The sequence below is a fragment of the Caretta caretta genome, chromosome 19 (assembly GCF_965140235.1).
Source record: "Caretta caretta isolate rCarCar2 chromosome 19, rCarCar1.hap1, whole genome shotgun sequence".
NCBI classification, from domain to species: Eukaryota; Metazoa; Chordata; order Testudines; family Cheloniidae; genus Caretta; species Caretta caretta.
Window position 1 is genome coordinate 1326208 of NC_134224.1, and position 71300 is coordinate 1397507.

At 47.2% G+C, this 71300-nt stretch overlaps 2 protein-coding genes across 4 annotated transcripts; one reads left to right on the forward strand and one right to left on the reverse strand.

Annotated features, from left to right (window-relative positions):
* Window positions 1-11613: 11613 nt before the first annotated feature.
* CDCA8 (cell division cycle associated 8) lies at window positions 11614-26487 on the reverse strand. 3 transcript variants are annotated; one of them, XM_075121282.1, is made up of 11 exons: window positions 26411-26487; window positions 24103-24215; window positions 21402-21530; window positions 20752-20792; window positions 19408-19483; window positions 18867-19003; window positions 17795-17874; window positions 17232-17330; window positions 14174-14300; window positions 13686-13772; window positions 11614-12654 (listed from the first exon to the last, which is right to left on the reverse strand). In XM_075121282.1, exons 1-11 carry the CDS (start codon window positions 26446-26448, stop codon window positions 12610-12612), a joined length of 972 nt encoding a protein of 323 aa, XP_074977383.1. In that variant the 5' UTR covers window positions 26449-26487; the 3' UTR covers window positions 11614-12609. The 3 variants fall into 3 exon arrangements, with proteins under 3 accessions (XP_074977383.1, XP_048681910.1, XP_048681911.1); XM_048825953.2 differs by lacking the exon at window positions 26411-26487 and adding an exon at window positions 25338-25444; XM_048825954.2 differs by lacking the exon at window positions 26411-26487 and adding an exon at window positions 24600-24829.
* Window positions 26488-26495: 8 nt separating this feature from the next.
* Window positions 26496-30094, forward strand: AIRIM (AFG2 interacting ribosome maturation factor). Its single transcript, XM_048825955.2, has 4 exons — window positions 26496-26767; window positions 27770-27949; window positions 28483-28601; window positions 29566-30094. Exons 1-4 carry the CDS (start codon window positions 26496-26498, stop codon window positions 29601-29603), a joined length of 609 nt encoding a protein of 202 aa, XP_048681912.1. The 3' UTR covers window positions 29604-30094.
* The last annotated feature ends 41206 nt before the right edge of the window (window positions 30095-71300 follow it).

Genomic DNA, 71300 nt, shown 5'->3' on the forward strand with positions numbered 1-71300 from the left:
GGCATGCAGAGCAACTCCTTCTCCCAGGAAGCTCAGTCCAGCACAAAGACCTGGTTCCTGAAGAGCAACCCCGCCTCATGAGTTTACTCCAATCAAAGACCAAGGCAGAGCAAACTCTCCGACTGCTCACACAGCTCCCTGGGCGCACAGCCTTGCAGAACAAACACTACAGCATGTCATCCCAAGACTGAACATTTGCTCACAAGCTAACAAAAGGAACTTGAGGATTGTGTGTAGCAGAGCCACTGGAGACACCTGGCATAAGAGTATATACATGAATTCTCTCTCCCTTTTATAAAAAGAGATGGGAGAATTCACCATTCCTGAATGACTCATCCCTCCTCTGCCTAGTCATTAAAAGAAATGTCCCAACAGATCACCCTGTGTCTACTCTTGTACATACACACTCACAGAAAGTGGGCCAACTGTACAGCAACAAGCCTCTGCTTTCACTAAACACGTATGTGATTCATTCACAATCCTGCAGTACAGTCAGTCAGAGGAAAACAAACTGCAGCTGAGTTCATGGCAAAAATTCCTGTTTGATTTGAATTTCTGATATCCCCGTCACCTGTACTACATGATACGGGGTCAGGCATAAAGGCCATGAGATCCCTTTGGTTAGGAAGTGATAGGTGACAGTAGTGAAGACCCCGCCTGCCCAGATCTGTCCTGACACTGCTGGTCATCATGTAACACAGCTTTAATTCAGTGAGGCTCCAGACCACTGAAAAGTGAGCACCAGTCACATCTGTTAATTACTGTCTGCTTAATTAAGGGCCCGATTGTTAACTGATGTTAGTCAGGTTAATTAAACGTTAAATCTTTGTCAGACAGCAAAAAATTGAAAGTTACAGGAGCTTAAATTGCAAAACACTTACAAGCCTGTTAATGTGAGCAATGCACATACCTAGACATACCCCCCAGTATATAAAATCACGAGTGGTGTGGAGAAAGTGAATAATGAAAAGTTGTTTACTTGTTCCCATAATATAAGAACTAGGGGCCACCAAATGAAATTAATGGGCAGCAGGTTTAAAACAAATAAAAGGAAGTTCTTCTTCACACAGTGCACAGTCAACCTGTGGAACTCCTTGCCAGAGGAGGTTTTGAAGGCTAGGACTGTAACAGGGTTTAAAGGAGAACTGGATAAATTCATGGAGGTTAAGTCCATTCATGGCTATTAGCCAGGATGGGTAAGGAATGGTGTCCCTAGCCTCTGTTTGTCAGAGGGTGGAGATGGATGGCAGGAGGGAGATCACTTGATCATTACCTGTTAGGTTCACTCCCTCTGAGGCACATGGCATTGACCACTGTGGGTAGACAGGATACTGGGCTGGATGGACCTTTGGTCTGACCCAGTATGGCCGTTCCTATGTTCTTAATACACCCCAAACTCAGAGTCAGCACCAGGGACACTGAAGAGCCCAGGGAGATGGCTTTGCTCTTTATTCCTAATCCTTCTCCCCAGTCCTGCCACTTTCCTTCTGTGCACTCGAAGGCTTGAGCACCAGCACCCAGTTCAGCAAGGCTCTTATCCACAGGCTTCACCTTAAGTAGGGCGCAGTCCCGTTGACTCCAATGAGATTGCTTAAAGCAGTGGTTTTCACCTTGTGCTCCAGGGCCCCTGGGAGCCCCACAAACGAAGTCTAAGATTTCCAAAGGGGTCCACACCTCCATTTGAAATGTTTTAGGGGTCCCCAAATGAAAAGAGGTTGAAAACCACTGGCTTAAAGTAAATCCTGGTGCCAAGCTCTTTGTTGGATTGGGCTGTGCGCTCGTAGGATCGAGCCTTGTATGCCGACGACTGTGTGTGGAAACAGGCTCAGAACGGGCGTGTCGGGATGAGTGAGAACAGGCAGCATGGTGACTGTTCGAGCCTCTGACCTGGCTGGGCTGGGAAATGACGCCGTTTCTCCTCTCTAGCAATGGGATCATACACAGATAAGAGCTGCGGTAAAAGAGTCTCATATCACTGATATTTTACAGCAGAGGAACTTAAAATGAGGGACAGAGCCCAGCCTTTCATCTCCAGGCACCTGACAAGCTGCAGATGTCAGATAAGATTCCAGGTAACACGTCCTTGCCCAGGGGGCCTCCTTAGACATAAACGCATAGATTTCCCGATTGTAGATTGCTGCTTCCTCGGGGAATGGGGCCCTGATAAAGACCCTCTGGCACAACTGCAATGCAAATAATCTGTCAACCCCCCTAACAGCAGCTGTTGCTGCCAGTATAGTCTCCTCCAGTGAAAACAGGGTGAGGAGCAAAATGCAGAGAGTGGCTAGCATCACTAACCCCATCTCAGCTCCTCTGGAGTCGCTGGAGAAGCGGACTATCTAAGGGAGAAGTGACACTGCTCTGCAGCATCAGGAGAAGTAAAATAGGACCAAACCTGCCCTGCGGCATGCCAGACACTCCGGGCTGCCATCTAGGGCAGATTATTTCACTATTCCACCACTCTTCATCATCCTGATGACCCTCAGCATCCCTCCTCACAGCAGATGGATTCTCTGCCTCTAACTAATGCAGAGTCGGGGCTCCAGCTTGCCCGGGCACAGGAAGCAAACAGCCTAGCAGGGTCCGTGAACACGGATACCACGTTCCCAAATGGACACATCTTCTAACAGGGACAAATGGTTTTCATTTAAAAATAAACCCCCTGCTCATTATTCAGCCATAATTTCCAATGTGGGAAGCATCCAGCTGTCCTGGAGTCACAGTCAAAACCCAGCTGCAGAAATCCAGAATGAATCAGCTGGCAAGGCTGAGTCCAGCTACAATATCATTAGGCAACGTGGATGCTGCAAATTTACTCCAAATAATGCCCCTCAGCATCCAGGCACCTTGGGCCCTTTACCCCGGAAGACCTCAACTGCTCCCTGTTGTGAGGCTGTCTCTCCATGATTCAGCCTGATTCATGAATACTACATGAATTAAGAAAGTGAGTAATACATGTACACACTCTGGCTGGGACAGTTTGTTGCTACAGAATGGAGTTGGGAAAATAATTAGCAACAGATAATTTATGCAACAAATTTCACCTATTTTCACTGTCCGTGGACACATCAAAGAACTCTGGAATTTGTTCATGAATTCCATCAGTAGATAATACTTGGTCTGCAGTATAGTCTAACTGCTACTTGCAAATATTACAATAGAATATAAAGCTGATATTTCATGCTGCAATTTATGCCACAAAACTCATTCAATTGGCGCAAATTTAAAACTGTGCATTTGACCAAATCCACACTTCCCATAAGTCACTCCATCAGGAAACAGAAATAATGCACATCACCATGTAACTAACTGATGCATCACAATCTGCAAATTGCATTGTGTATTTAATACACACATTTTGCTACTTGAGCATTTGCTCTTTCCAGGTATTCGCTGTGGCTGTACATGTGTATTAGCAGAAAGTTAACACAAAAAGGCCACATTTCTCATGAGCATTCATGGATAAAGCGTGCTCCCCATTTGCTCAGTTCTGATACATCACCCTAGTACGACGCTACATTGAGCACAATCCAGAGCAGGCGATCCCTTTCCTAATATGCAGGAATTGCTTGTTTACGTCTGTCCTTCTTCCAGCTCAACTGTACTGACATTCCCCACTCCACTGCGCTCGTACTACGTGCAACTTCTGAACACTCCACAAGGGTTAAAATTCATGGTTCTCTCAGGGTCTAAGGCAGCCCTGAACCCTGGAACCAATATGCTGCCATTTTGTAGTTATTCTCTAACTGGGAATGAGGTATTTTCCAGATGGAGCAGCACAGGGTGAAAGATTGTAGTTGGGAGGGCCAGTGCCAAAGAGTTGTTAAGACCGCAAAGAGGCACAGATTTTTTGGAGGATGTTCTGTCCAGTCAAAATAAATCTAGGCACCTGTGCAAATTACAGTGCTGTGCTGCTGACAGAAAGGCAGCATCCAGCTTTACCCTGCATCACAGCTCAGGCATGGACTGCGCTCACCAGCAGCACTGGTTTGGTCAGGCAAACGGTTGTTTGGTTGCCTTCCAGTAGCACAATACTCCACTTTTCAAGGGACTGATTTCTGGAGAGGCTTGGCAGTGGAAGAGGTGCAGTGGAAGTGGAAGTAGAAATGACGTCATAGAGGGAAATCTATGGAAACCCTGAGAAATCAAGAAAGCAAGTTTGAACTGGAGTTGGAGCATGGCCAGGTAGGATGGCCTTGAAGGTGATGGATAAGGACATATGGTCATCTTTGCCATATTACCATCATTGCTCTGAAACATTCCATTTCCCAAGCCCTGCTGCTGAGTATGTATGGACTCAAACTAAGTAAGGTCAATGACCCAATACCACCTGTGAGGATGCCTTTTTAGTCTCCAGAATCAGTTTAATATAATTTTTTTACATCTAAGAAGTCCCTAGCCCTTATGGTGGCAAAGTAAAGCTTGAAAACATGAGCCAAGTGTAACTGATGCAGGATGTTTGCTTAAATTGGGAAAGAGCCTGAAAATCTTTCTGAGAGAATAGCGGAAGGCATTCCCCATTCATCTCGATGGGATGTTAACTGGGGATTAATAATGGGGTGACTAATTAATGCCAACATTAACTATTTCACTGCTGATCCAGCTTATAAGAAAAGACAGGGAGATTTATATGGTGAAGCTTTACACACCCTGCTGAGTAACATTTCATTTTAGTGGCAAAAATTAGTTGTGACTGGAAGATACACCCCCTTCTTCCACCCCAATCTGACTCTGGGCACATGACAAAAATGATTTTGATTTTGGGTATGAAGCAGACATGTCAGCTAGAGAAGGAACATGTCAGCACTCCTGCTCCTTTAAATCCAAAACTCCCACAGAAAGTGACTGCCTAGAGCCATCTCTAATTTGTTCTAAGCTATCATCCCTTCTATCAGGAGGCAGGGAATCATCATCTATTTATTTCTTACAATGTCACCGAATTGGCGACCACCTGCAAGGTGTCCATGATGATAAACGCTTGCTTTGTATATGGAGCTATTTTTGACAAAGCTTGATAGGGCACATCTATCAATTTGCCTAGAAGAACCACCTGTTAGGATCATTATCTAACAGAATCCCTTTGTAGGAAGTTCAATGTCAGTGCATCTCGGGAAAGATACCTTGCTGGGTATCTTTTTAGCTCATTATATTCCTGAAGATTAATAATATTTCAGATTTCCATCATCAATTTGGGCTGAACTTTGGCGTTTGATACCCAGAACGAAGCCAACGGCAAGCGAAGTTTGGAGCATGCATTGAAGAGAGCGCTACCCCAAAGCGCAGCTTGCTGCTGCTCCCATCTGGCACAAGTTGGAATTGCTGTACCGAGGGCTGGGTGAGCTTTACACCTGACTTGCCAGACCTGGCTGCCTCAGGTGGGCAGATGGGGGGTGAATTTTCCTGTGATGTTCTTACTCTCCTAATGTGGACGCACTTTGTGGAAAGAAGGCAACTCACTGCTGCCGCCTTGCTTCATGGTGGGTCACCTACACTCTAGGGACTTGCCCAGGCTCTATTTCTGCCCGACCCATTAGAGGAACTTGTTTTAAAATTGCAGCAGTCTAGGAAAGCTGCTTGGACCCTAAAAAGATGTGCTGGGCCCCAGGTAAATAATGCCATCACTTTTCAGAATTGCTTGTTTTAGGGGATTGCCAGGCTCCTCCCAGGGAAGATCACAGCTCCCAGCTCTGGCAGAGATACCTCTGCGCACACCTGGCACCACCCCTGTTCCAGGGAACTAGATATGAGAAGTGGAGGTCTCCCAGTGCCTAGAAAAGCCTATAACCACAAACAAATGAAAAAAGCCCTTGAAGTTGTTTTTTTTTTATTTTCAGGATGAATATTTGCGGAGCAGCTGTTCTGAGAATGCCTTCCTGGGCTCTGTGTGCGGGAAGGAGGCACCAGGCCTTTCCTCTGCCTCCACTGGGAGGCGTTCCCTTTACACAGCCCATACAATCACTGATGCCTACCCAAAGGAAAACTCTCAGGTCTGTCAGTGGCAGCAACTGTGCATGTAACACAAAGCTGATTTCAACAACCTGTCAGTGATGCATGCGGATGCCTTTTCAACTTGACAATCATTGTTTTGCTGCATTGCTTTTCATTTCCCACAACTTAGTTTGAAAGGACAATGCTGGCACTAGCCAGGCTGGCATGCAAATAAATGCACACAAGCACAAAAAGCCTAAGTCCCTTCCTTGTAATGTTCCAGTAATCCCTGCACTGAGCAGAAAAGGGCAGTTGTAATTATTTTGTTAAACAAAATGCATCTGCCACGTAATGTGCAAAGGGGCCAGAAGTGTTGCTGGTAATTTACACGAGTGATAGAACAGCAGAAAAATGAACTACTACTTACCCGTGTTCCAGAGAGCAAACAGCACAGGCCGCATGGGGAAACGGACTCAGGTAATGAATGGGTTTAGCTACTGGCTGCCAGGTTGCTTTAATTCATGTCTGGTCTAATTAACTCTGGCTGACAGCAGTTGCAAATGTAGTTGAATATTATGAGTATTCTTTGCTACACTACAACAAAAACTGAAAGTCATTCTCAGAAGGCACCGACCCAGCCCCAAGGGAGTCTACAGCTAACACCCTCAGACCCCATAGAGCAAGTCCATCCCATGCTAGGGCAGAGAGGCCAGTACGAGTCACAAAACAACCCAAACAGAAATAAATGAGAGGGACCCTAGAAATGCAGCCATAAAACATTAGTTTACGTTCTGCAGGTCCTGCTTCGTCCCATTTTCCAGGAGTTAAAGTTTGCTATGGCTGTTTGCTGCCGCGGGTGTAAATGCTGTGTTAATTCCTGCACCAGTGTGGATGCAGCTGCCTTTCATTGCACTGAAACATCAGAAATGTATAGCAAGATTTCAGTGACACTGCTTTGAGGATCAGGACTCAGCTGAAAAAAGCAGCATTGCTACTCCTAGGGATCAGTGCCAATTTTAAAGTCCAATATCTCAGGAGCCAGCAGAGCTAGGAATGAGTGCCGCGTTCCATAACCGGAGAGCTGGGAAGGTAGGCTAGGGGTCTAAGGCATTCATCTATGTCTAGGGTAAGTTATGAGACAACAGACCAGGAACTCAAGTCATTCCAATTAGCATCTTGTTTCTTCCCATTACCTGATTTTAATACCTGCTATCTCAAAAGCTATTAGCGCTAGAAACCGATGCTTTCTACGACCTGGGAGCTAGTGAACCCAGCTTTCAAGTGTTTGAAAGCTCAAAGGTAAGCGGCAGAAATCAGTGGAAGCTAGAAGTGGAAACTGTCTCACAGCCTTAACAATAGTGTATCCAATGGGGCTACATGAAGTCATGTATAGATACACCATTCAGTACAGAGCAAAGCAGGAACAAACTCTGCCTTCATTTAAAGACTGATTTGTGTACCTAATCTTTGTCATTTCCAATGGGCTCCTCTCCATAGCATCTTGGCTCAAAGCAAGTACTTAGTTAAATGACAATCCAGGTCCAAAAGCACCATGCCATCCACATCTTGTCGTTTGTTCTGGCTTCAGGGTATATTCTGCAAGGGCCATGATCGGGAAAAGGCTTGCACAGAGCTGTCTTGCACTTTGAGCTCTGTCCTTCCACCAAAAGTGTCATGCTCTGGTCCCTGAATATTTGATCAGCAACAGCAGTATTGCGGCTCACTGGTGGGTCACAGACGCTGATGATTCTAAAGTAAGTAGGCACAAGCCAAAGTAGATAGAACCCTGAGTGGATACATCAGCTCCAATCAGTGATCTGTGAATGTGGCCTGTGGATAGCTGCAGATTTGCAGGACTCTAAAAGTAGGACCTTGAAGACTAGGACCAGGATGTTGAATTAAGTCCAGGATTTGATAGGGAGCAAGTGTAGAGGGCAGAGGAATAAGGGAAATGTTTGATCTGTGCTGGACAAATTTGCTTTTACATGGAGAAGCCCTGAAAGATGAAAAAGATGAAAAACATACTTCTGTCTTCCAAACTGCAGTATTTACACAGCAATTAGATTCTAAGCCAACATGACCATTTTCATATTTACATGTCAGTGGAATTCAGCAGAGGTAGTAAAGCTGAGACAAAGCCCTGAGGCTTAATAATTTGCAGAGTGCCACCTGCAGTTAGGATTTAGAGAAGGCTGCCAAAACCATCAAGATGTTAAATAACTGAGCTCCTTCAAGGTATGTATAAACTGCAATCTGAGGTGTGACTGCAGCTGAGGTAAGTATACATGTACTGGCTTAAATCTAGCTAGCGTGGCTAGAAATGAAAACAGTAGCACAGGCTTCTGACCAAGCTGTACAAAACCTGCCCTGGACTCTGCCTGTGGACTCATGTTGCTAGCTGATACCACCACATCCATGCTGCTATTTTTAGCCGTGATAGCAGATTAAAGCTAGCACAGGTATGCCTACCCTACACTATGCTCATACCTTCAACTGAAGGGTAGACGTATCCTAACTATATGCAGTCAGTGGTTGCCCTACACCCTGACATGCTTAGCTACTTTCTAACCATAATCATACTTTGTATTAAAATATTCTTCACTGTGGGCTGAAACTAGAGAGGCAGTGAATTGCTGGCTACCAGCTGAGAGAAACAGTGCTTTCCATGAAGTGCTATCGTTTTCTAATCTTTAAGGCCAGGTTCTTACTGGAGTAGGAAGTGTGCATGTTGTTGTTGTTTCAGAAGTATCAATCCTTCCATATAAATATACGGGCTAGAAAGTGATTATGTTTAAATGAATACTGTCCATCAAACACAAAATCACATTTCTGCCTACATTTTTGTTGGCTCAAGTAACAACATTACTCTAATGGGGGAGTCAAATTGTTGTTCCTATTTTTTCCAGCTTGATGTTATGCAGCTAGTTAGCTATCTTCACCTTTCTTTTGTGCAGATTTTTCAGTCTCCTGAAAAATGAAAAAGTTAGGAATTCAAGTTGATGGCATCCCTTGAATCCAACAGCCTCACAAATCTGCATAGAAAGTATGATGTGCAGGATGAACAAAGACGCAGGGTAAACTGTCCCATTCAAGACAGGGACATGGATCCTAAATTCTGATAATTTCCCCTCCAAACCCATGCAATATGGTGATCACCATTAAGAGCTACAAAAAAGTCCAGCCTTTCTTCCAAACCCTGCAGGTTGTCAGATACACAAACAGATGCCAGGGCCAGACCTCTAGCGTCTTTCCCTCTGTGTTAAAATACCCTGTAACTCAGCTTTGAAAATGTTTGCTGTTATAGCTTTTCTGAAGTTGAGGGAATTTTGGAAAGTTACAAAGTGGCAGAGTTACAATTTCATTTTTCCTTTTACAACTCCGGGGAAAAATGAAATGACTGGAAAAAGGCTAACGTAGTGCCAATCTTTAAAAAAGGGAAGAAGGAGGATCCTGGGAACTACAGGCCAGTCAGCCTCACTTCAGTCCCTGGAAAAATCATGGAGCAAGTCCTCAAAGAATCAATCCTGAAGCACTTGCATGAGAGGAAAGTGATCAGGAACAGCCAGCATGGATTCACCAAGGGAAGGTCATGCCTGACTAATCTAATCGCCTTTTATGATGAGATTACTGGTTCTGTGGATGAAGGGAAAGCAGTGGATGTATTGTTTCTTGACTTTAGCAAAGCTTTTGACACGGTCTCCCACAGTATTCTTGTCAGCAAGTTAAGGAAGTATGGGCTGGACGAATGCACTACAAGGTGGGTAGAAAGCTGGCTAGATTGTCGGGCTCAACGGGTAGTGATCAATGGCTCCATATCTAGTTGGCAGCCGGTATCAAGTGGAGTACCCCAAGGGTCGGTCCTGGGGCCGGTTTTGTTCAATATCTTCATAAATGATCTGGAGGATGGTGTGGATTGCACTCTCAGCAAATTTGCGGATGATACTAAACTGGGAGGAGTGGTAGATACGCTGGAGGGGAAGGATAGGATACAGAAAGACCTAGACAAATTGGAGGATTGGGCCAAAAGAAATCTGATGAGGTTCAATAAGGATAAGTGCAGGGTCCTGCACTTAGGACGGAAGAACCCAATGCACAGCTGCAGACTAGGGACCGAATGGCTAGGCAGCAGTTCTGCGGAAAAGGACCTAGGGGTGACAGTGGACGAGAAGCTGGATATGAGTCAGCAGTGTGCCCTTGTTGCCAAGAAGGCCAATGGCATTTTGGGATGTATAAGTAGGGGCATAGCGAGCAGATCGAGGGACGTGATCGTTCCCCTCTATTCGACATTGGTGAGGCCTCATCTGGAGTACTGTGTCCAGTTTTGGGCCCCACACTTCAAGAAGGATGTGGATAAATTGGAGAGAGTCCAGCGAAGGGCAACAAAAATGATTAGGGGACTGGAACACATGAGTTATGAGGAGAGGCTGAGGGAGCTGGGATTGTTTAGCCTGCAGAAGAGAAGAATGAGGGGGGATTTGATAGCTGCTTTCAACTACCTGAAAGGGGGTTCCAAAGAGGATGGCTCTAGACCGTTCTCAATGGTAGCAGATGACAGAACGAGGAGTAATGGTCTCAAGTTGCAGTGGGGGAGGTTTAGATTGGATATTAGGAAAAACTTTTTCACTAAGAGGGTGGTGAAACACTGGAATGCGTTACCTAGGGAGGTGGTAGAATCTCCTTCCTTAGAGGTTTTTAAGGTCAGGCTTGACAAAGCCCTGGCTGGGATGATTTAACTGGGAATTGGTCCTGCTTTGAGCAGGGGGTTGGACTAGATGACCTTCTGGGGTCCCTTCCAACCCTGATATTCTATGATTCTATGAACTCAACTTTTCCACAGTTGGAAAAGGATTTGAAAAGTTACAGCAGATAAACGAAAACTGAAAAGAAATAAGTGAAAAGACAAACCCTAGACAGTCATTCTATTGAAGTCAGTGGAGGAAAAAAAGCAAAGAGTGGTCTGGAAAGGGAAAAAAACAAAAGTTTGAAATTTAAATTCAAATAAAATCTAAATGAAAATTTTCCTACAAAAAAATTCAAATGAACTTTCTTCCCATGATTTTTTTCCAGCTAGTCCCATTCCCTTTCTTGGCAAGAGGATAATAGTTACCTTTTGTAATGCACATTGAGCCAACTACTATGTACTAAGTGTCACTGGAATTATGTGGTGGGACAGAATCGGAAGAGGGCATGTAGTTTACTGTTAAGAACTGCCTGTTCCAGTATTGCCTTAGTTTATATAATGTTAAGTACACTATAGAAAAACAGACATTGGAGGAAAAGGGGTTGACAAGCCATTATTCCTAAAGTTCTGGAATGAAGCACAGAACAGAAGCCCAGACAACTTGGGGCTCATGTTCCACTTTGGAAAGATACAGGGTGTTAACTCTTGTTGCAAAGTTCAGCTTTCTGAACTTTTATTCTGGCTTCTTAAAGCTCTCTTCAGAACTCTGAAAACTATGTGTAAAGACACAGAACAGATGTTGTTGTTGTTGTTCCAGGCCAGGTTTCAGTCACATGATTCCTACACAGGGGTTATGAAGTGCTTCAGGCTTTTTCCATCACAGAAATGCTGGAGAAGAGTAAGGTGCTGGACACTGACCATTCTAATGCATCAGTGCTGTCCATGCGCTATTAAGCGAAGCAGGAATTTTCTAAAACAGTAAAAGTCAATGAATATGTAACTAATTTTATTCCATCTATAAACAGTATTTATTGTGTAAAACCTTTTTAGTTCATGAAAAGAATGCAGGGAACACCGCAGTGGAGACCTAGACATAGTGGAACCTGGCCCTGCCACATCCCCATCTCCTCCCTAGGAGCTAGTGCAGGAAACAGCAGTTTCCCTGTGCAGAGGGAACTCTCCACTGGCTGTCTCCAACCACTCTAAAGGGACTTGCCCAGTAAGTGTATGTGCCTTAGGCTTAGAGGATCGGAGGTCTAGATGATTGGTTTTGTAGATAGAAGCTTTAAAACTCAGTAAAATTATGGGTTTAAGAACACACCAGTGTATTCATTTCTTTAAAAACAACGGTAGGATGTACAATAAAAGACTTCAAGTACATTGTTCACTGTAAACTGGAGAGCAGGATTGAAAGTTCAGTGGCTGCTGTGAGAAAAACAAAACAAAGGATTCGTTGTACCCCTAGCACCCCTGGCAGCTTCATTAGCTGGTCTGCAATAAAATGTTCTTTTAGCACCCCCTATTAATTATTTGTAATTGAGGTTCATATTCCAGCTGTTAGAATACAACTAATTAGCACCTTGCAATGATGACATCAATAAACAGAAAACTTGCCTGGTAATAAGTGCAATGAGCAGCTCCACCGCTTTTGCTCCCAAACCAGATAAAACTTTTGTCAATCACACCTGTAATCCAATAGATCCCACTGCTTCGATCTTCTGCAGATTGCAGGGCAGCTGTATCCACCTGACTTGTCTCTCATACACTCTGGAGGATCCAAGGCCAAGGTATAGCTAGCTATCTTGAAACAGGAAACTAAGTACTTCTTTCTGTACAAAAAGAAGTCAACCTATTCTAATCACATTATATATTACAGGCTGAAAATCTGTTCCTAACTTCCACCGTGTAACAGAAAGGTAAAAGAATAGAGTAAGAATTCAGGTTGTAGTCCTAAAATTGATGTTCCAGATTTACAAAAAAAGTCAATTATCCCTGAAGTTTCATCTTTGGGTGTTCGTGCTGCTGCATACTTGTGCAAGACGAACCTAAAAAGGAGAAAGATTAACAAATAGCACTTGTAAAGAACACATGCTGCCATATCCTAAAGTAGGGGTGGGCAAACTACAGCCCAGGGGCAGCATCCGGCCCTCCAGACATTTTAATCTGGTCCTTGAGCTCCCTCTGGGGAGCGGGGTCCAGGGCTTGCCCAGCTCCGCGTGGCTCCTGGAAACAGCAGCATGTCCCTTCTCCAACTCCTACACATAGGGTAGCCAGGGGGCTCCGCATACTGCCTCCGCCCCAAGCGCTGCCCCCGCAGCTCCCACTGACTGGGAACCACGGCCAATGGGAGCTGCAGGGGCAGCGCCTGTGGACGGGGCAGAACTGCCTGGCCGCGCCTCCTCATAGGAGCTGGATGGGGGACATGCTGCTGCTTCTGGGATCTGCTTGTGGTAAGTGCCCAGCAGAGCCTGCCCCCCTGCCATGCCCCAACCCCCTGCCCCAGCCCTGATATCCCTCCTGCCCTCTAACCCCTCGGTGCCAGCCCAGAACACCCTCCTACACCCTCATCGCCAGCCCCACTCCATAGCCTGCACTGCCAGCTGGAGCCCTCACCCCCTCTTGCACCCCAACCCATAATTTCGTGAGCATTCATGGCCCACCATACAATTTCCATACCCAGAGGTGGCCCTCAGGCCAAAAAGTTTGCCCACCCCCATCCTAAAACCACCTACACTGGAAAAAAAGGAGGACATATTCACCCTTGAATTAAATCCTAAGCACTACCGGTAGCTCTCTCCCACTAATGAAAGCACTGTTTGTATACAGACCAGTTGAGTGTAAGACCCACCTCTGTGTATTTTGCTGACTAGGTGAACAGACCCACATTGTATAAAACCATATTTTCTGGGCGCGCCAAGATCCAGGCAAACACAAGAGGAAAAGAATTTAACAAGAAAGATGACTGGCAGAGTCTAATGGAAACTGATGGCCCATTAACTTGACTACAGGGATGATGACAATGCTAGGCACCACAACAGACCAGTTTCAATTCATAGCCAAGTAAATATTGACTTACTGATAACTTCTTCATAATTCCCAGGGTCTCTGGATTGAGATGACTCAAATTCCTTTTGGTCAGGTCACTGGCTGCTAAACGAATGTTCTGTACGAAAAAGACCACAAGTCTCAGTTACTGTTCAGCTGTGTCATACTGGTACATGTTAGCTTGTAAGTGAAACCAGTGAAAGAACCAAACAAGATTGAAGTATCTGGATTATATATTAGAAAGATTGATAGACCACTATATTTAAGAGCAGGGAATCATGTACTGCTTTTATAGCAAGTGATGGACCCACTGTCCTGGGAACAGGATAAGGTTACTGATAAACAGGACTAGTTACAAATAGAGGACCAGATGCAGCATGAGACCACAGACTTATCTCACACCTTTTCTGTATTGCACCATGTCACATACTGCTATCAGCCATTATTTTAAATTGCATTTGGTGCACTTCAAGACCCACTAAAATATTTCCCTACATTTTTAATAAGTTTCTGCTTTACCTCCCCTCCTCCGACAGGGACCGTAATGATGACATCGTTGCTGTTAGCAAGAGGGCTGCCGTTTGCAGAGACGATGTAAACATGCTCATGTGCGGCAGGCGTGCGTAGACCTGGTGTCTTGAAAAGCCTGAAAGACGTTCCGAAGTTATTGCTGAATAACTTTATTCTAGCCAATTAAAATGATCAGCAGTACGTTTCATGAGATTCTAGCCAATTAAAATGATCAGCAGTATGTTTCATGAGATTCTCCCCAACTAGAGATTTCAAACATCTCATTTTCAAGGGAAACAGGTTGGAGAAAAATGTGTATCTTGAAGTGCGAAACCAACAGAGCTTGTCAGAACCCAACTGTACTAACAAAAAACTCTGATTAAACTAGGACATGATTTATCTTATCTTCTTTTTTCTATTTATGACCTCCATCTACCCTCTTCTGTGGGACTTCAGGCTCTAAATCAATCAAAACTCCGAGGCCAAAACCTAAGGCTATTAAGTGATGTATTGTAGTCGTCTCAATATTCCATATTTTACACTGAAAGAGCTAATTCTGAGAAGACATTTGACATATTTAGGCCAACATTTCAAAAGCAGACTCTGGTTTTAGGTGCACAGCTCCAGACATCCTGAGCCCAATCTTCAGAAATGATGAGCACCCACAGCTCCCACTGACTACAGCTTTACTTGAGAACGATAAGATAAGCACTTCTAAAAATCAAGCCCAAGCGGTTTAAAAAACCAAAAGCACCCAACCTAAAAACTAAAGCACCTGCTTTTGAAATTTTAGATCCCTATCATATCCCTCCCTTAGTCATCTCTGTTCTAATCTGAACTGCCCCAGGTTTTTTCATCTGTCCTCATATGGAAGCTGTTCCTTAGCCCTAACCATTTTTGTTGCCCTTCTCTGTATCTTTTCCAATTCTAATGTATCTTTTTTGAGATGGGGTGACCAGTACTGCAAGCAGTATTCAAGGTGTGGATGTACCATGGATTTGTATAGCAGCACTATATTTTCTGTCTCTCTCTTTTCTAATGGTTCTTAACATCGATAGCTTTTTTGACTGCCACTGCACATTGAGCAGATGTTTTCAGAGAACTATCCATGATGACTCCAAGATCTTTCATGAGTGGAACAGCTAATTAGACCCCACCATTTTGTATATAAAGTTGGTGTCACGGGTCCACTTACCATTGGGGTACTTTCTTGTGGCCACATCTGGGTATTAGCTCCACTAAGGTCTGATGTCCCCCCTCCCACTGGTGGCTCACATTGCATCCTCTCTCACTCTACAGGACATGTAGTGCTCCCTCCTCATGATTCAGCCCTCTGGCCAGGTCATTATGTAGTCCTCCCCTTCCAGGGTATTAAAGTCCCACTGGATCAGCTGTCCTCATCTTTTCCAGACAGTCTTCCCATCCAAGGCCAGGCCCTGTACCATTTTCCCAGTGGCTGGAAGGGGAACCCCAGCCCACACACTACTTTGGGTTCCAGTCCAGGGACCCTATGTCCAGCAATTATGGTCTGCTTGCTCCCTGTTGCTCTTTCCCTGGACTTCTTTCTACTTCTTTGCTCTATCTTCTGGCTCCCCCGGGCCCGAGTTTACCAATCCAAACTTCCTCCACCCAGGGAGGGACTGCAGACTACTTCTGCAGCTCATGTTCTCAGCTTGCTGGCTTTATATGAACTCAGCCTGCCTCTGCTCAGCTGGACTCCACTTAGTGCTTGTCCATCAAGCCCAAGTCTCCACGCAGGTGCAGCCTACCAGGTTAATTGACCTAATTTAACCTGCTCTGCCTTGTGTGGCGTGGACACCCCATCACGGCTGAGACTGTTTTCCATTGTACATTACTTTGCACTTATCAACTCTAAAATTTCATCTACAATTTTGGCGCCTGATCACCCAGTTTTGTGAGATCCCTTTGCAATTGTTTGTAGTCTTCTTTGGACTTAACTATTAAGTAATTCTGTATCATCTGCAAATTTTGCCACCTCATTGTTCACCCCCTTTTGCAGATCATTTATGAATATGTTGAACAGCACTGGTCCCAGTACACATCATTGAAGGATCCTGCTATTTTACCTCTCTCCACTGTGAAAACTGACCATTTATTCCTGCCCTTGGTGAAAAGATAGGAAACAAGTTACTGACTCATGAGAGGATCTTCCTTCTTATCCCATGACTGCTTACTAGTCTTTGGTATGGGACCTTGTCAAAGTCCAAGTACACTAAATCCACTGGATCACCCTTGTCCACATGCTTGTGACCACCCCCTCAAAGAATACTAATAGATTGGTGAGGCATGATTTCCCTTTACGAAGGCTATGTTGACGCTTTCCCAGCATATCTGCTAATTGTTCTTTACTATAGTTTCAACCAATCTGCCTGTTCCTGAAGTTAAGCTTACTAGCCTGTAATTGCCAGGATTGCCTCAGGGCCTTTTTAAAAACTCGGTGTTCTATTAGCTATCCTCCTCTCATCAGGCACAGAGGCTGATTTAAGCAATAGGTTACATACCACAGTTGTTAGTTTTGCACGCATCAGATGCACATATTTGAACAATGGAAAAAGAAGAGGGAGAAGGGACAGTGTGGAGATGGTTCAAACAAGTAGACTACAATTTTGCTGATTGCACAGTACAAGACTGAGCACAGTAAGCCATGCACAAATGAATACAGAATCATGAAGTCTCAAATTCCAATCCTGGCTCTGCTGGTGACACTCTAATAGTAGTCAAATAATCTCACTTCTCTACCTCAGTTATCTCATCCTTAATATTTCAGGGTTGTGACGGTTAGTCAATATTTCTACAGCACTTTGAATATGTGAAGTGTTATATTATGGCTCTTATAACACACATCAGATAGGAACAGCCACTGCCATGGGGCAGAATGGTAACAAGCTGATCTACATTGCAACTGTTCTGTCCCAGCTCATGGAAAACTAATGGCAAGACACACTAGATGCCTTGACACCTAGCAAATTCTGATACTTAATAGAGACATTTTGCAGAATACTATAAATATACAGCAACGTGGCTTTGCTAATTAATGCACACTCACCTGGAATCAAATTTAGGGGTGACAGTGGAGGTCCTTCCCCATGTGCGGGCACCAGCGACTTGGCCAAGGGCTGGAGTGACAAAATTATTTTTGCTTGACCTGCTCAAAGAGAGTGGCAGTGATAAGATGATGCCCTTTTAAAAGACCAGTTTAGCAGTTGCTTCTCAGTTCTGAACATCTGTTTTATTAGTTAGAAAAGCTGAGAACAATGTGAGGGTATTTGGAAACTAGAGGTTTCTCCTGATTTCAGATAATGCCTCTTGACATGGCAGCAAAGACTGCAGTTTTATGACAGCTTGATTCAGTGTAAAACCCCACACACCCTCAAAGAGAATAGCTGATCAGTCACCTTACCATACTATGAGACTGCCCTCTGTAGAGCTCCTCCATTTACCCCTACCATACCTTTGTTAGCTCCTCCAGCACAGTACGCTTTGTCAGCCAGATCACTCTCTCCTCCATCCATCCACCCCAACCATGGCTACTTTGGCAGTATCATTTCTGGTCTCCCCTTTCCATCCCCACATTGAAAGAGAGGGATTCACACCACTCCAGACTCTTACCTTTTACTAATGCGTTTCACTCTCGCTGATGGAGCTCTTCTGCTCTTCGAAACTGGCACTTTTTTGGTTGATGTCTTCACCTGGAACACACAGAACTAACTGAATTATTTACTGTTTCTTGATCAAACCACAGCTGAACTCCAGTTCTGAAGAAGTGCTCCCATAACTGAACTAACACTGGTAATAGGAACTGAAGAACAAGACTCACTGTTCCCCTTCTCAGATGATCAAAACTATGGAAAACCTGTCCCTTTTGAGTCTTGGCTTTATCATAGCCTAGAGCTGAGCTGGGGAAGACACAGGGATTTGTGCAGAATTCTTTTCCATAGATATCAAAATTCTAATAGTTAGTTAGAGCAGTCTTGGGTAAAGAGACTCCTGCTCCCAGAACATGATGGAAGTTGAACATACAATTTAAGAGAAAAGGGATATAAAATGTTTCTTTACACTTTCAGAAGTGGTTGGGTTCTACCTCATAACAGAATCTATCTAAGGCACTCAGATACCATGTGGACTCTGATCTCATGACAAACAGAATTCAGGCTATGAAGCAAAGGGAGAAACTAATTTCTCGTTGAAGGTTTGGAGACACACAAAATATATGAAAATACCCTGAAGTCCCCTGACAATTTGTGGTTTTACACATTTTAAAAGAAATTCTCTCCCCAACGGGTCTTTCACACAGAAACAAACTAGGGAAATTGACTGTACAGTACAGAGGGGAAACAGTGAAAGAGACTACCCAGAGAGCTTTTACAAATGTACAAGAAAACAAAATGAGAAATCTCTCTCTTCCCATTATAGTCATCTTGGATATTACAAATAGAATAGATAACATTTTCAGATGGTCATGTGATTTAAGCTGCATCTGAAAAATACATATATTCTTCTGCAAAATAAAACTAGTTGTAAAGTTATATTTTACAAATTTTAAATAAAAAGATTATATAAACCTATACTGCTGATTAAAACAGGTAGCTAGCCTACGGCAAGCAAGCTATAAGCATCACCTCCATCAAAAGTCAACTCACTTCCTGCCTGGGCCATAACCACAACAAGATCAGTTATTTACCTTCCCTGTTTTGGGATTAACATTTTCATGTTCTGGTTCTGGTTCTTTGCTATCCTGTTTCCTCTTCTTTGCTACAGGGAGCAAACTAAGTTCTGTTTCTTCTTCAATAGCATCAATATCCTGTTTGGATTTTTTAGCTAGAAGGAGAAAAAAGTGTCCAAACTGAAAAAATTTGAAGCATATTAAAATATCCACGAACAGATAAGGTGAAAAGAAAACAGTCGTGAAGTTTGTTTGGCAAACAAATTATTGAACTAGTAGTTACATACTTATATAGAAATAAAGTAGGATTTTATAAGGGAAGGGGTTTTATGGATGGCATAAACAAATGTGAACAACACTTCTATAAGATTTAGCAAATCTAAGTTAACACGCTCCACATGTAACATCACAAAAACTGAAGCAACAATTGTTTCTTTGAAACCTATTTAGGCCAGTTAATGAGAGTTGGAAGATAGCTGACAAGATCCATAAGGAACAAAAAAACATTCCACTATTGATTGCACCCAGAACATTCAGCAATGCTTGTAAACAAACTGACCTTTCTTGACAATTCTGAAAGGCGTCTGGATAACTTCTGCTGTAAGTTTGTTTATTTCTGATAGCTCCAAATCTGCCTAAAACCAAAAGCAATCACAATACCATGTGTATTATTAGTAAAGAACTCATTCCTAACTGCCTGCAAACAGCAGTGTAAACCCATAATTATTTTACAATAAAAATGCTTCTATGCTGCTTTGCACTTTGCTATGTAAACACTTCTCTGGTATTTTAGAAATGGTAACAGCTTGCAGGACCTGCACAGCACTTAGTACTGAAAGACTTTATTCACCTGCTACAGCTATTCCCAACCCCCAAACATTTCAGTCCAATCCCAACATAGAAGTTTTCTGGTTTACAAAGAAATGCATATTCCCTGGTGAATGAGGCAGGGCAAGATAACAGTAAGGAAACATTGTTTAACTGATAGTCTGTTTAGTCAATTAGTATCACTGGTAGGCAAGCCAAGATTTCATTGCAGAAAAATGGCTTCCTATAAAAAGACTGTTAAAATTGAAAACTTTCAGCTATCTGGGCCATGAGAGAAAGTAGGTCAGGACACTTGCTATTTTCCACTTCTTTAAAAATCAAAGGCAGACACCCACTATCAACTGCAGAGACCCAGCTTGAATTACAAGGTCAGTTTTGTGAAACTTGAGAATCCTCTGAGTAAGACAAGCAAAGAGGTAGTTACAGAATTCAGGAACAAGTCTTCCAGCTACCAAATGCTTCAGACTCAGGGCTTCTCTACACTTGAAACGCAAGGAGCTTCGGTATAGACACTCACTACAGCAAAGGAAGGGTTTTTTCAATCAGCATAGTTAATCCATGTCTCCAAGGCAGTAGCTAGGTGGTGGAAGAATTCTTCCATCAACCAAGGGCTGTTTATACTGGGGCTTAGATCAGCTTAACTATGTGGCTCAGGGGTGTGCATTTTTCACATTCCTGAGTGATGTAGCTGAGTTGACTTAACTTTTGAGTGTAGACCTGGCCTCAGTAAAGATTTCGGAGAAGTCTGTATTAGGTGGCAGCCATAACAATGAAGTGAGTTTCAATAGTCATTAAAGTGCACGGCATGGGAGACTGGATATGTATCTTGGAAAAAGGAGTGTCAAAGATTTACCATAAACCAAGTAATTGAAGGAGAAGGCTAGCACTTTGGCCAGACAGGAGAGACTACAAACGTTTCATGTCTTATTTAATCCTTTCACCAAGTGCTGTGCTAAGACTCTTAAAATGATGCAATGGTTTAAATAAAGATTGGGTTCCTAAAAACATTATCCAGTTGTACCAGAAAAGAAGTTTTTATTTGGCTTAGGAGCTACACTAGATGTATGTTACCTACCGTTGCTGCTTCTTCTAGGGCCTTTTTACTTCCTCCTTTAGCTGGAGACAGAACATTTTTTTATCAATGTATAACCAGAGTAATTTATGCAATATTAAAGTTTTAATACTTGGGTAGAATTAAACAAACAGGCAAACAATGAGCATTTCTTGACAGTTAATGACCATCTTAAGATAAAGGAACTAGTGGGAAAGCAGGATTTATCGTAAACAGAAAATCTGTGGTTGTCTACGAATCCATGTGGATAGGATATTCAATTTGCCTCTTCTTGTTCCCAAAGGTTTTTTTTTTAAACACATGATTTTGTACCCAGTTAACCCAGTGCCACACCTCTTATCTCATGTGCCAATGAGTTTAAGACATCCAAAGGAAAAACATTTGAAGCCTTATTTTGAATTAGCACTTTCATACAAATAAACTTATCCAATATACTGACTTTAAATGTGATGTGTTACAAAAGAAATAATTTACTGTAATTATAGATAACAACGTAAATAATAATTACGTTTCTGAAAATCATGCAACTAGGATATGTCATTAAACAGAGTCCACTAACTGGATGAATATGACTTATTAATTCACTTTTAGCTCTAAATTTAGTACATTTTTGAACTATTTTGTCAATACATATTGGAGTGGATGGACCATACCAAAGTAGTCAAGCCAGTTCATCTCTCTCAGTGCTAGAGGAAGTCGGAGGTTTTCTATGTTATAAAGATTATCCAATTCCTTGAGAAGATTTTGCCCATTTGTTTGTAGCTGATCAATTCTAGTTTGGACTAAAACAAAAAAAAGAAAAGAATTTTGATTGATTACTACATAGAACACAAATGTTATTCAGGGATTTACATATCAGGGCTTGAATTTATATTTCTCTGAATATCAGCAAAAATCTACTCCCTTGTGAATGCGCTTTTCTGATCAAATCTATTTCATTCTTGCCAAATAAGCCTTTTTGAGCACTTATATTTTCATTTGCTGTGAGCCAATGGTAGAAAATTAACTGGATTGTATAAAGGTATGTCTGCAGTGCTTCTGTGTAGACACTCCCTAAACCAACAGGAGGGTTTCGCCCATTGGTGTAGGCAATCCACCTCCCCAAGAGGCAGTCACTAGGTTGATGGAAGAATTCCACAAGGTGGAACAGATTGTCACCTACCACCCATATTGGAACCCATATCATTAAACAATTACAACCCACACTTGATGGGGACCACATCCTGAAAGAAATCTTTCCTGAACCCCCTTTCCTGCCCTTCAAACAACCCCCCAATCCCACCATCAGAAAAAAGTTCTGCACAGACCAAGACACATTAACTCAAAGCAGCACCAGACACTGCCAGAACAACAGATGCAAAACCTGTGGACCTCTCCACTGCTGCGATGATGAACACCCCTTACAAGACACCTCTCAAAATCCCTGGCTTCTAAACAATTCTATCACAACATGTGGTGTATCTCAGCCAGTGCACTAAGTGTACCTCGATAACAACAACTATGTGGGTGAAATCAGGTAATCACTAAGCTCTTGAATGAACTCACACAGAAAAATGATAAAAGACAAAAATACCATATCACCTGTGTGGTACACACTTTCCAAAGTGATCATTCTATGTCTGACCTCTCAGTCCTCATCCTCAAAGGAAACCCATGCAACACCTTCAAAAATCGAACTTGGGAACTTAAATTCATAACTTTGCTAGATACTAAAAATCATGAACTGAATATACACACACTGGATTTATGGTTTATTACAAAAATCTATAAAACACTAAACCTCCCCCCTATAACTGGAAAGGTATTAACAGGCCACTTCACATTGAATGGTCCCTTGAAATATGTATTAACTATTTATGCTGGACAATCTGTTCTACCTTGCATTTAGCTGTGACACAGAGTACATTTCCCAGATCTGAAGAAGAGCTCTATGTAAGCATGCAAGCTTGTTTCTCACCAACAGAAGTTGGTTCAATAAGAGATATCACTGCATGGACCTTGCCTCTCTAAATAGCCTATTGACAAGCACCCAATATTAATATTTAACAGCTAACAGTTGTTAGGATATAGATAATTCAGGCCTGTCTGTAAAGGCCTATACTCTAAGAATTTAGGTGTATTCTTATCACTTGGCTAGTTATAGAGGTATAAAAGAAAGAATCAAAATCACTGTCTGCAGTGTAAGGTCCTTCTCTTACTGTGACAGTCTGAGGCCCTGTTCTTAGGCTAAGGCCTTTGGCTAAGCAACAGAGGCAGCAGTAAACTGGGAAGCAATTGGTCACATCCTCACATTCCAACCTAGTCACATTGAAATAAGGTGCTATTGGGCCGTTAGGAATACAATCCTGTCCTGATAATGCCTATCACCTCCAGAGAAAGGAAAGTGCCTAGAAGATGTAAAAGGAAACTTAGTTTGATAGCATCCTGTCTGGCAAGAACTCACTTATCAATAGCTGGGATGTGAAATCCTCACTTCTGTATTGTTTTGTCATTATAGTTCCCACTTTGCTATTGTTCGTCTGGTTCTGTGATTGTTCCTGTCCGCTGTATAATTAATTTTGCTGGGTGTAAACTAATTAAGGTGGTGAGATATAATTGGTTAAATAATCATGTTACAATATGTTAGGATTGGTTAGTTAAATTTCAGGAAAATGATTGGTTAAGGTATAGCTAAGCAGAACTCAAGTTTTACTATATAGTCTGCAGTCAATCAGGAAGTTAGGGGGTGGGGGGAAATGGGAACAGGGAATGGGGGTGGGGAAATTAGAATCATGTTTGGCTAAAGGGCATGAATGGGAACAGGGACCCAGGTGTAAGGCTCTGTGGTGTCAGAGCTGGGAAGGGGGACACTAAGGAAGGAAACTGGAATCATGCTTGCTGGAAGATCACCCCAATAAACATTGAATTGTTTGCACCTTTGGACTTCGGTTATTGTTGCTCTCTGTTCATGCGAGAAGGACCAGGGAAGTAAGTGGGTGAAGGAATAAGCCCCCATAACAACCATGACCTCTAAAAAGAGTTCCTATTTTAGTTTAATTCCTAGAAGACCTGCATCAACATTGCAGCATACTCATCACAACTAGCCCCCTGGATAGAAGCCTCAGGAAAGGTCAAGGATTGCATAAGCATCGAGAATTAAACCACCTTCTCCAATCCCTCAAAGTCATCCTTCTGGATCAAAGCTACAGTTTGTGCTGTATCTGTCCTGCCTGTACAGGACTTCAGAGTCCTGAGGTGTCAGTTTCCAGGGTTGTTAAGACAATAACTTTAACCAGCATTAAATTAACCTGGAAAACAACTCAGGACCCTGAACCCTTTGTAGAAAGCAAGTTTATGAATGAGTGCAAAGGTTACCTTCACGATCAAAGTCCTTTAAAAACGCAGCAAGCTTTTTCTTTTTCACATTGTTTTTGCTGGTTCCATTGGCTGTTTTCTTCCTGGATGGTGCCATGGTGTCGGATGGAGCTCTGCAGCAGAACAGAAACAGCCAGCTGGGTTCATACAAGGGAACACTTGGCCAGTCAGAGACAAGAGGCCCTAGTCTTCTGGGAGGCTGGGAGCTACTGCTGCTCTATCCCTATTGAAAACCAGGGCTCCTGGGACTACTGCAAGCCACAGCAGAGAGTCGGCATTGGTGCCCCACACAGGGGAGTGGTTCCCCAGCACCAGGACCAGGCAGCAGACGCACCACTGGTGGCCTGGGGCTGAAAGCCTGGCAGGGGCTTGTCTGAACATAGGGCTGCTCCTGATCAGCTCCAGTGGTGGGGGCTCTGGGCCGGTGAAGCTAAACAGGCCCACAGCGAAGTGAGGACGGGTCAGAACCAGCCCGGGCCTGTCCCAATCCGCATCACCTCTCTCTGGAGTAGACAATGCCATCTGGGAACCACCTGCCCGGCACCCGGCACCCGGCCAGGGCAGTGGTTTTCAACCCTGTGGTCCTGGTGACCCCCCGCTTTTCACATAGTCGCCTCGGAGTGTGACTCCTTCTGAATTAAAATGGAGGGATCGTTTCACTGGGGCATGGAGCTGGCAGCTCGCCACCCCTGTGCGGGGCAAGGCTGGGGCGGAGGGACAAGGACCGGGGAGCGAAAACGTGACAGAAGGGAGGTTCTGCATGTCCCCCCCGAGCGGGCCCCTCTGCCCCCCCCGCCGCCCCGAGCGGCCCCCCCGCCCCAACAGCCCCCCGAGCGGGCCCCCCCGCCTCCCCGAGCGGGCCCCTCTGCCCCCCCCGCCTCCCCGAGCGGGCCCCCGCCCCAACAGCCCCCCGAGCGGCCCCCCCTACGGGCCCCTCCACCCCAACAACCCCCCGAGCGGCCCCCCGCCCCAACAACGCCCCCCGAGCGGCCCCCCGCCCCAACAACGCCCCCCCGAGCGGGCCCCTTTGCCCCCCCGCCCCCCCGAGCGGGCCCCCCGCCCCAACAGCCCCCCCTGCCCCCCGAGCGGGCCCCCCCGCCCCAACAGCGCCCCCGCCCCCCCGAGCGGCCGCCCCCGCCCCCCCGAGCGGCCCCCTCCACCCCAACAGCCCCCCTAGCGGCCCCCCCGCCCCAACAGCCCCCCCTGCCCTCCGAGCGGCCCCCCCCGCCGCTCACCGGCTCGCTCCCGGCGTCCCCAACGCGCGCGCGAGCCCCAACAACTACTTTCAAACCCGACCGCCCAATCAGCGAAGCGGCGGGACGGCGCCCAAACGCGCACGCGCTCCCGCCGCCAATGGAAAACGGAGCACGAGAGAGAACTACAATTCCCAGCATGCCTCGGGGGCAGGCAGGTAGGTGACTTCCGCTTCGCGCGAGCGCCCGTCGCTGGGGCAGCCGGTTTCACTTCCGGTCTGAGGGGAGCTGGCAACTACACTTCCCAGGGCTCAGGTAAGGGAGGGCCCTGGGCTTCGCCTGCCCCCCCCGGGGCCCTGCTCCCCTCCCCCACAGGCCCCGCATCGAGACCCCCCCCGGGGCTCCCCTCCTCCGCCGGCCCCGCATGGAGACCCGCCCCCCCCGTCCTGCTCCCCCCCCCCATTGGCCCCCCGTGGAGACACCCTCCCCCCCGGGGCCCTGCTCCCCTCCCCCACTGGCCTCGGATGGAGACCCGACCGCCCCGGTCCTGCTCCCCTCCCCCATTGGCCCCCCGTGGAGACACCCCCCTCCCCCCCCCCGTGGCCCTGCTCCCCTCCTCCGCCGGCCCCGCATGGAGACCCGCCCCCCCCGTCCTGCTCCCCCCCATTGGCCCCCCGTGGAGACACCCTCCCCCCCGGGTCCCTGCTCCCCCCCCATTGGCCCCCCGTGGAGACACCCCCCCCCGGGGCCCTGCTCCCCTCCACCACTGGCCTCGCATGGAGACACCCCCCTCCCCCCCTCCGTGGCCCTGCTCCCCTCCCCCGGGTCCTGCTCCCCGTCCCCATTGGCCCCTGCATAAAGACCCTTCTTCTCTTTCCTCCAGCTCTGTCAGGGCTCTCACCTCAAATATGTTCACCCCCATAAGCAGCAGTCCACCCCGAATTCCCCCCCACCTTTCCCATTTCTAAAGCAAACTCTTGTCTAGGAGCTGCCTGAGCTCCTGGAGGCCTGCGCTCCTAAGCCAGTGGCGCTGGTCTGTGGAGGGGGATGGTGAGTGTGGACAGTGGCTGCTTACTGGAAGGCGGTGGGGACCCTCAGCCCTAGGATTTCTGTACCTGTGTGTGCATATTGCAGGTTTCTGTGTGGTGCCCATCACCAGAGCCTCTCTCTTCCTGCAGCTCTGGGTCTGCCTATAAGAAGATGTCAGAGAGCCCAGCCATCCTAGTCCTTCATCGGTCCCTGCAAAAGTGCTTCCAGGCCATACAGCAGCAGCAAGAGGCTTGGCAGACGGCGCTGACGGACTGTAAGCCTCTCCTGAGCTCCCTCAGCAATCTGGCGGAGCAGATGCAGGCCTGCCAGAAGGTCACATTTGCACATACACCACTGCGAGGCTTCCCGGATCTGGAAGAGCAGTTAAAATATAAGCAACGCTGTGCAGCAGAGACTCTGCTGGAAGAGCTGGTGGGCAAAGTGTAAGAGGCTGTTGTGTCAGGTTGTGAGCACTATGAAAGCCTGGGCAAACATGCTGAGAGAGGTGGGATTCCCCTTCTGGCCTGTTTGCAGGATTCACATCTGAAGGAGAGGAGATAATGTCAACCTAAGCATCACGTTTCTGTCTGGAAATGTTGTACCTATTGTTCTAACAATATGTAAAATCATAACAACTGAAAGTGAGCAAAAAATTGTCCCCTGCCTTTCAATTTGTTTACTTTGACTTTACATGGTGGGCCAGATTCTCAACTGGTGTCAATCAGTGTAGCCTCATTGAGTTCTGTTGGACCTTTGTTCATAGAATCATAGAATATCAGGGTTGGAAGGGACCTCAGGAGGTCATCTAGTCCAACCCCCTGCTCAAAGCAGGGCCAATCCCCAATTTTTGCCCCAGATCCCTAAATGGCCCCCTCAAGGATTGAACTCACAACCCTGGGTTTAGCAGGCCAATGCTCAAACTACTGAGCTATCCCTCCCCCCAAATTGTTGATTTACAATAGCAAAGAATCTGGCCGAGTGTTGTCAAATATTCATTTTCACCCTTTGTCCTCATTTTGTGTCAGTGTGTTTGTGTGGGATGAGCATTTTAAAAAAGGAGAAATATATAATTGTAAAACCACAAGAATTATTAGGGGTCTCAGCCATGTGTAATACTTAATAGTTTAGAGGAGTTAATAGTACTCATTAGATTTCAAGTTACAGTGTCTCTTTAAATTATGTGATTTGTTCAGCCTCTCAGCAGCATGTTCTATACGATCAGTTATACAGTCACATAGGCTTGCCTTTTCCTTGCATGAGTTCCCTAGTTCCAGTTCAGGTTACTGCATATTGTTGAACTCACCAAACTGTCAGTGCAAGGGGAAGCACTTTTTTTGTTTAAAGCAAGTACTGAGACTTGTCCATGTAATTCATTTTGGGGTACAAAGTGAGTGAGGCCACCCTTTGGAAAACACAGCCGTGAGTATGACTCTCTGTTTTCACAGAGCTGACTTGCAGAAAGTGCGGGATGTAGTTAGTGGCTACGTGGGCACTGTTTTCCAACTCTATGAGCAGCATGCGGATGTGCTAGGTTTTGAAGCTTCTGTGCAGCGTACTGCTCTTATCCCCTCGCTGGCAGACATGTTGGAATGGCTGCACAATATTGAGAGATATTACCGACATGTGTATCCTTTGCTAGAAAAGCTAAAAGTTTGTAGCTCAAACAGGTCAAGGAGGTTGTTGTCTTGATTCATGTCAACAGAACTGGATTTGGCTTTCTTTATTTGTGAGTTGTCATCAGCTGGTGACCAGTAAGGTCACAATAAAACCTCACCAAGCATCTTGATGGACAGCTCTGGCAAATTGCTCCTGCCTCCACCTTCAGGAGTCAGTCTCCTGGCCCTGCTGTTTGGCCAAGGGAAATGAGATGAATAGGGAACATTTTTAGTAAGTGAATTTCTCAAAGAATCTAGAAAATACAGTCCATAGAGGGGGAAGAAGCTTAGATACTTGGGGTGACTATCGTTAGTATGTTTTGACAAGGAACAACAAATAGAGCTCTTTCAGCATGTTCTGGTGGGAGGGGGAGTTGGACTGCAGGACTACAATGGGTCCCTACTCTCTCTTTTGAGCTCATAACTTCCTAAGAAGTCAGCTTGCTTGTGTTTCCTTCTCACCTCCCACCGGCCCCATATTTCAATCCTTACCTTCCAGAAAGATACCTGGAGAGTAAATTCCTTCTTCTCCAAGTCAGATATGAGAACTTGCCAGACATGCAAACCCTGCCGCAGTCCTGGGAGAGGATTTTGGAGAACAATAGCCGAAACATGGTTCAAGGTATTTTCATAAAACTCTTAAACATCTTAATGTGAGCTTAGTGCTATTGAAAGGGGCTGGTGTGGTGGCCCTGGAGACTGAAAGCCACTGTTTATCACCTGAACCTGTACTGTATTGGGTTTGTTTAGTCTGGAAAAGGGAAGACTGAGGGGGGGACATAACAGTTTTCAAGAACGTAAAAGGTTGTTATAAAGAGGAGGGAGACATTTTTTTTTCTTAACCTCTTAAGGACAGGACAAGAAGCAATGGGCTTAAATTGCAGCAAGGGAGGTTTAGGTTGGACATTAGGAGAAACTTCCTAACCGTCAGGGTGGTTAAGCACTGGAATAAATTGCCTAGGGAGGTTGTGGAGTCTCCATCATTGGAGACTTTTAAGAGCAGGTGAGACAAACACCTGTTAGGGGTGGTCTAGAGCAGTGTTTCTCAAGCTATCTGATGTGGGGGACTGGCAATTTTTTTTCCAATGTGTGCGCAGACCTGCAGCCGATGGCTCGTGGACTAGCACCGGTCCATGGACCAGCACTTTGAATAGCACTGGTCTAGATAATACTTAGTCCTGCCTTGTGTGCAGGGGACTGGACGAGATGCCCTCTCAAAGTCCCTTCCAGTCCTATGATTCCATGCAGCCACAACAATGTCTATCAATTAGTGCTACCATTGCAGTATTGGTTATATGGACGCTTGTCCTATGAGAACTGGACTGAGACCCACTGAATGATCACTATCTGGTAACAACTTGAAGTCACTGCACACCTGGACTTGACTGGAAATGGGACCTTTGAATAGAGGCAAAAGGTTCAGTATCCCATTTACCAGTCCTAAGATATTGAATTGTTGGTGGGTTATTCCCCGTTGGTCCTTGGTAATAAGTGGGGAAGTTCTCTGTTTGTGTGTGTGTGTGTATTATGACAAAAATAACACTTAGTGCAACATTAATGGCTTCTGTTTTTTCCTCCCAACTTAGACACTCTTCTGAAGGTCTCCTTTCTGGAGACTCTGTGAGGAGCTCTATTACTAACCAGCTTGCAGAGAGAAAACACCAGAGGATTTGTGTGAAATGATTAGTTTTGGGTGCCTGGGATAATACCTTGTTCAGGATACCCATGAAGAAGCTGGATTTGCTGAATGAGCTAGCCCAGTGCAGGGGTTTCCCTTGCTCTCTGCTATGAGCTAAGTGGTGTGTTAAAAGTCAAACAAGCCTGGCACCCAATGCGAGTGTCTCTGCTGCTTCCTTGGCTTATGAAAGTGGACTTGATGTAGCAGCTGAAACAGTGGCTTGGCTCATAAACTGAAGACAAGGGGAAAATGACAGATGTGGAATTTCTTCTTTAGCTCAGGGAGAGCTGCCAGCAGCAGCGCTCGTGGACTTTTTGTCTGCCAATGGAAATATACTTTTTTAATAAAATATGTGTCTGTCTGTGGTTAATGGCACACTGCAGTTCTACCCCAGGTAGCTAAATAAATGTTAGAGCAAAAACTTCCACTTAAAAATATTCCTTGTGTGATACCTACTGTCATTACATGTAACACTAAAGATTGCTACAGCATGAAGTCTAAAGAGAAACTTCTGATTGCTGACAAATACACAAAAGAAGCCATCTGTCTGTTCAGTTTCCTTGTTTCCTTTTTTTACTTGTGTGGGGCCTTCACCCAGAAAGGCCAAAGAAAAACCTGTTTTCAAAAAGTGATTATGAAGCTGAAATAGTGGCAGGTGCCGCTGTAGTTGTGGAAACTACATTTAGTATTTTCTGAATTTACTAGATTTCAAATTGCTGGCTCCAAGTAGAACAGATAATAGATACAAGTCCTTAAGTAAAGAATTCTAGCTCACTTCTCTAGCAAGGGCTGGCATTTTACTGCTGCTGTCTGTCCCATGAGGTAAAGTGATTAATATTTAAAAGTAAGATACTTCTCCATTACAGGGCAGATAGTGATAAGCAATTCAAATTGGCTTTATATCCCAGCCAGGCAGCTGTAAGACAAGCTTCCTGTCAGTGCTGTTCTGAGCGAGCTTCCCCTGATTTTAGCACTTGCCTTTGGTGGGGTACAGGCTCCTTACGTGTAGAACCTTGGGCTTCTGCAGGGTAGAGACTATCCAGTATGCTGTGCTGAATTGTGCTTCTGGGCCTCCCACCAATGTTACCGGGAGCTGTGGGCAGTGTGAATCCATTTAGCTGTAGCCTGATGGTTTTGGAATGTAGTCTTTACTGAGAACACCAAAGTCATTTCACTTAAGACCTAAAGATGGACTTGACCTCCGTCCTAGAGGTGAAAGGTGAGGGCTTGTCCATGCTATGCACACCAGTGGTGAAAATAAAATGGCCAAGCATCCTATTATGAAACGTTTAACATAGTTTCATCTTCCTCCACAAGGGGGAGGTATTGCAGTTCTGCTAATCAAGTAGTTTTGCCAGGAATGATGCTAGGAACAGGAAGGGCTTTGCACTATGTAAAAGGGAGAAAGTTGACTATCGTGGCATTGCTTACAACCCCACCAGGAAGGTGCTGGTAAGAAAGTGCTGCCCTTTGCTATACAGCTCTCCCTTTTCCTTCTGGGTGGGTTGATGTGATGGAGATTTTGAAAGCAGTATGTAGACCAATGTCCTCCATGCTAAAAGTATCACACCCTTTTGCTTGTGGCAGGTGCTGTCCCCTGAGGCTGAGGCAGCATGTGCTGAATAGGGAACAGAAGATTTAATTCTACACCTTTCTAAAAGCACATGGCACAGGCTACTGAGAGACTTGTTCCCTGTGTTTCTCTGTGCAGCCTAGAGAATAAGGGTGGGTACCTTAAGCACCACTGAAAGCATTGCCAAGAGATGTACGAAGGAGGGGGCATTCTCCCCAAAATGTGCATGCTTGGTCGTCACCACTTACTGGTGACAAGACACTCAGATGGCAGAATAGACTCCAAACTATTAAGACTTAATCTATAGCTTGTCCCAACCCACCTCCAATTGCAGCCTGACAGCCTGAGCGAAGAGATGAGCCTTGTCGTGTGCTGGGGGAGTGAATTCCAAACCCAAGAGCCCTCGGCTCTGCAGCAAACCACCTCCCCTACCATGAGCCTGTAAGTCATTAACCAAACATCACGCTCAATGGTATCGAAGGCTGCAGACCGCGGTAAACATACCACGTAGGACAGGTACCTGTCCTCTGGCCATATTGCCTGGGGAGATCAGCAATGACCCAAACTAGGGCCTAGGCTGACACCAGATGGATTTCGCTTTAAAGACCCATTCAGTGAGAGATGTAGCTCTTTGTTTCCTGGCTCCAGACACTGTGCAGTTAATAGGAATTATACCTGCTAAAGGGAAACAGAGAAACACCTCTTTGTGCTTTGCTTTTAGAATGAAATGACTCAAGCCCAAGGAGCCATTTGGCCACATGAAGGCACTGCTAGACCTGCCTAGGGAGGGGAGCATATTATCAGCTGTGTGCTTCTGGGAGCACGAATGCCTCCTGTCTGCTGACAGCGTTGGCCTTATGGATTTTTTTTTTTATCTGCACTTTTAATTGGAATGGAAGATAAAAAGAACTGCCTCCCTGCCTTTGCTGTGTCTCAAGTCTGCCCAGCTTAGTCCCTCCTCTGCTAATACAGAGCCCACATTAGATGCCAGGGAACCCTTTGGGTACACCTGCAGTGTACATGTTCTCTCAGCAGTCAGAGGTACACTCGCAGGGGTGTCTAGCCAGGGGGCAGTGCTCCCATACAGGCTTCATCTGACTGGTCCCCATCCCTGCCGTGTGTGTGATTAAGAGTTAAGGCAAAGGTGCTCAATGCATCTCTCACATAACAAAGCTTTTGTGCCCAGCAACAGCAGGGGTGTTGATTGGCCACGCAGCACCCTGTATCCCTCTGAGCTGGACTGCGGGAGGTCACATGGCAACTTCTGCACTGGCACAGGAGAGGCCAGCAGTCCTGCTTGGGCAGTAGCAGCCTTGTGAGTTACAACACTTCTTGTTTTTGGCCTATTGCAATTGGTGAGAGATGCCTGGCTGGTTTCCTGGTGAAGACCATGCCGCTTTCCTCCTCTGTACCAGGGGAAGCAGCTTGGAGGGAGATAAGACTCTTGACTCTGCCTTGTCACATGCTTGGTTTAGAGATTTCACCCCAGAGGCTCTGTCCTCCTTCAAGAGATGGACTTCAACTTCCAGGGTTGGTGGCCTCTATCCCTGTCAAGGGGCATTTATTACAGTAATGCTCCCTTCTGTGCGCATTAATGGTAGATTGGCTAAAGGGTGGGCTCAAACCAGCTTGAATTCCATGTGCATGTGAATTCATAGAATCATAGACTTTAGGTCAGAAGGGACCATTATGATCATCTAGTCTGACCTCCTGCACAATGCAGGCCACAGAATCTCACCCACCCACTCCTGTAACACACCACTACCCTATGTCTGAGCTACTGAAGTCCTCAAATTGTGGTTTAAAGAATTCGAGGTGCAGAGAATCCTCCAGGAAGCGACCCGTGCCCCATGCGGCAGAGGAAGGTGAAAAACCCCCAGGGCCCCTGAATTCTGTGGATTCCCTGCAAAAACTTAACACAGGAATGTGACTGTGCAATGAGTCAAGGTGCAAATATCCCAGAGCCTTGCACTGAGTCATCTCCCTCTAAAGGAAGTGCGATAAGACCTCTTCCTCCTCCGGCAGGGTTTTAAGCTAAAGCAGATGATGTTGTGAAGATGTTAGTTTGGGAGATCAGTCTTGAAGAGCATGGCTTCCTGAGGGTCACAGGTGCCACAGAACTCTGTCGGAGGAATGCTCCACCCTGCAGGTGGAGCACTCTTTCCCCTAGAGAGAGGCTCTTTTCTAACAGCCTGCCCACCACTAACCAAAACCCACCACTCGCTCACTTCTGTGGCCTGTATCAATGGCTTCTCGCTATTTAGTGCTTCTCTACAACTGGCACAGACAGGGCTGCAGCACAGTGGCAGCCCATTAATGAGGCTGGTGAACGTTTCCCTGTGTACCTCGCTGGGTGGCAGCTTCTTGTGTTTCTATTCATCTCACCTTCCCCGCCCCTCCCAAGAGTTTATCTCCCACCCCACACCCAGCCTCTGAAATTCAGCACCGGGCTTTATCTCTGGTTGATTTGCGACCACTTGTGTCCCATCCAATGACGGAGTGACTGGTGAAGGATTACAAGCCATTGGCTGCTACCTGGGATTCACCTCATCCAGGTTCCACTGAAATGCTGCCTGCTTCTCCTGGGCTTAAGGGGCATGCTGTGGCAGGTGAAAGGGGAGGACTGAGGCTGGTCTGTGGGCTTGTGGGGTTCTGGTGTCCGAGTGTTACAGCTGCACCTGGTGGCCCTCTCTAGTGTTAGAGCTTCAGCGGAGTTCCCTGTGATGGGTCGATGCATCCTCCAAAGTACTGGCCTTTGGAGGGGATCTCAAACTGAAGTCCCCTCGCCCACACAGAAATTAAAGATCCCAAGAGATAATCCAGGTGTCCATGGTCACATCACCGCCTCCTCCCCCCAATAGCTGGGGGTTTGAAGCAGTGAACAAGCTACTGCAGACCTGTAGGTCCGTACACTTGCACAGGGCTTGTGCTGCCAGGACGTAGCTCGTTACTCTACAAAATGCTTTGGGAACAAGTAGCATTTGGGAGGTGGTGGGGAAACCCAAGACAGTTCTCAGGTGTGTCAGGGTGATCACACCTTGCTTCAGAGTATATGCTGCAACTTAGGCCCTCGTCCCTCCCTGTTGTACACCTGCCTGAACCAGCCAGGAGAAGAGACTGCTTCTAAGCTCCCGCTTCATACACCGTTGGAGTGTATGCAGAAGGAAGCGGAAGTCTGGTAATACAAGCAACTGATGCTGACACATCCCATCAGCATACTGGCATCAAGCTTACATGTTTTATGGGCTTTCTTCGGCCTGCTGTGTGATGGCTTTCACATCCCATGACTGTCACCCATAAACACCTTCTTAGTTTTAATAACATGCACCCAGTCAGCTTTAATAACACTTTCTTGGCCAAGGAGTTGCTATATGCAGATAATGTGCGGAGTGATTTCTACAGCCTGGGAGCCTCATGTCACCCCCCTCCCCGGCCCCCCGCCCCACACCAGTCAGACCGCAACACCGGAGCAAAACAAACGCCAGCCAGGGGTGGGGTACTGGAGTTTGTCAGTGGTTTTTCTAGGGGGAAGAACTGCAATTTGATTGCTAAAGCAAAGGCTGTGGGCCAAACGCTGCTGCCCTTACATGGAGCAGTGGGTCAGCCCCAGATCAATGGGAGTATTTGCAGAGTAGCATGCTATCCCACCTGAGTAAGGATAGCAGCTAGGAAGTCAGGCTATTCTGGGTAACTGTCCACAAATAAAGACCAGGGTTTCTAAGGTTTAGAAGCCACTCTCCTCTGAGCTGCTTGTCCATGAAATGCACCCCCCTCTCTTTTGTGTCATATGTGGGTAGGATGGGCTCATCCAGACCCATTCCATCAGGGCTGTATCACTCAGTGACCTTCATTCCCCATTTCTGAAGCAGCATCAGTGAAGACAAAGCAAAACATGAAACCTGCCCCAAATCCAGGGAGTTTAGGAGCCAGCTCTTGCAGGAAGAGGGACGAGGCTAATGGAAAACATGCCAGGTCCCACTGCAAATGCTGATGATCAGTTCTTGAAATATCATTTAGCAACATGGGCTGACCCCCTCCTGGTTTTTGAGGGATGGAATCTGAGAGGGCTGGCAGCCCCAACTGACGAAGAACATCTTTGTGAGCTCATTCTCAGTACGCAGGGCAGGATGCTGGCAAAGACAATGATCAGACATTGACTTCCGTTGAGATGGAGGTTGGGGTATCTGCCTTGGCCCCAGAAATCTCAGGTGACAATAGATCATGATGTTCCCAGAGCCAGGCAGCCTGTGTACTGCATGGATCACTACCTGTAGATCTGAGTCCGGAAACCTCCGCTCTGACCACGAGTTTCTGAAGCACAGCTTCATAAAGGAGGAATGGAGCTGGAGACCTGGCACAGGCCAGTATGAACTTGCCTTATGTTCTCAGCCAGTCAAGAGCCAGGGGTTTGTGCCATTCAGATGAATGGGAATGGGTGTCCACTTCCTGTAAGACGTTTTGTGAATCATCTCCCCCTGACAGTACATAGGGACACTGGAATGGGACTCTGCTATTGGTGACATTTGCCTCTGTCCAATGTGGTGTCATACTTTGAGATCCGAGAGACTGCCTAGAGCCCGACTATACCTGCGTATCGTGGGGATTAGCTGAATCTGCACGGACATATTAAAACAATATGGGGTGGGATCTTCAGAAGTGCTTGGCCTTTGCCTTACCCTTCTCCCACTGCAGCCCATGGGAGTTTCACCAAACACCCAGTGGGAGCAGAATTAGGCCAATGCAAACTTTGAAAATTCTACTCAGATTAAATTAATTGAGCTTCACAAGAGCTCTGGGAGACCATTAAGGGCTAGAGAGAGTTTACTTCTCCCACCCCTGGGATATAACCTACACATCGTAGTTTAGGACAGGAAGTGAAGGCTGTCTTGTCGAACTGAAACTGTAGGAAGGCAGAATATAATGGAGTTGGAATTTGACTAGGACTGTTGAGGGCTCATTAATCAGGGAGCCGTTTTCAATGCATAACAACAGCAACTTTATTGAAGCTCTAAAGTTCTGGACAATGTTCCATAGTCATCAGAAAGCATTCTGAACTATCCACACCCAGAGATATGTCTGTCTGTTATGCAGAACTTTATACAGAAAGCCTTAATTTAAAACACTTATTTCTAGCTCTCATGGTTACGGAGAAATGCTTGAAAACATGACCCAAATGTAACCTGGTGGCTCAGAAGCCAGAAGGCAAACAAATCAAAAATAACCAATTTTATTTTTAGTCGAATGATTTTTTAGTTATCGTCATGATGTTTGCGGAGCCATTCTTCTGGATTGAGTTAACTAATAATCAGTGAACCAGGGCTGGCCACGCTGCTCTACTTTTGAAGAATACCATGAGAGCTTGATGGGTCAGAAGTGGCCGTGACCCCGCTCAGACTCCAAATGGGGTGATGCTGAGTGCCCCTGCATTTTGGAGGTGATTATTTCATTGTGCTGTAACACTCACAGTTGACAGGACATTCCTTTGAGTGCATTTGTCTGCAGTTCTCTGGGAAGGCCAAGGCCCAGATGCATCTTCACATCAGAGTATTCTAATTGAACACAACTGTGGGCTGAGATGGATTTCGGGAACTGTACCTTACAGCTCAGACAGCCTGCCAAGATCCCCAGCTGTTAACAAGAATGTCTTTCCTCACATGTGTTAATTCCTTTTAATCAGAGGATCTCTGCAGGGCAGGGGGCTTCCCACGCTGAAGCTGTGAATTCAGGACATCACTAGTTTGCATTGTGGAGGAGAAGTGGTTTCTACAGAAATGATACACATTTCTCAACACTCAGCTTTGCTTTTGAAAAGTGTGGGAGGAGGAGGATTGGGAATGGTCCTCTGGACAGAGTCCTGGCTGCATCTGAAAACAGTTAATCAGTCAGCATCCCTTGTAGCACCAGAGAGATCCCCATGACCCAGAGCGTGCTATGGGGCAAGGAGTGTCCCATTGCAGTGGGTATGGCTATGCTACAAGCATTACTGCAGCTAGGCCGCTGTCACGTCGACACTTGGTGTGCGATGGAAGGGGTTCCTCTGTTGTTGTAGAAAATGGAGACGCGGCAGTGAGGTCGGCAGAAGAACTCCTTTGACCTAGCAGTGTCTGTAGTGTGGGTTAGGTCAACCTGCAAAATTGTTCACAGCCCTGAGCTAGGTTGAGCTAACTCTTAAGTGTAGACCAGGTCAAAAGCTTGTTTTTTCACAACTCTTCCTCTGGAATGTCCCATTACATGTTATCACACGCCCTGTCTCCAGGCTGTGCCTCAGTTTCCCCTCTGGCTATATAAATCAGTCCTGAAGCAAACTTTAATTCAAAAACTTTTGTGTGTGGGGGGGGGGGGGGAGGGGAGATAACAGGCGCTGCCGGGAGCACCCGATTACTCCCAGGGGTATTCCACAGGTTGTCGTGGGCCAGTTAGGCCCTAATCCTTCCTGAAGATGCCATTTTGAAGAGCATGCCACTGGGACAGCACACTCTTCAAAATGGCATCCCCCATGCAATAGCAGACAAAGCCCCTCAGTACGGGATGGGGACAAACCACCCCAAAAGAAGACTGTCCAGTTTAAACTGGATGAATGGCTGGCTGGCCCGTCTGTCTGATCTCATCACTGCAGCATCTGAGAACCTATCCTGGGCCTCAAGAACAGAAGTTCTGTTCCTCCTGCCAGGCAATGAGGAATCTCCTGAGTGGTGTTCAGTCACCACTCAGTGCCAGAGGCACTTGCAAGAGTTCTGCTTTATTCTGTACGCGGTTCCAACTGGCTGGGCAGAACAATAATAAAATCTTCCCAGAGCCGCACCCAGCCTCTCTGTCTGGGGAGGTGCAGCTCCTAATACCACATTCTGTAGCTCTCTGGGGACCCTCATCCCGGGGGCTGAAGATTCAGAGTTCTAATCTCCATAGGAGCCTCACAGTCCATGTGACTAATTCACCCTGAGTAAACACATCTAGATGTAAATGAAAGTGAGTCTGAGCTCTTTTACTTGTCGAGGAAGTTCCTTTAGAGAGTATGCTGGGCAGCGCTCTGTCTTTCAGGAATGCAATAAAGCAAGATTAGCAGCTGGAGCTACCCTGTTAAAATAGAGTACAAAGTCCATGCTTTGATTTTCAGCTCTGCCCCCCTCTGATTTAATGTGAAAATAGTTACTTTCCATTTGCAGGAAAAGCACAAAGTAATAAATCAGTTCCGAAAATTAAATAGCCACAAAGCGTTTATAGAAACAGCTGACTTTTATCATCTAGTTTGGGTTTCATATAAGTAACATTCAGTACGGACGTTGCAGTGAGCTTATAATGTGATTATAGCGAGACTGCTCTGCACAGCTTTGCTTGAAACATGGGGGATTTGCTAAGAGTAATTTGACTTTCAGTGCATTTTCCTCGGTTCTTTCTTCTGGTCTTAGAGTGGTAGCTGTGTTAGTCTGTATCAGCAAAAACAACGACAAGGCCTTGTGGCACCTCAGAGGCTAACCAATTTATTTGAGCATCAGCTTTCGTGGGCTAGAACCCACTTTAAATTTGTTAGTCTGTAAGATGCCACAAGGACTCCTCGTTGTTTTTTCTTTTGGTCTTGCCACCATCAGAGCAAATTTAGGGACTACTGAGCAGTATGCCCTCGGAAACCTGCCAGATGGTAATAACGTTGTGTCTGAGACGTGCCCTTGAGCGTACGTATGTCTAAAAGCTGCACTGAACTCCCACTGACGTGACAGTGACCCCAGGCTTGCCAGCTAAATGAATGTGCTGGATGAATCAGATTGAAAGAAATAGCAACCAGACAAGAAACTTTGCACCAAATTTATGCCTGTCTGTCTCTCTAGCTTAGGTTGCAGGCATTAAATGCAAGTTTAAGCCAAGCACTACAAAAGCCCATTGAAATAGACGCTTCTCTTGCCTAAAGTTCAGAGAGTTACATTTCCTTGGTTTTTTTCTTTTTCTAAATCCTTCTTGTGGGTAGAGGCACCTGCAAAGAGGGGAGTTTTTGCACTGGGCTTTGAAAATGGACAAAGTAGGTCTCGTTCCAACTTCCCCCTTTGAAAAGCTGCCCCATAGTCTAGCACCTAGAACTTTGAGAATGCCCCAAAATGTTCCTAAGCATTTTTAATGTCTGCTTCCTTGGTGAATGAACCTGTCTGGGTGGGTCCCAGATGGAGAGGTGCTTTCTGAAGTAGTCTGGACTCATCCACCATGGAGATGGGCACAGTATAAGATCTTTAATAGATAGACCACAGAGGGCTTTGACACTTAGGACCAGAATCTTAGATCCAGAAGCAAACTGGGAGCCAGAGGCGGGCCCAGGACACTGGTGGCTAGTCCACCTCCAGAGTTGTGTAGCAGGGCTGCTAGGTCCTCAGCTGAGAGGAACAGGCCCAGACTCCCAGCCCCTAGATGAGGTGGATAGAGATGCTTGTCTTTTTTTTTTTTTTTAATAGAAGGCTTTCGTTGGTGAACAGTCTGTATTGAACAGCCTCTCCCAGTGCCTTGCCTTGCTCTGGCCAGCAGAATGCCACTTCATTCTGGCCCATGCCCACATTTGAAATACCAGGCTCCTGACCTTGTAACTCTGATGACTGTCTTCTCTCCTTTCCAAAGGATTTTGTGGATGAAATCATCACATCCCTTTGATATCAGGCCTGGGGCTTTGCTGGCCTCTGCATGAGCGGGACTTCAGCCCTGGACTTGCATCTCACTAATATCTCTCGACAAAGCGCATGCATGAGAGCACTCAGGCTCAGTCCAATGCAGATTTCTGTTCCCTTGAGCGTTGTCTTTGCATATAATTAACTCTGATGTGGTTGCAGTGCAGCTGTGCCTTATTGACCCACCAATACCTTGGCAAGTTGGCGTGAAGCCGGCAACCGGGGACGCAGGGAGGATGCAAGTGAGAACAATTTGACATTTGGTGTTTGACTTTTTAAAAGATGAGGATGTTTTCTGACAAGGGGGATTCAGATGAGTTTACTCCGCTCTGCAGACTAATTCATATGATCAAGTTCCCAAGAACTTTGCCCTCATGGCATGCTGGGACTAGTGGTCTGAAAAAAGTGTGTGTGGGGTCTATCGTAATCTGGGAGCAGCAGTTTTGGTAATCCAAGTGCTTATAGTGCACCCATCAGTGACTTGCTCAATTTTTATTTTTTTCCCCAGGTCTGTGACCCCTTGTGACTCCCTCTACCTTTAAGCATTGGCACCTGGCATTGGCCTCTGTCGGAAGACAGTATTCTGGGCTAGATGGACCTTTGGTCTGACCCAGTGTGGCCATTCTTATGTTCTTATGCTGAGACTAAAACACACAGGTGTCTAGCCCCAGACTCAGAACTCCAGACTTCACCAATTTGATGGAAAGCAATAGAATCATAGAATCCTAGAATATCAGGGTTGGAAGGGACCTCAGGAGGTCATCTAGTCTAACCCCCTGCTCAAAGCAGGACCAATCCCCAACTAAATCATCCCAGCGAGGCCTTTGTCAAGCCTGATCTTAAAAATATCTAAGGAAGGAGATTCCACCACCTCCCTAGGTAACCCATTCCAGTGCTTCACCACCCTCCTAGTGAAAAAGTTTTCCCTAATATCCAACCTAAACCTCCCGCACTGCAACTTGAGACCATTACTCCTTGTTCTGTCATCACCTACCACTGAGAACACTGAGTACTTTCTGGGCTCCTTACCAGTGATGAAACTCTGGGTTTAAAGTAGATTTGAAATCTGAATTTATCACAATGTTGTTTAGCCACATAGGAAATCACAAAGGGATTTGGAATTTGAATTTCAGTTTAACGTTTAATTAGGGACAGAAATGTGGGATAAAAAGCTCCAGGAGCCATTTAGTTCCATCAGCCTCCATGGCTTTCACACTTCCTCTCTCAGACTTTCATCTTGGCCTCAAACAGAATTTCTTTGTGATTGCAGGCTGCTTCATGGGCTTCTTAAGTTTTATCCACTCAGAAATAAAACACCTCCCCTGCCCCTGTACATGAACAAGTTCAGTCTCTCTCATTCCTACCCTTTGTCTGGCTTCACTCTAATGTTTCTTTAGTGTTTTTGACTTTATTACAGCATTTGTCCTGTTGATTCATTGCTGAGTCCCAAGGAGAGGGAAGGCTCTTAATCCTATAGATGGGAGTTGAATAGGAACACATGTAAATGGGAAGCAAGTTTTTGTTCTTCTGAGCTAACGGGAGGCTCCTGCAGAGTAGAGAATTAGGTCATGCCAACAGGGGAATCCATGGAACAAAAGGTTTTCTGGGCTGGTATGCTCCATCCAGCCCAATCTGGTCAACCCAGCCAACCACATCCAGTCCATCCTGTCCCTGCTACAGTACCAGGACAGCTAGGATGGACTGTTCTGCAGCCTCGCACAGCCAGCCCAGCCAGACTCAGCATATGTACTCCAGCCTAACTCACCTCCTCTGATAGCTCTGGGGAGGTTTTATCATAATCCACCTTCCCGCTTTTCCCCTAGGCCCTTCCACTTCCCTCTCTCCTTCTGTAGAAACAAGTCTACAGTAGGTGTCTCTTGAACTCATTAGAACTCCTTGTCCTGGTTGCCTTCCCTCTAATCTATTCCAGACGTCTAGGACCCTTTATGTTTAGGAGTTCTGCCTTCGTTCCCGATTTATTCTTGGTTTCCTAACTCTTAAATTTAGCTCCCTTTGTTTTCAAACCTTCTCACCAGTTCGAGGAAAACCAATTATATTTCCAAACCTAAGTCAGATGAGAAGTCTGACATCTGCCTTGTATAAGGCTTTGAAAACTACCAACAATCAACACTTTAGAAAGAGCATAGTCTTCCACAGTGCCCAAATTGGAGAAGGCAATTAGAATAATCATCATTCACACATAGCATAATAGTTTGCCCTGTTCTAGCCCATTTCATTCAAGACTCTGACAGCGCTTTAGAGGAGAGCTCTGCTTATATTCTCCTCTGCTCCGCGTAGCATGTCTTCACGCCACCCTCCTCTGGTACCTTGACAAACCTGCAGAGCACCAAAGGAGACTGGCTGAGGGAATTCATCAGGTCTCCCGACCCCTCTGATCAGAGCAATGACCTCCCACCTCTGACAATAACAGCCATGGGATGAGGCAGCTACCTCTCTCTGCACTGCCCTTTCGTGTTACCTCCGACTCCATGACTCATTCATGTCTGCCTGTTCCCAGCTGAGGTTTGGGTGACCAAAAACACTTCTCATGCACTCCGCTGGTGCTTGCACCTTTTCCAGTTTTGCTTAGTGCCCTTCCAGTTTTAACCCTTCCTTGGATAATTTTGTTGCATCCACCACTTTCATATTCCCTGGAATTTTACATACTTCTCTCATGTCCCCTTCCTTGTGCCTAGCAAATGCAAAGTGTGGTGGTGGAGTGGGGATGGGGAGGATTGAACAGACTGAGATCGGAGCCAAGCCTAGAAATATTTGACGGGTGTAAAGCGTTAGGGATGAGAAGAAATGTTCAGGAAGGAATAACTGGCAGTGACAGGATCAAAATGAGCAGAGGACAATTTAGGCTATTAGGGAAAAAAAATTCCTAGCAAGTATGTGGCTTAGATTTTGGAAGAGGCTCTCAGAAGAAGCTGAAAGAGCTGTACCCTGGCGTTATGGGAGCATGGGTCACACAGGCTCTCGGGAATGTCAGTAGGAACTGGCCTGGCCTGGCTGGGAACAGGATGGATTATTCCACTGGGCATTTCCCATTTGAATGTCGGCAGTAATTACCCCATAGCTCCTAGTTATGCCACAAGAATAAAAGTTGTTTATTGGCTCAGAACAAAGTGACCTCACAATCCAAACCTTGTTAAACAGGGCAAGGTTCCCCTTCATTTATCTAAGATGCTTAAAGAGACCCCATTACTGCAGCATTTGAGCACTTCACAATGTTTAATGTATTATTCTGGCAGCACCCCTGTGCAGCGGGGCAATGCAATCATTTCCCTTGTCCAGATGGGGAAGTGAAGCACAGAGAGGTGAAGTGACTTGTGCAGGGTCATCCAGGGAGTCTGTGGCAGAGCCAGGAATTGAATCTGGGTCCCAAGCTGGTGTTCCTAACCACTGACCAATCCTTCGTCTTCAGCTGGCTAGGAAATGTCCAACATGAGAAAGTTCACCTTGGATGTTGTGCGTGTGATGCCATGGACTAGGGCAGCAGTTCTCAAACTGTGGGGTCAGGACCCCAAAGTGGGTTGCAACCCCATTTTAATGGGGTCATCAGGGCTGGCTTAAACTTGCTGTGGCTCTTGGCTGAAGCCTGAGCCGCACCGCCCAGGGCCAAAGCTGAAGCCTTAGGGCTTCAGCCCTGGGTTGCGGGGCTCAGGTTACAGGCCCCCTGGCTGGGGCTGAAGTCTTTGGGCTTTGGCTTTGACCCCTTCCCCACCCAGGGCAGTGGGGCTTGGGCTTTGGCTTCCCCACCCAGGGCAGCGGGAATCAGGCGGACTCAGGCTTCGGTCTCCCCTCCTCGGGTCGTGTAGTAATTTTTTTTGTCAGAAGGGGGTCGCAGTGCAATGAAATTTGAGAACCCCTGGATGAGGGTAACTCACAGTGGTTTACCTTTAATTGCTTCTTTATGGTACCCTCCGAGACAGGCTGGGCTGGAGTATTTGCCCTGAGTTACCTGTGCAAGTGGAAAAGAAGCAGTTCTGCTCCTGAGAGGTGACCATCTTGTGGCTGTTTGCCTTGAAGAGGGGTTTGTGCTTTATGAATTTGTCCATGAGTCAGACGTCAAAAATGGGTGTGAGGAGAGGCGAGAGAGAGAGAGAGTCTGGAAAAGAAAAATGGATTTGAAGTGATTCTGAATCCCTGACAGGAGCAAAAAGCCCAACTGTCTGTGGCAGCCAGAGCTGGCATGATATCCCAGACACAGACAAAATGTCCTGCTAACAAGGGATTAGTGAATAATCCAGCGTTCCCATTTGCATTAGTCACATCTCTGCTGCAGTCATGTCAGGAAAAGGCAAATCTTAGGGCATGCAGAGTCCTCAGTTAAGGCAAAGAGGGACCAGAGAGCCTGAGTTTGTCAGGACAATCCTTATTTCTCGTAGTAGTGCACTGGCTAAGAGTCGCAATGGTGGATAGACCTGCCTGGAGGTGCCTGCACAGGACACTGCTATTGGTCTAAGCACTAAAGAGTCAATGGTTTGGAGAAAACCCAAACATGCTAGTGGAATAACCCAGAGCCCCTTGATCTGGACGCTGTTCCACCAAGTCTAAAAAGCTTTTTGGTTGAGTTTAACAAGATTAGTCTATAAGCCTTTGAGATGTCAGTTTGCTGGCAGGTTTGCATTCAGTAGTTTCTGCATTGCCAGGGAATGCAATTGCTCATTTCATTGGCTTGCTTTGATTTCACTAAATCAGACTGTTTCTTTGCTTCCCAATTAGTCCCTTCTGCTCAGCAGTAACAAGCTGAAGAGAGAAGAGTCTGGGGAAGGGGTGCAAAACATTCAACATCCTGGGAGGAGAGTTCCCTGCCTTCCCCCTTCTTTGGGCCAATGGAGATTCAGGGCCAAGAAAGAGAACAGCTAAGCTGTAACAATGTGCCAGGGTGACAGATGTCTGTGGGTTCCAAACCCCCTCTCCCTTCTCTCTGCAGCTCCGGAATAAATTCAAACAGCAACCACTGATTGCACCATCTCCCGGGACACCGTTGTGCTGCTGATGCTCAGAAAGTTCACATCCTCCTGACCCTGGAGCCGGCACTGACATTACTGAGGCTACTAGTGAAAAAACATATCACTACAGAGGCCAGGCCCACTTCGGACCCTGCAATGGGGAAATAAAAACTCCAAGCAGACGCCGGGCCTGATTCCAGGGGTATGGGGCGTTCAGGACTCCAGCTGGAGTCCATAGGAGGTGGCATCTTTCCCACCTGTGAGTCTACAGACGGGAACGGGTGAACAGGTGGGATTTCCAGCCTCCTGCAGTCAGGCCACGAGTGAAAGTGTAAAACACTCCCACACAAATGGACGATGAAAGACACTCGTCAGTGGCTTAACCGTCCCATCGCGAGCGTGTCACGGTTTGGAGCTTGGCTGTCGCAAGTTGCTGAACTGGCTCTGATAAAAAGCTGTCTTGACTTTTCTGTCTAATCTTGCTAGGTATTTATACTTGACTCCTCACCATGAGATCTGAGCTCCTACTAGAACTGGCCCAAACCCGAGCCAGGCCTCTTTCAGGCTGGAAAAATTCAGCTAACTTCTGTGTGGGTTAATTTACAACCGTCCTCCACGGTGGAGCTTCTGGTCTTCCCCATTTCTGCCGGAAGGGGAAACGCTATGGAAGAATCTGTTCTCATTTGTATCAGCTCTGGCCAACGTCCCCAAGAGCTGAATCTTTCGGTGTGTCTCTGAAGCCAGCTGTAGGGTCTTTTGATGTTAGCTTAGTTTTTCCGAGTGTCACTAGTGCCTTGTGAGGTTCTGGTCCTAAACAAAGCACTGTGTGACAACCAGTGAGGAGGTTATGTAGGCCACTGCTGCAAACTGCAAAGAAACCACTCACAAGGAGGTGCTGTTCCGGGTGACTTCTCATGGTGCAGAGATTATTTCATTGGCTTTTGTTATACATAGCTGAGAAATGCAATGATGCCGCTTGAATGACAATTGTTAAACAAAAAGCTTGGGCCCTACGTTGGTTTAGTGCATGATTTGCATCTCCAATCAGAAGGGATGATGGGAATAGACACATGCTGTTGGCGGAGCTATATTTACCACTGGGGGAGTTGTGTCGCTGGGGAGGAATCTCTTGGAGAGATGCAGTAAATTCCAGTCAGTCAGGTAGGAATTGCATTAGCTACCTGGGAAGCATTTTCTTTTATCAGCTGAGCTACAGAAATCACACAGAGCAATGTGCGTAACACTACGTGGAGGACAGTGACTAAGGGGATAGCTGGAGGTTCTGAATATTGCTGCTTGCAATCTGAGCAGCCGTTTCCAGTTTTTGCAGGGCAGTGAAGGGTGTGGCGTGCAGAGGGTTTTTTACAAATCAGACGGAAGCTGTTTGTGCATCTCAGATTCATTTTAGGATGTGTGCCAAAAGAACAAAAGACAGCTTTGGCCTTACAAATAACATAGTCTGCGTCAAACCCTGGGTCGCAATTTAGAGCCTAAAACTGGCAGTCAGACGTTCTCGTGCAACTTTCTATGGGGATTGTGAGTGTGACTGACTGAATGAATTCCTTACCCTTGCTGAGGTGTGAGTGATGTCATCAGCTCCTGCAAAAGAAAGAGCATCCCCAGTTCAGGTTCCGGGTTGTGTCTGACCCAGCTGCAATCTGAAACGGATTAAGCTGAGCTATCTGAATTTTATAAGCAGTAACACAAAACCAATGTACACATTAGGCTGATACGAAGCAGAAGATGAGTTGGTATTTGTCTTAGAGGGAAATGAATGGTAATGAAATGGAAACATCAGGTTTTGCTCATAACTCCGTCATGTAGAAAATATTTAATAGAATTTTCCCAGGGGAGGAGATTTATTGAAGGACAATTTATTAAAGACGAATGGAATCTTTTAAAATATGTCTCATTTAGGGCAGAGGTCTGCATGCCTCAGAGGGCTGGTAACTAGAGATTGCGCCTTGGCCCCTACAGGTCACTAATCCAGAGTGCTAGAGATGGTAAGAAGCTTTGCTGTGGTAGGACAAGTATCCATGTCAAAAACCCCCCGCCCACCATGCACAAAAGGTTCAGTCCTGCAAGATGCTGAGCACTAGGACCCAAACCAGCAAAGCATTTACATACGTGCTTAACTGCAGGCACACCATTGACTGTAATGGGAGCACTCACATGCTTAAAGCTCAGTGTGTGCTCACGCACTTTGCTGGACTGGGGCTCAGCAGAGTGTCCCCGGGTGGAATGGGGCCGCGGAGAGGGAGCACGGGATCTCTGCAGGGTGCTCTCTGTGGAGCTGCCCTGGTAACCCGGTTAGAGGGAACAGGTGATTACAGTCGCTGGCTGAGTGGGGCTGGCTGCAGAGGGAGCACAGAACCGCTGGGGTCTAGACACTGCACTGATTCTTCTCTCTGCAGTCCAGAGAGCCCGTGTTGCTCTTTATTTGCTTTGGATCCCAGCCTCTCTCCTGCACTCAGCCACCTGGCTCTGGCTACCAGCCCTGGGACTCGGTGTCTAGGTCTAGTGGCAGAGTCGTCAGTGGAGAAATACCCAGAGTGGAAGGTCCGTGACAGCCCGACGTTCCTCTTTCTGGACAGGGTGAGGGTGGGGGGTTATTTACCTCCTTCTAGCAGAGCTGTTTGGAGGGTGTTTTCTGGGTTAGTGTGGCTGTTGCCGTTTGGGCCCTAGGATATTAGAGAGACTCAGTGGGGGAGGGACTGGCCCAAGAAAAGATGTTACCACACCCATTTGCCTTGGTAAGCATTGTACGTACATAGGGGCAGGTCCAACGGGGGGTATTTAAAAGACACTGTAGCAGGGTGGCCACTTAGCGAGCGCCCCCCTCATGGCCGGGGGTTGCTGGACAGGCACCCTGCCCTGATTAGCCCCCTCTTGGAGGCTCCTTAGGCACTCCAGACACTGCTGTGGCTCTCAGCACCCCTTTCTGGGGCTGGATTAGTATCACAGAACCTTCACACAGACCGCAGAGTCCTTTGTCTCAAACTAACCCAAACACTCCTCAGTGGGTCACACGTCAAGAGTTCAGACTTGGCTCTGTTTCTTCAGCCACATCCAGACCTCTTTCTCTGTCTGCCAACTCCATCTGAAGCCACCAGTTCCGGACCCTTTCTGGCTGGAGTGCAGCCCTCTGGCCCTCATTATGCCTCCTGTTAGTATCTCCTAAACTTCTCTCAACCACACCCTCCTGCAGCTCTTCTGTTTGGATGCTCTGATTCCCCTCAGGTGGGGCTCCTCTTCTCCTTAGGGCTAGCATTAGCCCCAGGCTCTCCAGCCCAAGGGCCAGCTGCCCTGTCACAGAGACAAATCAATGAAATATAAAAGCCGGGAGACGCAATTAGACACCCCTCTCCCCTAGGAGTCCCTAAGATACCGGAGACATTTCACAGTCCTGTGAAATCATAAGGCCCAGAGTGTTCCCCCAGCAGCTGCTAAAGGGTAATTCGCAGTATAAAGATGTATGGCGATATTTACCCATCGAGGTGTGCCCGCTCTTAAAGTGTGACTGTAGCACTTCAGTGTAGATACTGCCTACACCGACGGGAGGGGCTCTCCCACTGCCCCAGGCGATGCACCTCCCTGAGAGTCGGTAGCTAAACTGATGGAAGAATTCGTCTGTTCACCTCACACTGTCTACACAGGGGTTATGTCGGTATAGCTACATCCCGCAGAGTCACACCCCGAGAGATGTAGCGAGACTGATGTAAGTTCCTAGTGTAGACCAGGCCAGAATTTAACCATATTGGACCAAATTCTGCCTTTATTTACCCCCATGCAGCTGCACTGATTTCTGCAGTGTTGCATTGGTGCACCTGAAAGCAGAATTTGGTGCCTTAATTCAGGCCGACATGTTCAAAAGTCACTGGTGACTGGGGTGCCTCTGCTTTTGTGAACTCAGTTGAAGGTATCTTTAAGGGTAGATGATTTTCAGAGGGTGGATGCTCAGTACTTTTTGAAAATTAGGCTCCTTTGAGACAGCTTAGCTTGGACATCCAAAGCCACCAGCCACTATTGAAAATTTGAGTCACTGTCTTTTCATTTTCTGACTTATTGATCCTGAGCTGCAGGGCAATTGGTTAACAACTGCTGTTAAAGTCACATCTGCAGGTAATTTCTCTGTTCAGCGGGAATGGAACAGCATTCATTCAATTAATTAGAAAAATACACGCTGCCTTTCTGAAATCTATCTGAAGAGGTCATGTCATACCCATAAGACTCTGTTTATTGTACTTTACATATGAAATTATATGTCTGGTACAATAATGTTATTTCTAATAAAGAGTAGGGAAGTTTGCATGGTCATTAGAAGCATACATTTAGTTGGTTGCATGTAGGAGAACTTGCTGGCTAAATTTAGTTTGAAATTTGCAACCATTTAATTTGAGTAAACATCCTTTTGTGTTCCATCCAGCTTTTAATAAATCTGCCAAATCATTTGTAGGGGACAGAACATAAATCCTGCCACTGTTTTCTCTGCTGCGCTATCACCAGTATCTGTTATTTGCAAAACTGCTTGTTCCCTTCCCTTTCCAAGCCTCACCCAGGTCAGCAGTTCAGATGCTGAAAAAGAGCTGGAGAATGCTGTAGATTCCTGATGAGTGCAAAGTGTCTCTCAAACGTGAAAGGCCTCGTGCCCTTTGTCACCACTGAACCTGCTGGGCTGCACGGCAAATCAATAAGTTAGAGGGAAATGCACTCCCCTATGAGAGCCATGCCCAGGGCTACAGAGGAGAACAAAGTAGATGGGCCTTTGAAAAAGGTATTTGTACTGCAGGGCATGCTGACAGATGGCCACTTACTGCATTTTGCCCAAGTGTCTGGAGCTGTCGTGCAGCAGTTGAGGGAGGCAAGTCCTCATCCTGCCTTTAGGAAGATCACTTAGGTCATTGGTATAGGAGCCAAATCCCCGGGAAATGCTGCTCTGAATTGTACAGCGTCACAGAGACAAGGGTCACCCAGCTAAGATGACTGTGGTGGCATGAAAGGCGGCACTTCTAAAGGAAAACTCTTCTATGGGGGAGCGTCCCAGTCAAAGGACAAGAAGTGGGCAGTTTCTGACTTTGGCCTCATCTGAGAGCATCAGTGTCAGGAGACAGACAAATAAGTCAACAGTAGGAGATTTGAAGGCAAGAGAAGAAAAGTTCTACCCCTTGAAAATGCCCTTCCCTTCATATTACATATTGCTTCAGAGACCTCGGTAAAGTGAGGGTTCTACCTACATCACCATGACTCTGGCTGGGCTCTGCTGCAGATCATCTCCTCTCTGTGGCACTGGAAACACTAAGCCAAAGACTAGTCCATGATCTTAACTGGAGTGAGGATTCATACCACCATGTCTTGGACAACGTCCTGCAGAGATTGATTCATAAGTGTCTCGTGTGTCCAATCAATTAGCTTCTGTGGCACTTTGAGGCTGCCGTCTCCCTGCTCTAAATGGGAACCATAGCCCCCCGAGCTCTACAAGTGGAGACACAAAGAGTGTCTCTGTCTTGTTCTGTGTTTCATAGAATCATAGACTTTAAGGTCAGAAGGACCATTATGATCGTCTAGTCTGACCTCCTGCACAACGCAGGCCACAGAATCTCACCCACCCACTCCTGTAACAAACCCCTGACCTATGTCTCAGCTACTGAAGTCCTCAAATCGTGGTTTAAAGACTTCAAGGTGCAGAGAATCCTCCAGCAAGTGACCTGTGCCCTGTTCTGCAGAGGAAGGCGAAAAACCCCCAGGGCCTCTGCCAATCTGCCCTGGAGGAAAATTCCTTCCAGACCCCAGATATGACGATGAGCTAAACCCTGAGCATGTGGGCAAGACTCACCAGCCAGACAGCCAGGAACAAATTCTCTGTAGTAACTCAGATCCCACCCCATCACAGGCCATTGGGCATACTTAATAGTCAAATATCAATTAGTTGCCAAAATTAGGCTATCCCATCATAACATCCCCTCCATAAACTTATCAAGCTTAGTCTTAAAGCCAGATATGTCTTTTGCCCCCACTACTCCCCTTGGAAGGCTGTTCCAGAACTTCACTCCTCTGATGGTTAGAAACCTTCGTCTAATTTCAAGTCTAAACTTCCTGATGGCCAGTTTATATCCATTTGTTCTTGTGTCCACATTGGTACTGAACTTAAATAATTCCTCTCTCTCCCTGATATTTATTCCTCGGATATATTTATAGAGAGCAATCATATCTCCTCTCAGCCTTCTTTTGGTTAGGCTAAACAAGCCAAGCTCTTTGAGTCTCCTTTCATAAGAAAGGTTTTCCATTCCTCGGATCATCCTAGTATCCCTTCTCTGTACCTGTTCCAGTTTGAATTCATCCTTCTTAAACATGGGAGACCAGAACTGCACACAATATTCCAGATGAGGTCTCACCAGTCCCTTGTATAATGGTACTAACATCTCCTTATCTCTACTGGAAATACCTCGCCTGATGCATCCCAAGACCACATTAACTTTTTTCATGGCCATATCACATTGGCGGCTCATAGTCATCCTGTGATCAACCAATACTCCGAGGTCCTTTTCCTGCTTTGTTACTTCCAAGTGATGCGTCCCCCAGTTTATAATGTTATAACGGACAAACAAAGAGCATCAAAGCCGTGGTGGCAGAATGGTGCCAAGATGGCTTGGGAAGTCAGACAATGCCGGATGATGCAAACAAAGCTAGGGAGCACTGGAAGGAAGAGAAATTAGATGTGTGAAAGGCAGATTGTCATGCCCTTATTCATGCTGAATGGCACCTTCCTCCATCAGTGGCCCATTGGTATCCATGGGACTACTCATGGAATAAATACGTTCAGCATGAGTAAGGCCATCCCATCGGAGCCTGCGCTGGGAATGAGGAACAACTTGGGGCCTCCCATCATCCCAGAAGGCTAGGATAAGAGCATGATTAAATATTGATTATAGAGCCTGAAATCCATAATGTGATGGGAACATCCCAGTGCAGGGACACATTTACTCTGCAGGGTTTAAATTACCATGCCCACAAGACATGACTTTATGACCCTGTGACTGGGTGCAACTCACCCTTGCAGCGCCCCCTGCTGGATGTTCCAGGGATCAGCTCTGCTAGCCGGTGCGCCCTCTTCTGGTGGCATCTCACCGCCGTCACTTCTGCGCCAGAGACCCACGTCCCTCCTGGGACTGCAACATCCTCTTCATGACACAGCCCTCCCTCTGTGCTGCACGCCGTGCTCCGCCCTTCCAGGGGACTGGACTGCAGTCTGACAGCCCAGCCACTTCCCTCCGTGGCGAGGGGGAGGCACCCGGGCCCACGCACTACTCCAGGTCCTGGCCCAGAGACCAGGGAGATGGCTGCCACTTGTTGCGTCCCCTCCGACTACTCTATCGATCTCCTCGTGCCACTTCCCTGCAGCCCCAGCACCCTCTTGGCCCTTGCCTCAGGGCCTCAGCCTGCTGACCCCGGCAGCCCACCAGGAGCTGCCGTTAGCTCCCCGGGTGTCCGCCTGCAGCACGGCTCTGTCCAGGGTGCTTGCTGCCTTCAGCCTGCCAGGCAGCCAGTCCCCCTCCCTCCTCAAGCTCCAGGGAGCGACTGAAGCGGGTCTGCCCTGCAGCCCTTCTTATATGGGCCTGCCCAGCCCTGATTGGCTGCCTCCCATGCAGCCTCCCGAGGGCTCTATTAACCCCTTAGAGCCCAGGGTGGGGAAGGCGCCCCATCACAGCCCGGCACACTAGCACATAGACCGATGGATCGATACTTTCACCCCAGCTACAAGCAAAGAGGAGAGTCCGTGACAGCCAGGAGATGCCGAGGGGACATCAGATGAGCAGATGGAGGCGCTGCTTCTAGCAGAGACGGAAGGCTGTGAGCGGCAGGAAAGAGTCGTGAGCAAGCTGGGGGCTGTCTGGATTGCAGAACGCCTCACAGAAGCCTTGGAGGACACAAAGAGAGTCCTCTTGGGGAATGGCTCACACAAGGGCTTGATTTCCATCGGCATTCAGGAGACCCATCACATCAGCCAGCTGGTCCTGCTGCACGGCTGCCTGTCTCTCCTCCCCAGCAACGCTGTGACTCCACACAGAGGGTCACTGCCTGACACTGACTTGTCACTGGGCTGGGCAGACGCCGTGTTCACACTGTGCCGTTACTAGCTGGGGGCAACACTTCGCTATCGGGCGGTGCGGGGGGAGATCCTTGGAATAATGTTATTTCCCATTCCATTGTGTCTTTCAGCCCAAAGGCCTTTGCAAACCATCCAGAAGGGTCAGGAAGCCACCTCTGGCTGCCATGCAGACAAACAGCACGCCCCGGGCTGGGGACATTTGATGGCTAAGGATCCAAGCCCTGACTCTTATGGAAAGTTCCCTGCCAACTCTGATGCCTGGGCAAAGCAGAAAGGACCCCGGTTGTTAAAGGGTCACCAGGAAGAGGTGCTCACAGTTCACTGACCCACCCTCAGTTTCTCTGCTGAGGCAGTTGAAGGGCTGGTTTGCCCCGACGAGGATTCAGATTTGTGGTTTCAGGGAGATTATGTATGTCCAGCCCCATGCTCAGACCCAGGCAGGCAGCAAAGGCCTTGAACACTAAAGGCAATGTTTTCGAAGGCAGGTGCCTAAAGTTGGACACCCAAGTCCATGAGGGGGCCCTCAAGAGGGGTGTGGTTTTCAGAGATCTAAGTACAGATGTAGCTGTCTAGTGTTTGACCCCCAATTCTGAAACGTGTGACCTAAAGCAGTAGAAAGGAGCTGGTTCCATGGCTCCAACCCATAATGGGGACTTGGAAGGCAGTGGATCCCTCCACCGTGGGAGAGTCTGGGGCTGTCCATGCTGGTAATTATGGAATCATAGAAGTGTTGGGCTGAAGGGTACCCTGAGGGGTCACCCAGTCCAGCCCCATGTGCTGAGGCAGGACCAAGTAAACCTCGACCTTCCCAGCCAGGTGTTTGTCCAACCTGTTCTTAAAAACTGCCAACTCCACAAACTCCCTTGGAAGTCTGTGAACTAGCCTGAGAGTTAGAACATTTTTCCTAATATCTAACCTAAACCTCATCTCCTTTGCTGCAGATTAAGCCCATTACTTCTTGGCCTGCCTACAGTGGACATGGAGAACATGTGATCACCATCCTCTGTATAACAGCCCTTAATATATTTGAAGACTGTTGTGAGTTCCTCCCCACTCAGCTGTCTTTTCTCAGTAATGCCAAGGATGCCGCAGGATTTATTCACTCGTCAGTTGTACTTAGGGGACCTGAAGATCCCAGTATTCTCTCTCTCTCTCTTTATGACATACTAGCTGCCAATCTTTCATTTTAAAAGCACCCTCTCTAATTACTTGGAATGTCCATAGCCCTAACCAACCCAGAAAAGACCATTTAAATAAATTGTGTGCAGATGTGTCTTATCTGTAAGGAGCACAAATCTCAGCATCTGCAGATCTGCCATGAAGAAGCAGTGTGGGGCGAGCCTTTGGCAGGATACACAGCCGGTGCTCGGCATCAGTAAGAAGAGATGATTTCTGTCCTGCAGAATTGCCTGCAGAGCCAGTGGGTTACAGGTGACTTGTCCCCAGGAGCTTGGCTTGTGTGCGCTGAATTGTTACGGAGGGGAGAGCTGCAACATGACTTGCTCTGAATGCCATCAGATATTTGTCCTGTTGGCTGTAACTTTCCACACTTGGCCTCAGCCCCAAGGGTGAATTTCTTGGACAGCTTAAATTAAAGGCATTTGACGCTGGGGAGAACGGTCGTGTTGTTGATTAATTTCTGACTCCCACCAGGGCTTGTGCTGGGGGTCCCATTGTGCTCGGTGCTGCTCAGACACAGTCCCCACTCCAAAGAGCTTATAGTCCAGATAGGCAATGGCTGCAAGGGGAAACAAAGGCAAAGTGTGGTGCAGGCAGGACTAGAACACACATCACCTGAGTCTCAGCCCGGTGCTCGAGCCACTTTGATGGTTCTATGGGACATTCATGGGAGTCAAGAACTCGGAGGGACTCTGCTTTCCATAGTAACAGGACCCCTGGGGCATGCCGGCTAAGAGCGGGACAGCCGTTCTCCAGCGGAGATTCCCAGAAAGCAAAGTGCTCTTCCAGAAATAAAACAAACCTTTTATTGTGGCCATTGTTCTCAGAAAATGGCCAGTCCACATGTAGCAGACTTGCCATTACACATTGGCCCAGTGTGGACACGATGGACAGCATTCTGATGGCTTCACCCAGGCTCATGGTATCCCCCCACTAAGGGCCTGTAAAATGGACCATTCATTATTTTTGTATCTACTCTGTGTGGCTGGAGAAAGGAGCTCATTAAAATAACATCCTCCTATTAAAAAATCAGTTCTCATCTTCCTGGGGTGGGGACACTAGATGAGCCCAAGGCCCCATCTCAGAACGAGTGGTTGTGGTGGAAATTGTGTTAGGTGTCAGGCACTGGGACAGAAAGTGAGTATTAGCAGTGAGAATGCCGAGCTCCCTAAACCCATTCAATCCGCCCCCCACTCAGCGCCAGCCTCAGGACCTTGGGGGCTCTGCTGGGAGAATCAGAGAAGGCACATTGGGAGCCCCACATGATTCTGGCAAGCTTGGGGTAGAAGCTGCTAATGGCAACTGCTGTGTTTCCTTGCTGGTGCAGCGTTCTATATACCTTCAGAAAACAACCCATCAAAAGCACCTTGGTTTTGAATGCGCAGACTCACATCTCTCTGGCAGCATTGCAGGAATCATTGGGTGGGGTTCTTTGGCTTGTGCTGTGCAGGAGGTCAGAGGAGCTTTCTGAATGCTTCCATCTGGACTCTATGAAATCTCAGCCTTTGTTTTCAGTTGGTCAGTGGAGAGGTGGGGCAGGGGTTGCAGGTGTTTTCTCTCCGTGTCCTTATTTTATTGGGTGGCTGCTGGGGCTGTAGATGTCTGAGCCCTGCCTGTTGGCTGCAGCTGTGCAGGAGGGAAGAGCGTGCATTGACTCCTTCCAGGCCATTGTTTGTGCTGCTCTCTGAGTTGCCCAACTCGTATCCCATGACACACCGGCCAAGCAGCCAGTGACAGATCCAGGCTTGAAATGCAGAGGTTTGCCATGACACCTCTCCAGATTTACGCTGGCTCCTTTGGAAACCACAAAAAAGTTTCTCCCTCCACAGTTCAGCGGTGCCCAGACAGAGATGACATGAAATCTGCAGGAAGCTTTATTTTATAGCAATATTATAATTCACTGAACCAGATGTTGTTGTTTAGTTGTCACCCCTTCATGTGAGCAACACTGCTACGGTTCAATGCAATCATCTGCGAGATTATTTCCAACCTCTTCAACCTGGGTCTCTTGCTGCTGGGTTCTTTAAAAGCTGGCCAGAGCTTAGGAAGCCTGGGCAGAAAAGCTCCTATATTCTTCTCGGTCGCATGACAGAGTGGGGATTAAAAAGCTACAAAAGCCCTGGCAAGAAGGCTACAAGGGGAACAAACATATTCCCAGGACTTAACACAGTGGCTGACAGTCCCTCCAGGGTCTGTGCTTAATCTCCCTTGATGCCAAGTCCTTCAGTAGCAGGGAAGACAAGATGCAGCCATGGTAACAGTGCACATTCCCCTGATGTTCAGGGCAAAGCACACGGGAACAGCTCAAGGTAGGACTGGCTTGGCCTATGCACCCGTTTGAGGGGTCACCTGCTCACAGCAGCAAAGAGTGAGCCAATGCCAGCCTGGGAGTGCAGCCGGCGGTGCACTCAGTGCTGGGGCAACGGGGGAGGACGGGAGGCTGTCTCCCTTCTGGTTCCAGCCCCTGCCAGTCACCAGTTCTGCCTTGCTCTGGAGGAGCGTGCCCTCCTTCTGTGCTTTGTCCGTGGGGAGGGCAGCATCCTGTGCTGCAGATGGTGCATACTCACAATAATCCACTGGAATGACCCCTTGGTTATTGGCTGGGCATTCTCATGACTCTTAGTGGGATATACTTTGACTAACATACAGATATAGGGCCAGCTCCTCAGCTGGCCTAAATTGGTATAAAGAACGAGATAAGTTCATGGAGAATAGGTCCATCAATGACTATGAGCCAGGATGGACAGGTATGGTGTCCCTAGTCTCTGCTTGCCACAAGCTGGGAGTGGGCGACAGGGGATGGATCACTTGATGATTCCCTGTTCTGTTCATTCCCTCTGGGGCACCTGGCACTGGTCACTGTTGGAAGACAGGACACTGGGCTGGATGGACCTCTGGTCCAGTATGGCCGTTCTCATGTTCTTGTGTTCTTATGGTGCAACTCCTTTGAAACCACGGGAGCAAGACCAGTTCAGCCATCGATTTTTATCTGAAGTTTATGCCACCTTCTTCTAGACGTTGTAGCTGCAAGAAGCTGCTGGGTCACCATCCGTAGCTCCTATATCATGGGGGTGGGGGGCATCTACTAACAAAAAGGGGAATGGAAACCACTGGTTGAAGCTCCTTAAAGATTATTCAAACTTTTTCCACTGGGTGGAACATATGAGTGCTGTCTCTGCCAGGAGAGCATGTGAAAGTGATTGTGACATGGGGCCGAGCACTATGGAATAACTCCCTGCCACACACACTGGCTTGCCCAGGGAGGAAGAATTAGGGACTGTTTGCAAAGCATCTGGGGTAAAACACTCCTGTGGAGTGGGCCAGCACATGGGCTAAGTACCACTTAATTATTAAGTATTATTATTATTGTTCACTTACAATTAGTTCACTTACATCCCAATTATTAATTCACTCACAGTGAGTCCCTCTATCCCCACTGCACAGGCTGCCCTCAGCTAGAAATGAACATTGTTTAAAAAACTGCATTATCTTTGGGAGGAAAAAAAGAGCCATGGGTTTAAATGAAAGGAATAAAACAATTTGTGACTCCCCCGAACAGGAACATTTGCAAATCCACCAGCTCCAGAAGGCCTGCCCAGGGCTACAGTTTATTGTAAGTGCTCAAAGACACAAGGAGCTCTGCAGTGGCCATCTGGTTCTAACCTCAGCGTAGCTGATTGCACTATCCAAAAGTGTGTTGTGAAGTTGTGTTGCAAGCTTCACTTGGTGGCAGAAAATGCTGCCGGCCGGTATATTTGGACCTTGAACACATTAAACCCGCGGCAAGTATGTAAAAAGCAAGGAATAAATGAGCTGGCTTCATACCTGACATAGATTTGATTCTGGATGCAGCAGTTAGTTTATTTCCTTGGATGGAAACAAACCTCAGCCTTTCAGCTGTTCTGGATTTTTCTCAGCAGAATAATTTTTCCACCAAACCTCATTACTTTTCTAATCCTTTGTAACTCACCAAGCCATGCTGCCCTCACTTTAAAAAGCTATTTTCATAGCCCATTAGCAAATTCACAGGTTTTTTTTATACACCAGGAATTAAAGTGGAAACATAAGGCCTAGCAAATTATTTTCACTCGATATGCAGTTTCCCTAGTAAACAAGTGTTGCAAAAGCCTCTGTGTTGTCAGCAAAGCATGGAAGGGTGAGGAACAGAACACAGTCACATGTGTTTGTATTCAGTTATATAACCCAAAGGATAGGACCGATTTGTTTGGATCCAGCAGCTCCCTGCATTGGAGCCTCTTTAGATTTTGCTTCTCAGCTTTTCTTTTGTTACAGAAAAGTAAATAATAAAAACATTAAATGCGAAATCGGTTCCGAGGGGGTGAAATTTCCTCTGGTGCAAAGGACGAGCACATGGTCTGTGCAATACCCTCATTTGGAGGGCTTGGGCTGGACTTTGTGCGTGGGCCTTGGTCTGGCCCTAAGCACAGGGCAGAAGTGCACCTGTTTTCCATCACAGCAATAGACAGAGGTTAATGGAATAGCCTGTTGACTCCAAGCACTTGCGCACCTGACTTAAAGCCAGTGGTCATTTTGCCCAGTGAAAGAAAGTAGGATCAGCCCCCATGTGCTTCCTCACCCAACAGTCCTGTTAGATTATTACTGATTTCTCAGAGACGTTTATACTTCATGCAAGTAATCAAATTACTTAGCAAGGGCAAATTATTCAGAATTTGGTCAGTCCTATTATTTCAACTTCTCATACAGGCAGAGGCCAATACTTTCAAGCTTGGAGGCCTGATACTTAGGTTCCTAACCCAAATTTGGATACTCAAATTAAAATTGCTTGATTTTCAAAAGTGCTGAGCAGCAGAGGCTCCCACAGCTTACCTGGGTTAAAGTAGAAGCGTGTCCAGTACCATCTTGTACCCCTCAGCTCCAGACAAAGGTCTAGCAAGAAACAATAGAAAGTAAAAACCAACAAGGCAATAATGTTTCAAATGAAGTCCACCTGAATACTTTCTCCATTTGCCCTGTTGCTGTAGGGAGGTGAATTCAATCTGAGATGTATGGAAGAGCAGGACAAATGGAGCTTGCAGAAGCAAGAATCTGGCCCAGCAGGAAGTGAAACCACTGCAGCGTGGGAAGGCCAGGGAGAGCTGAAACACGGCAAGTGGAGATGCCTATGGAATGCTCCATCCCACACCACACACCTCCCTGTTTCAATTTTCTCATAAAGAGCCAAGCGGCAACAACAACACTGCAGACATCAATTATCTCATGTAACTCTGCCAGCTAGGACAGATGCCTTGGCCTTTCCTTCTCAAACTCAGGTTCAGCCATATGCATCCTTGTGTATAAAGGGAAAACAACTGGTGGGTGCAATCTGGAGCAGAGAAGGCCAGGATATCCCAACTTTACCCAAGGCCAATAAGCAGAGATGTTTGGACAAGCACAGAGCCTGCACAAGATAATTTCTGAACCCTCAAGCATCCTGTCAAACATGTTTTTAATTTCACTGGTATCAAAAAGCGCTGCAGCCATTCAATAGGCAAGTGAAAGGAATTCTTGATCAGGGCTATTCTATCTCACATAACAATAAGGATTACCTTCCAGAATCTCTGCAGCTCAGTTCAAGCCCATGACATGTGTTTGTAATCTTCCTCGTTCTTTCAGGCTATGCCAATAACCTCAAGAAGTTCTTAAACTGAAGCTGTAAAGTTTAACAGGTATCTGACAAACTCTTCTAAACTCCTTGCAAGTTTGCATCTCATCCTGATGTATGATTTTTCTCTGGTAATGTACCTACAATAATTTACCTTCAGCTCTCTTTTCCACGTATTCTCCTTCAGCCATGAAAATCAGAGCAAGGACAGCACTGCATGATGGAGCACTAAGTGATTGGCTTGGGGTTTTCTCAAGCAGCCTGTAGTAAAACATCACGGGAGTTTCTAAAAATTATCGATGATAAGTTTCTAATACAAAAATGATTGCACCCAACAAAAGGTAATTCGATTTATAACCTTATTATGACAGATAGACATTAATTACTCATTGGACTGGAAGTTGGTGGTTGTCTAGGGACCAATGATCATGATTTGATTACATTCAATGTGACCAAACAGAGGAAATGCAGTATGTATACTTGGTATATCAAGAGATCTAATTTCCCAAAGCTGAGGAAAATTATGAATAAAATTGACTGGGAGGAAAAACATAGATAAAAAAATGTGCATGAAAATTGAAAGTTCTTTAAGAAGTGTTTCTTCGATGGCCAAAAAACCACAATCTCAGAATCAAGAAACAGGGCAACTTTGGCTTTCCTGGTTACATGGTGAAGAGAAAGCAGCAGTTACGACAAAAAAAAAAGACAATATATAACACATGGAATAAAAGTGAAATAAATAGCAAGCAATATGAATGAGACAATATGAGTGTAGAAAATTGATAAGGGAAGCTAAAGACATCAGGGAAAAATTCTGTCAGGCTGGCAGTGCTAAGGACAATAAGAAGGAATTTATAAAGTATATTAGGAACAAAAGAAATCCAAGCAACAGTACAGACACATTACCAGATGTAGAAAAGGCAGAAATATTAAATAAATATTTCAGTTCTATATTTGGAAAGAAGCAGAATGATGTACTCATATCACACAACAATGATGAAATACCTTCAAGTCCATTAGTAACCAAGGAAGACATTAAACAACATCTAATAGGGGTAAACATTTTTAAATCAGCAGGCCTGGATAATTTGCACCCAAGAGTCCTAAAAGGACATCTCCAGCCCACTGATGTTACTTTTTAATATCTCTTGGAATGGTGAGAAAATTCCAGATGGCTGGAGGAGTGCTAATATTGTGCCAATATTCATAAAGGGTAAGTGAAATGACTTGGATAACTATAAGCCAATTGGCCTGACATGGATCCTGGGCAAAATATTGGAAAATCTGCTACAGGATTCAGCTGATAAAGAGTTAAAGGACAGGACTATAATTAAAGCCAGTCAGCATGGCTTTATGGAAAATAGGTCTGGTCAAACAGACTGATTTCATTCTTTGTTGAGATTACAAATTTGGTTGATAAAGATAACTATGTAGATGTAATATAGAGAGACAATGTTGGTGAGGTAATATTGTTATTGGACCAACTTCAAGAGACAAACTCTTCTTCACATCAAAGAAGAAGAAGTGCTTTTGTAGCTTGAAATCTTGTCACTCTCACCAACAGAAGCTAGTCCAATGAAAGATATTACCTCACCCCCCTTTGTCTCTCCGACTTTTGTAAGGCATTTGACTTAGTACCACATGACAGTCTGATTAAAAAAATAACATTATACAATATAAGTAAAGCAATAAAGCACACGCTAAATGGATTAAGAACTGGCTAACTGACAGACAGTAACCATCAGTGGGGAGTCATCATGCAACGAGGATGCATCCAGTGGGGTTCCACAGGGATCGGTACTAGGCCTGATGCTAATTAACATTTTAATCAATGATCTGGGAGTAAATATAAAATCACTGCTGATAAAATTGGCAGATGACACACACAAAGATTGGGCATGGTGGTAATTGATGATGAGGACACGGCGGTCAGACAAAGCTTGGTAATCTGGACTCATTGAAACAAAATGTGTTTTAATACAGCCTAATGCACAGTTACACATCTAGGAACCAGGCCTGCAGGCCACACCTACAGAATGGGGCTCAGTTTCCTGGACAGCAGTGACTCCGAAAAAGATTTAGGGGTCACAGTGGATGAGCAACTCAGCATGAGCTACCAGTGCGATGCTGGGACTAAAGGAGCTTATGCCACCCGCGGATATATAAACAGAGGGGACTAGCAATAGGGGGGTGATTTAACATCTGTGTGCGGTGTTGGTGAGACCAATACTGGAATTGTACATCCATAGTCACAGTGTGTAAGGATCTTCACAGGGAGAAATCCCAGCTATGAAAGGGCTCCCTAATCTAGTGGCAAAAGGCAAAACAAGAGCCAATAGCTGGAACCAGAAGCCAGAAAAATTGAAATGAGAAATGTAGGCACACATGTTTAACAGTGAGTGTGATTAAGCACTGGACAAACTACCATGAGGAGTGGCCATTTCTCCATCTCTTGATGCCCTTCTGGGAGATCTGCTTTGCCCAACACAAGTTACACATTAGACAAACACTAGCCGGTGGTTCAGTACGGCTGTAACTGGGTGAGATGTATTGGCCTGTTATACAGGAGTCAGACTCAATGATCTAATGAGCCTTCTGGCCTTAAACTCTATGAAGCTATGAGGCGGAAATTTCCAACGGGACATAGGACACAATTAACCATTGGAACTGCTTGGTAAATCCATTGCCACTTGGAGTCTTCAAATGAAGACTGGATGTCTTTCTGCAAGTCCTGCCCTCATTTGGTCCTGAGTCATTGGGCTCAATAGTGTCATGTATAAAGGAGGGAAGAATATTTTCCTGCAATGCTGGAGTCACGGGGTGAGGCTCTCTGGCCTGTGCTATGGAGTGGTCAGACTCGGGGATCAGAATGGTCCCTTCCAGTTTTAAAATCCATGAAACTGAGGCACCAAAGGAAACTGAGTGTGAATGAAGAGTAAAAAAACACGTGGCATCAGTAGCTCAGAGCAAATTATTGTGAGATACAGGGGAGCGGAACAGATGCTGAGTGATAGTGGTGGGGTGGATGCATCGTCACACTGGTCTGATTTACAAAAGAGGTTATGGATTATTCTGGTTCCAGGATGGGGAAGTTCCAACATTCAGACTTTGTTGCTCTCACCTGGCAATGACTGTGTGGCCGGATTTGCCAAGTGCCTTAAAGCATCAGATACTCCAGTGATGGGCACCAATGGGTTTTGAGCCGGGCATTTCTGCAGGCATGTCAGGCAGGCAGGTGGCCAAAGACTGCAGTGGGATTTGGTCCTTTGCTCCTTTAGGCTGCTTTGAAATCCCAGCCAATAGCGAGGGCTCTGTCCATGAGATGCCTGGCACATGGGTCGTGTGTCAAAGCCTCTGGCTCTGTGCCTGTCACTGCTCACCAGCTGCCTTTTGCAGTAACAACACTGTGCAAACATCCAGTTTCACTGTGTAAATTTCATGGAGATGAAACCCAAAAGCATTGGCTCTGCGCCCAACCCCAGCGCTGCCGGGAGAGGGTAAGTCAAGCCACATTCCCCTGAGGCCCGTTCAGAAGTGTTTTTCGAGTCTCAGACGCCTTTCTTTTATGAGCCAGTAGTTTTCACTTGAAATGAACGACAGTAATTGCCTAATCCGAAGGAAGGAGGTTGTTGCTCTTTATGTGCCAAAGGAATGAAAAATTGTCGCAACATAAACACCATAGGGTTGCCCTACACACAAGCGGCTTCCATGGGTGTTTGCTGAGGGCCATGCACATGTTACACGTTTACAAGATGCTGACTTCCCCAGGGAAGAGTTCCATTAATTTCTTTTGTCCCTGTTGTCACAGCCAGGGTGCCCAGAGTCCGCTTCCTGGCTGCAGACCCAGCGCTGCAGTTTAGGGGAGGATGGATGACATGTGCAACATATTTACAGGCAATGCTGAAGCATAGACAGGATGCTGCGTTTCATGCATCTGTAACTGCAAATGCAGGCTTGTGGTAACCAGAAAATTCATTGCATCCATTTCATATTTTCAGTCGCCCCACAACGGCTCATAAACAGTCTAATTCCAGCTCCTGTTGTCTGCGGCTGACAAGGAACAGTGAGTTAGCTTATGGTTTTGAATCAGGCTGCATCTGTTGGCAGTGGAAGTGGAAGTTTGTGGGGTCATGTCATTCTGTTCCTTCTTAAAATCCTACTTCAAAACCCACTTCTTTCTCTTAACCTTCCACCGCCCGCCTCTGTGCCAGTTCTGTCTCCTCCTATTCGTGTGCCTGAGAGTGATCTAGCATCTCTGGCTAACGCCGGCTGTAGGGAACTCGCCTGCCGGGTCACAACCCACAACAGAATCAAGAATTCTGCTCAGATGGGACTGACTCTTGCACACGTAAGGGTGAATGTGAGCTGGTGGGCGCCCATGTTACTTCATCTGTGCTGCCAAAAGGGACTAGTCCATAGAAGAGCACCGCGATAATGCACAAATGCCTATCACAAGAGATTACACAGGAAATCTAAACTCATTTCTACCAACCGTGGAGCAGAATAAATATAGAGGAGGCTGGCAGAGGGATTCAATTTGATTCCACATACGTTCTTACGCCGCCTCATCATCTAGTAGCTGGGTGCCATCCAGCTGTGAGTTTAGTCTGTGACTAACAGCTGCCAGGTGTGGTCCATCCTCGCTTGTCCTCTCCCTGGGGGAGAGCGGTGCCTGTAGAGTTTTGTTCTGGTATGTTGGGGGGAGGCGTGGGGGGCTGGTGTTTGTGTGGGGGAGGGTTGATACATATGGGCCCTATTCTGCACGGAGCAGGCTTACACTGGTATTTCTCCTGGTTACAGATTATTTTAAAAGAAAGGACCCAGCTATTCATTTGTGCATCTGTATATTATTTATTTTAGCTTCACTATATGTGCTATGAACATGGTGGGCTGCCAGAATCTATGCCTCAGGCTATGGTAGTGCTATGTTTCCATTCAGACTGAACTGTTTGCTCCAATTTTATTAACATTCTTCTATATAGAAGTTTCCTATGCTTTTAGTTCTTTCCTAAATACACTGTAGGTATGAATGAAAGCCTCTTTCTGTAACTCAGTGGTGCCTTAAGTATATTCTTGTGTGATCAGGAACAGTCATTCCCAAAGCAATCTGAACACCAAAGCCATCTATAGCCTGGACTGGCCAGGAAGAATTGTGAATTAAATCAAGTGGGAGAGGCTGGAGTGGGATTCCTTGCTTGTAAACATATTAAGTCCCATAATCAAATTACAAACATGTTAGCTGCTGTTCAGACTAAATCAGCCACCCAGCATGAGTTCAGCCTTGGAAGGCCTCTGGTGGGAGCAGTGTCACATCTGAGGGATGGTGAGCAGGAGCTCCCCTTCCCTGCTGCGTAGTCTCCCCTGACAGGCTGCCCCAGCCTGCAGGTGCTGTGTACACACTGACCATTGGGTGGAACAAGCTGGGGTGTGGACCAGGGTTTCATTTCTCTTACAGAAGCCCACTGTGTGCTGGCGAGAGGCGATTCAGCATCTCGGGCTGGCCTCATTTACAGCCCCTCTGCGCTCTGTGCAATTCAGGGCAGGCTCCTGCTCATGCCAGAAATGGCTATCTTGTTAACCTAGAGAGTGACTCCTCGGGGACCCAGTGAGAGCCTGGCGGATTATTCTGGTGGCACGAGCAGTGTCCTGGGCACTCTGCCCTCTGCGTCCCTGACAGGCTGCACTCCTGCTCCCATTTCTCCCTGGTGCTTTGTAAATTCTGCCATGGCCACATACTGGGTGTAGGGTGATTTGTCATCGCGTCATGCACAGCCCTGTACAGCCAGGAAGGAGAACAGCCACCCAGTGGCCAGTCCAGCCCAGGCCCCGCTGTCTGGGGCAAGGAGCCATAATTTCCACTCTCGCAGAAATCCACAGCCTCGCTCTCGGTGTCCTCCCATCTGCACACATATATTTTTCTTGTTTTCTGTTTACAAACCAGGTAAGTATTGAGATTCCCGAGGCTATTGCTATCCATTACCAGTGGGCCTCCCCCACCAATACACCCTCCCTCTGCGATCCGAGGTTTGCAATTGGGTTGCACGCAGCCCTCCCACACCCCCAATGCCCTGTCATGGAAACAGCGTTTGGTTCATTTCTGTATCTTGTTCATCAGGCCCAAACCAGGGCCTCCACCCTAAGCCTTTCTATTCAGAACCACGTTATTGCATTAACTAACACAGCACGTTGTAGGGGACAAACCTGCAATGCCTCTGAACAGCAGGGTCCTGTCCTGCATGGCTAACGCATTGTTGGAGGAGCTGAGCTGTGCAGTCCTGCCACTTCTGTCTGAATAGAAGGAAAGGGCAGCAGAAGGCATGGACTTTCCTGAGGGAGACGTGGCAAGTGGAAGCTCATCTGAACCTCTCGCCCGATAACAGATCACAAATGAGCATTCAAGTCCAAGAGCTTATTCAGGAGTGAGCTGAGCACCTACTGCTTCCCCGAAAGCCAGTGTGCACCAGGAAGCTCAGCAGGGCTAGAAGTGAGCCTGCTCAGGCACGGGCGCTGGGCCATGTGGAAAGGCCAGAGTGGGCAGGGTTAGGTCACACTGTGCCCTAGCGTTTGCCATCGAGATGGCCCAGGCACAAAGGGCTTCAAACAAGACAGGCATGGCAGTGTCAGGAACCAGCAAGCTACACAGACTGGGACAGCCCTCCTGGCTGTCTGCTCATCTAGGGCAATGATGGGTCTTTTATAGGAAGACTTCCTCCTCCTCCTCTGGCTGCACAGGGCACTCGGTTCTGTAAAGGCTGCCAGGCTCTGATGGGTGCATCTCACCTCTGAACTTCACAACCCACCCTGTGGGGAGCTCCAGTTCTTCTGGAGCCTGCCGAGAGTCCCTGACTGAGCTCAGAGTCATATATTCATGGCCTCCCTTGTGTGTATCAGGGCAGACTTGAGGGATAGTTCTGTAGTCAGCCCTTTTTATTTGCATATAACAGCCCCCCACCCCCTGCCAGCCATTCCTGATGGTTTCTGGCTCCTGGGTTCAAAAACATGCAGGGCAGGGATTGTGGTGGGAAGGACAGCAAGTACAAACAAGGGTTTTGTTGGTTTTAGAGTCAGTCTGTGCCAAAAGGATGTGGGAGAAAATCCCCTTTGTACCAAACACAGAGGATAATAGAAAACAGGGACGGGGCTGGGTGCCAGCTTGTAAAGAACGGGTTGGCAGTAAGCTGTGCTGTTTTGGTAACAGTCACCTAGCAGCAGGGACCAGTGGAAGGGGAAGGGGGGAGAAGGAGATGAGACTGGGTGTAAGGTGACCAGATATCCCAATTTTATAGGGACAGTCCCGATATTTGGGGCTTTGTCTTATATAGGCGCCTATTACCCCCATCCCCACCCCCTGTCCCAATTTTTTATATTTGCTGTCTGGTCACCCTCACTGGGCGCGAGGGAAGAGGTTGGCGTTTCATCAGCAGACCTCAGGGCTCTCGGACATCAACTTTAAGAGCTAGCACCAAGAAATGGCTGGACTAGCCCTCGTCCCTTTGCCTGCTGTTAATAATACTTCCCACGAATGCAGCAGGCTTCATGCCTATGGATCCAGGCCACTTGACAATTACACCCATGCCCACGCACACACACACAGGCACACGTGCGTACACACACAGGAAGCCTGTGGCAGAACGGGGACTTGAACCCCAACTCCCAAGCTAGCGGCCATGCTTCCGCTCTAAGACTGAATAGACTGCAGGGCATGAGCTTGTGCGGCCAGAGTCAATGACCTACCGGCTCCCTCCCCCCAGTCTCTCATTCCACCATTCAGTGACAGCCCCTGCGCCATGCCCTGGGTGGGCAGCTTTGCACATCAGGACTCCTGGCCTGTAGCAGAGCCTGGGCAAAGGCTGTTCCGTGCTGCCAGACGCGCCTTCCAGCTGCCCTGCGGGGGACTGCATGGGGTCCGCAGATATTTCCTTTTCTCACAGCTGCTCCTGCTTCGGGGGGATGGGATCCCGTGTGCACCCTGCCCACAATCTATCAATGACCAGCTGGGGAGGAAAGGTGCGAATGCACCCTGTGCTCCCATTCCCTTTGCAGATGCCAGCCCCAGTGCTCTGTGAGCAGGGCCTGCCCCACTCACGCTTCCTTGGCTCTTGGCCAAGCAAAGGGCGGGGCGTTCGATTAATGAAAGCTGAGCTCCTCCTTCACAAGTCTCGAGCCGCAGTCTGCCCAGAGACTTTCCCAGAAACAGGGCATCCTCTGAGCTCAGTACAGGGTCTGCCAGCCTGAGAGACACCAAGCGAGTAGGAGGACTAACTCCACTCACCTGCCTGTAGGTGACCCTGTTCCACACACAGACCCCGGGGCACCTTTGCTCCTAAACCTGCCCAAAAGTGACCCCCAGTGGCAGCAGCAGGCGTCTTCCAGGCTACTGCTTCCTGCCCTTTGAACGTGAGACAATTACTAACTGGAGAGCGAGGTTGAGACTCTCCTCTCTGAGTCACGCTGTAGCTTTGATTTCAGCTGTATATTCTGCATCTGGCCTGCTAACCGGCTGGGGAAAGCAGCTCCCTCTTTCTCCCTCTTGTCCTCCTCAGGAGCCGTGTCTGATTCCCCTCACCCCAGCACGGGCATGCAGCTCCTGAACTCAATTGCCACCGGTGTAGACACTCACAGACGGTTCGTTCCTGCAGCTTTCTGGTTTTCAGTTCCACGGCTGGTCCTTCCATGTGCCCATCTCACTGCAGGGCACTTTTCAGGCCGTGACTTCCCAGACAATTCATGGTCCAACCTCACCTTCACCGTCTCTAGAGCGACAAATGACTCTCCCCTCCGCCCCCCCCCCCGACCTCCAACTGGCAGCTGTGGCGGAGGGGGACTGGACCTGGTTGCACCGGGGCACCTGGAAAGCACAATGGCCTGCTGCTATCAGGGCTCTGGGCACATGGTGGTTGACAGACCCTGGGGAAGGAGGAGAGGCTCCTGACTGCAAGGGGCTGGTTATTGCAGAGGCAGCTAATCATGTGTCCCTCTAATTACCACGGGTTCCTACCTCTTCCCTTTTAACCCTTCTTTAAATCTATTTCAGAATGATAGACTCTCCTCCAGGATCCCTGCCAAGCGAGCACAAGAGGGACGTGGCGGCAGGGCCCGAGGGAAAGGGAGGATAAAACACAACCACAGGAGGAAATGAATAAAGCATGATGAGAAGCGGGGGCAGCATGGCTGGGAAAGTGTGCAGTGCACAGGGCTCCCAGCACACATCAAAGCCTGACTCTGAAATTAGCCAAACTGTTGGGAATGAAAACCAGGGAATTCTCCCACTGGGCCGGGGATTGCGAGTCCCCCGGCTCTGAGGCGCTGAAGCGCCATTCTGGAGCTTTTCAAAGGGCACTGCTGGGACACAGCAGGCCACCTCTCCAGCGCAGCAAACACGGCCCTTTTCATTACTGCTCCAAGGCAGCACATGTGCCAGACCCCCACACTCATTCTTCTTGCAATTACAGAGATCTAATTGAGTTTATTCACTTCCCACGGCTTGTGTGTCTTTCTTTCTCTCACTCCCTGCCGGTGAGAGCCAGGGCCCCCATTGATTGGTAAGGGAGTAATACGGGCAGTGTCAGACTGCGGCCCCACCTGGGTTCCCGGCATGGATTTATTGTGTCCATTGAGCTGCTGGGAATTACAAAACTCTTCAGAGTCAAAGCCTGGGCCCAGGGGGACTCACAGTCCTTCAGCTGGCTCAGACACAAACTCATACTAATGGGAGGTTTCGGAGGGGCAGCCGGATTAGTCTGTATCAGTAAAAACAACGAGGAGTGCTTGTGGCACATTAGAGACTAACACATTTATGCCCAAATAAATTTGTTAGTCTCCAAGGTGCCATAAGGACTCCTCATTGTTTATACTAGCAGGAGTTTTATCACCGTCGTGTTTGGGTTTCCTTTAATTTTTTGTTATCAACTGAAAAGTACCTACAACTAAGAGAGAGTTTACCCTTTGGAGACTGCAGGTACCGTCCATCTGTCCATACTCCCTGTGGCTGTCAGTCTGGGAATGCCATCTCTCTGCAAAAGGGTGAAACATGGGCTTCTCAGGGCCAGTGGGATAAAGGATGGAGAAAGTTACAATTGCCAATTTTGCCATTCCCAGTGGCATCACAAATCCCAAACCTCAGGTACTCTGGTGCAGGAGCAGGGAGGGCCAAACTCACCAGAAGGCAGGTGAGGAGATGGGCCAGTGGCAGGAGTGTGGGGCTCACACCCTTGGGAGGGGGAGTGTTTAGAGGGGTGAGGTCCAATTGTTGCCATGGTCCACTGGCTCGCAATGACTGTAGGTAGGAAGTGCTGGTCCTTTGCACTCTGAGGAACATGTTCTCCATGGGACTGGCTCCCTCTTCTTTTGTCACCCTCTCCCCTCTTTCTGTTTCTCTTCCCTACTTCCTTTCTCTCCCCTTGCATTACTAGGTTAGTGGCTGGAAATGACTGACCCTTTCCTGAGTGGCTTTTCTGCTTGGGTACCTACATCCGTGGGGACCACTCCAGAGGCCTGGGAGCTGGAATCCCTTGGGATGGGGATCTGCTGCTAGTGCCCACACATGCCTCCTCACTGATTTCACAAACAACAAAAATAAAATGTATTAAAACCCCAAACATTTCGCTCCCTCGTGTTCATTAACCACAGAAAGGCTGAGCTCAGTTTGGGGGAATTGTAACTGCAGCTTAGGACAACCTTCCAACAGGTTGGAGAAAGAATGTCCTTTGGCACCTGATTCCTTCCAATGAACACGCTCTTTGTTTCTTTGGGGCTTAGCTGAGCACTAGGCTGTGGCAAAGATAAAAGCCCTGGGATCAGAGGAGCTCTCTTTGCCTGCTGAGGGGCCTAAACTCACGCTGGCTTTCTCATTGCTCAGCTGTTTAATAAAGATCCTTAATTCAGAAACTCTGTGGAGAGTGTGAGAAGTCAGTTCCCAGCCAGCCCTGCACAGGGCAGCAGGCTCTGGGAGAACAGAAAGGGCTATGAATGGACAGGGCAGCAGAGCATCATTCCGCGAAGGCAGCAGGACCTGGTGTCTCCCGAAAATGAAGCAGCACAGGAGTGGGCTCTGGGTAACAGAACATGGAGACACCCAGACGCTGGCCTGTTAACGTGACAGAGCAAGAGAGCATTAGTAGAAGCAATATGACAGCAAACTGACAGCTGCCGCTTATCAGTATGGGATTCTGAGCATAAGGCCTTACTCTGAGCCGAGGGAAATGGGTATTCCTGCTGCCAGGCATAGCTTTTAGTTTGCAAATATTCACATCCTGGAACCAGTAGGCAGCAAAGTCAGACTCCGCCCACCACGGACACCTGGACAGTCCAGCCAACCAGGGGAATGAACTTGGGCCCTTCTGAGTCTGTTTCTGTTTCTGTTGCTGTGGCCCCTAGAGGCCCCAGTCAGGGCTGGAGGCCCGTGGTGCTTGGTGCTGTACAAACATGTGATATAGAGACAATGCCCCAAAGAGTTTACGATCAAGAGGAAAATCTCCATGCACAGTGCTAGTATTAGGGCCTGACAGCCCCGGCTGACCTCCCCCCATTAGAGGGAGACATGGGCACTCAAGCACCAACAG

Coding starts and splice junctions, on each gene's coding strand:
- CDCA8 (XM_075121282.1), bottom strand. CDS start 26,448: ATGGGCACCACACAGAAACCTGCAATATGCACACACAG. Junction 14,301..17,231: donor ACCCCTAAATTTGATTCCAG/GTGAGTGTGCAT, acceptor AACGTCTTTCAG/GCTTTTCAAGACACCAGGTC. Junction 13,773..14,173: donor TCCCTGTCGGAGGAGGGGAG/GTAAAGCAGAAA, acceptor TTTTTCGTACAG/AACATTCGTTTAGCAGCCAG.
- AIRIM (XM_048825955.2), top strand. CDS start 26,496: ATGTCAGAGAGCCCAGCCATCCTAGTCCTTCATCGGTCCCTGCAAAAG. Junction 26,768..27,769: donor GAAGAGCTGGTGGGCAAAGT/GTAAGAGGCTGT, acceptor CTGTTTTCACAG/AGCTGACTTGCAGAAAGTGC. Junction 28,602..29,565: donor TAGCCGAAACATGGTTCAAG/GTATTTTCATAA, acceptor CTCCCAACTTAG/ACACTCTTCTGAAGGTCTCC.